At 39.5% G+C, this 72089-nt stretch overlaps 1 long non-coding RNA gene across 1 annotated transcript; it reads left to right on the forward strand.

Annotated features, from left to right (window-relative positions):
• The first annotated feature begins 532 nt into the window (after positions 1 to 532).
• LOC148225365 (uncharacterized) lies at positions 533 to 28458 on the forward strand. The gene is made up of 8 exons (XR_015806370.1): positions 533 to 641; positions 8032 to 8216; positions 9383 to 9470; positions 10219 to 10386; positions 11115 to 11170; positions 26061 to 26136; positions 26237 to 26323; positions 28294 to 28458. It is a non-coding gene; the product is annotated as an uncharacterized LOC148225365 (long non-coding RNA).
• Positions 28459 to 72089: the final 43631 nt, after the last annotated feature.

Below are 72089 nucleotides of genomic sequence, written 5' to 3' on the forward strand. Positions count from 1 at the left end.
TGTGGGATGTATTTTCTTTGGCTAGTGAAACATGCTGTTGTATTTGGGCAAAACGGATTCCACATCAGAATATCAAAGAAAAATTATCTTTTAATGACCCGGGGTTCCCTCTGCACTGCTGGAAGAGAACTTGCATGGGCCTCCACACTGTTTTCCTTAATTGCTTGTCTTTTCATCCTGTAAATACAGTGCTTCAGTGATATGACCTCTCATGGCAGGTTATCCTCTGCCCTAAATGATCTCACTGGTTTAAACTGCTTTAGAAGGTTAAGTTAAAATATTTAATTACTTCTCATTTTAATTTCATTAATTATAACAGATAGAGTGCTGACAATGCAAAATTCACCTTTTCTTATGTTCGTTGCTTGTAGTTAAGTGTTTCTTGTGTTTTTCCAATAATTTTTCCAGTAAGATTTAAAAAATGTTTTACTTGATAAGTAACTGGACCTGCAGTATGCTGTGCTTCAAGGACATTAAATCAGTGTTATGATTCCTGTGCAAAACTCTTATCCTTAGGTATACTTTTGTGAAGAAGACATGCTACCAGCAGCATGATAGACAAATTCTGCCTTCAACCATATAATTTCCATGTGCCTGACTTGTCTGTACAGGAAAATAATCCCAGGAGGCAGCTTCTGCAGGTAAGCGTGTTCCCACACTCTGCTGGTGTATGGGAATCAGTATTTGAAGCTGAGACAGTGGAAGAACAGGATGTTAAATGTTTCTGGCTGTAACAGGTGAGGACAGATGTGTCAAGACTGGTGATGTCTTTATGATTCTAAATTTCCCCCTTAAGGTGGGCTACACTGGAAAGATGGAAAAAGAGACCGCTTTGAATGACCAGGATGAATCAGCCACCCTATGCACCATAGGGCATCAGAGGGTGACCAAAGAGTTTGGTTCTGTCTAGGCCATGCTGTACTGGGTATGGGTACCCAGGTGCTGTCAGGGTGCTGCAGGGATCTCTGTGATAAGCTGCCAAGGCTGCTCTTTGCTAGCCACAGCCCATTCCAGATGAATCCCATGGCCCCACCACAGCCCTTGGCTGAGACCTTGGCAGCCAAGGAGGAGGTGCTTCAGAAATAATGTGTGTAAGAAAGGGCAAAATGCTGCCTGGCAGGGAAGGATGAGGAAAAATATGAGAGAAACAGCTCTGAGAGCCCTGAGGCAAGAGCAGCATCAGGTGTCCCAGCAGAGACTCCCCTTCAGTCCTTAGAGAAAACCATGGTGCTGGAGGTTGACCCCCTGCAGCCCACAGGCGAGCAGAAATCCACGCTGCAGCTCGTGGAGGACTCCATGCTGCAGCAGTCTTATCCTGAAGGAGTTGCAGCACAGTTGAAGAGCCCAAACTGGAGCAGTCCATGAAGATCTGCAGCCCATGAAGAGGACCCAGGCTGGAGCAGGAAACAGCTGAGGAGGAAGGAACAGCAGAAAGGAGCTGTTATGGACTGACCACAGACCCCATTCCCCATCCATTACACTGCTTGGTGAGGACAGGGAAAAGGAATCAGGGGTAAAGGTAAGCCTGGGAAGAAGGTAAAAGTGAAGAGTAGACGGTTTTACCTTTGTTTCTTGACATCTTATTCTAGCCTGTTTTTCCTGTGGCAGTAATTGATGGCTGACCTTCTTGTCTTTATCCTTTGCAATTTTCTCCCTCTGTCTTGCTGAGGAAGGGGAGTAGGACAGCTGCTGGGTGGGCATCTGGCAGCAGAGCAAGTTCAGCCCACCATAAATGCATTTTGTTGTATGGGGACCATAAATATTCTAATTAAACCAAATACTGCTATATAATTCCTAATGATGAAGTGTTTGATGTTTAATTGTTTTTGAGGGAGATGTAAAGAAAAGGTGAGCAAGGAAGCAGACCTAATATTGAATAGATACTCAAAGAGCAAAACAGACACAGGTAGCTATCACTGAAAATTGTCTTAATTTTCTTGTAAGATTTCTAATGACAATATTTCTTGATTTTATCTTTATTTCCAGTGTGAATTTTCTTATGTTAAAGGCAATAAATAGTAAAAAAAAATTTTTTTTAAAAAATTCACAATGCTAGTGATATGTAGCAAAAAAACCACCCCAACAAAACCCCCAAATCTTTAAAAATTGAAGTGCATCCTTTGCTCAACAGCCTGTATTAGCTAGCTTTGATAATTCAATCCTGAAACTTTTGCTTAGTTTAAACTAAGTATTGATATGGCCACTTAGGATTGCACAGTCTTCTTGAAAGGACAGAGAAAAGCATCCTTATAGGATTTATACCCTGTATTCAGTTTTGTAATTTATAGCATTTCTTTGAAAAGTGCAGTATTCTTTGTGAAAACAGGCAGCAGTTGGCCAGAAAGAAATTATTTTTGCGACAAAACAAAAAATTCCTGTAGCATCACTGATGCATGCAATTAATTGAAATTTAAAGAAACTACTGTTAATTAACTAGTCAAACTTGCATCCCTCACCTATACATCCTTTTCAATGTATCTGTTGCCAACTAATGTTCAATTTTCCCACAGAATACTTACTATATTAATACAAAATTGGCTTAAAGTAAATAATGTAGTGATTATCATAGCTAAAGTTTAATATTGAAATTGTTGAACGTGTATGCCCATAGAAGGTACTGTGACTCATGGCTTATCAGACAAGCTCAAGAAACAAAAAGTTGGGGCTTTTTTTAGTATAATGCTTCTGTAATTCTTCTGTGTCTGTCAAAGTTAAAGTAGTTACAACAGCAAATGTAAAATATACATGTCAAGTGGAACACAGTGAAAAAGAAATTCTGCATGAAAAACAGGAGAGACTTCTTATCTCCCTTTCTGAACAGATTTTACATTTATTCTGACTTATGTGATCCTTCTTTTTAAGCTAAATTGTAGTAAAATGGGTCTGCAGTATTACAGTAAAACAGAAAGGAGGAAAATGTTAAGCTCCTGTTTAAGAATCATACATGGAATTATCTGTCATAATGAAATTAATAGAAATTCATCAAGGAAAAATGCCAAACCCTGTGTCAGGAAAGGAGGGACCCCATGAGGACCACAGGCTGGTGGCAGAGTGAGGAGCTCTGTGGAAGGGGCCTGGAAGGCTCATGGACATTGAGTTGAGCAGGATCCAGAATTCTGTCCTGGCAGCAAGGGAGGCCGGCAGCATCCTGGGCTACAGCAACAGGAGTGTGGTGAGTAGCTGAAGGGAAGTGATTATTCCCGTATGCTCAGCACCTGCTAGACCACATTTGGATGCTGTGTTCAGTCTGGGGCTCTTGCAAACAAGGACAGTGGCAAACTGGTGTGAGTTTAGTGAAGGACCACAATCAGGGGCTGGAGCTCTTGCCCAGGGGAGAGGGTCTGTGAGTGCAGGGTTTGTTTAGCCTAAGACAGGGGAGAATGTGTTGGCGCCCCTAATAGCAGCAAACCCCTATGTGGAACAAGGTCATAAAGACAGAGCCTGGCACATCTCAGTGGCACAGTGTGGGGGAGTGACAGTCAACAAGCTGAAGTTGAAGCAAGAGAGGTTCACAGCATGGGTGAGAAGTCTTTTCACATCAAAGAAACTCAAGATAATGGAACATGTTTTCCAGAGGAGGTTATCTACTCCCCATTCTTGAGGACTTTGAAGTCAGATTGAATGGACCCATGAGGCTTGTCCTGCTTTATGCAAGATATTGGACTTGAGATATCCTCTCACTTGAATTGTCCTGTGATTCTATGTGATGATATTGTTGGAAGAGAGACTTTGACAAGTTAGGAAGCTGGGCAATCACCAACTGTATGAAGTTCAGCAAGGGAAAATGCCAGATTCTGCACCTGGAGTGGGACAACCCTGGATGTACAAACTCAGGAATGAGAAGCTGGAAAGCAGCACAGTGGAAAGGGACCTGGGGGTCCTGGTTGATGGCAAGTTGAACACGAGTCAGCAGTGCCCTGGCAGCCATGAGGGCCAATCCTGTCCTGGGGGGCATCAGGCACAGCATCACAGCCAGGCAAGGGAGGGATTGTCCTGCTCTGCTCTGAGCTGGGGCAGCCTCACCTCCAGTGCTGGGGGCAGTTCTGAGTGACACAATACAAAATATTAAACTATTAGGGAGTGTTCAAAGGAGGACAATGAATATGGTGAAGGGCTTTGAGGGGAAGCCATATGAGGAACAGCTGAGGTCACTTGGTCTGTTCAGCCTGAAGAGAGGATTGAGGACAGACTCCATTGCAGTGTACAGCTTCTTCACGAGGGGAGGAAGAGGGGCAGACACTGATCTCTTCTCTGTGGTGACCAGTGACAGGACCCAAAGGAATGGCTTGAAGTTGTGTCAGGGGAGGTTTAGGTTGGATATTAGGAAAAGGTTCTTCACCCAGAGGGTGTCTGGGCACTGGAACAGGCTCCCAAGGGAAGTGGTCACAGCACCAGCCTGACAGAGCTCAAGAAGCATTTGGAGAGTGCTCTCAGGCACATGGGGTGACTCTTGGAGTGTCCTGTGCAGGGCCAGGACTTGGACTTGATTATCTGAATTGGTTCTTTCCTACTTAACATATTTGATGATGATGATATTTTAAAATTATTTTCTCTGAGAGGTTGAAAGACTGTTGTAGAAAAATGTCCTTTCCATTGTTTACACTCAGTCTCATTTCAAAAGTACTCTTAAACACTTTTCATTTGTGCTGAATGTGATTTGATATCACAGCAAATTGTGTCTGACACAGAAGACTTCAGAGCTTTTAATTCTATAATCTCAAGACATTTAGATAATTACATATTTTTCCTCAAATAAAAATACTTCTCTGCTCATTTTGGCAAATATTTATTCATCTCCTCTGTTTTAATTGGCAATTAAATGTATGGAGCATGACTTCTTTATCAAATAAATACTTACTTTAGAAATTAAGGGTATAATTTGAAAATAAAATGTAATCTTTGAGTTGAACAGATTGCTAATATTCAACAACTATTCATTATCTATTTTCGCTTTATGTCTTGGCTGTTTAAAAGGATTTAGGAATATATTCCTAAACGCAGCATTAGATGCAGGAGCTACATTTTCTGGTTGGAAGTTCTTGAATAGACCTTACAATAGGCTCAAGTGAGCTAAAAATAAACTTCTAGCAGTTCATATTAACTGGGTAATAACAGGCAACAGCAAAAAGCAGTATCCAGCTATGATGAAAACAGGAAGCACATTACACAATCTGCCTTTTCCAGATAGGTATGAATTCTTAAAGGCTTAACTAAAATAATAATCCCTCAAAGTTTTTAATAAAAGCAGAGAGTTTTCTATTGTTCATAGCTGAGTGGAGACGAAAAACATGCGCCCCAGTACATTGTGAAAGATCTGCTGTGTCCTGGGAAACAAAACTATTTCCATTTAGTTCTTGGTAACCCTGATTCAATTTTAAGTAATGGATTTGATCCTGCAAAGGGCTGAGCATCTGAGCCTTATCCAGCAAAGCTGCATGATGCTGTTAAGCCTGGGAGCATTGTGAGATAGAAACCCAGAAGGTGACCCTGATTGACTCGGGTGAAAAGAGAGTTCTTCAGCTCTTGTCATTGATGCTGAAGGTATCTGTGCTCCAGCACCTCTCAGGAAACCATGTTCCCCCTCTGAAGCAGTAGCATACTCTTCAGCTTTTCTTGGCAGGTAGAGGCAACAACAGGGTCCTTTCCTTAGAAGTGCAGAGAGAAGCACTAGCTAGATCTAGACCAGCCCAAGAGAGGTTTTGGTACAGACATACTACTCATTTTATTTCTTTGGTCAGGCTGGTAAAAGAAACAATAACCCTGCTGCCCACGCAAGGTATCTACAAAAGATCTGTGTTTTCTCAGGTCCTTTTTCTTCTTGTGAGGCTGTAAAAAGTAGTGAAAAGTAGTCATGTGCAGAAGCAAATATCTGGTGTATCCAAATTCCTGTCGTCTTAGGTCTGACACCATTCCGAGTGTTTGCAAGACCATCTTGTTCACATTTTTTGGGGTCAACACTTTTTAATGGGACAAATTACAGCATCTTAAGCACGAAGTGTTTCAGAAGTGCCCCTTGCTTGGGTCAGGACTCAGCCAGACTGCAGTAACAGAGGCTGTTAATGCAGAGGGCTGCCCAAGAAGGGCATTCCTCAGCCTACCTATGGCCTTCTTCTGTCCTGGAGTGCTGCTTGGTCCTGCTACACTTTTGCCACTGTTGTCCCTGCACCACTGTGATGCCTCCTCAGGAAAGCTCTTACCCACATTTCAGGGGACCAGCCTTTCACACTGTGGCTCTGCCTCTGTAATAGCCTTGTAATAGAAGTCTCTATGTACGTGGTAAACATGATACAACACAGCTTTCTTCACCCTGTGTGTCCAGGATGCATTTGCATGGCAAAGATATGTCACTGTGTATTTCTCATACCAAACAGAATCATGTTAGACCTTTATGTTTGCTCTGATTTGCGTGTTTTTTATTTAATGCTGCCCATTTGATAAATTGACTTCTGAAATTTGGATGTTAGAAAGTCAGAATTGACTATTTCCACCCAGCGGGATGGAATGCAGCCATTTTATTAAATAATGACAATGTTGATTTACTGTTATCAAATTCTTCATAGAAGTAAATACATTAAACAGTCTGTGCAGATAATACTGGTATAAAACTCAGACCCATGGACAAATGATTGCCATTATGATCTTATTCTTATCATACAACTTTGATACCTTGGTACATTGGAAAAAGCTGGTACTTTGTGTATTCATTAAATGATTGTATGGTCTGCAAATGGTCCTTATCATATTTCAGAAGTACATAGCCAAAATGATTCTTATGATATATAACAGCAGAAAGCTTCTTTGTAAACTACAGATAAGGTTTCCTGTGGAATCTCCTCAGGTTTAAAAATTGGAAGCTGCGTCATTGCCTACATAATTTGTTTATGTTTAGTTCATGGACTACAATAAGTAGTTCCATTTTTAACCACGTCTTGCTCCAATGTATTTCTTTTTGCTGCTTGTTGTGATTTGGCCCTGGCTAGATGCCAACTGCCCAACAAGAAGGGAGAGAGAAATAAAGCCCAAGAGAAACATGAAATGATGCACAGTACAATTGCTCACTAACTCCTGAGTGATGCTCAGTCTGCCCCTGCCAGTGATTGGTGCCTCCCAGCTAACTTCCCTAGTTTATATCCTTTTGGCTAGTTTGGATCAGCAGTCCTGGCTGTGCTCCTCTGCTGCTTCTTGTGCGCCTGCTCACCGGCAGAGCATGGGACACCAAAAAGTCCCTGACTTAGGGTAAGCATAATGGGTTGAGGTAATAACAAATCTGACCAGAACGTGCCAGAACAAGTTGGTTTTGTTAGTTTAATGGTCACTGGTCACAATATTGATTCATTTTCTCTTGAAGTTGGTCTGCTCATTCTTAAAGTTGCATTATGTGTTACCTTACTTGCAGTAGATGTTCCCCACTGTGCTGTTTGTCACCCATGGGAACTGGGCCAAGGTTATCATGTACTTTGTAACTCTGGTGTATGATATGGTAGAATTTCTGGCTCTGAAATGGATCTGGTATTTGTGCTCAGTCTTGCCATCATCTCTATGCTTTGGAAGAATCTATCAGAAACTGTTAATAATTGTACCTTTTACTTTTCCTTCTTGGAGACCCAATCCATGGTGGAGATACCTCCCTTCATCTTCCCCTTCTCCTCCAGGCTAATTACAACAACTCTCGAGAATTTTGACTGTATCTGGGATGTTGAAGCCAGCATGTTTGTATTGCTATGTGTCCTGAGTGGGTTCCAGGTCTTGTTTAAGAATAAACAACTCAAGAATACCACCCAGTGGTCTGCCCTGAAGCCAAATAGTTACCAGTGGCACGGTGTGTGGGATACTAGGGCAAGTGCCAAAGACTGTGGGGACTTCCAGCATTTCGGAACTTCATCTCTGAACAAGTGCAGAATCTGGAAGGGCTAGTAAAATATTTGGAAAAAGTGTGCTGTCACCCTGGCAATTTCAGAGAAACAAAAATCGTTGCTGGGCCATAGCTGAGGCCTTCCAAGCCCTGTTTGACCATATTTGTTATCCTCAAAGGGCGAAGAAGGTCTCTGGATCAGACAAGAAAACGACAGCCTGTTCCTACCCTGTGACAGGCACTGCACCTGAACCAGAGACCCATCCTGTGCCCCTATACACAAGAAGAAACGGAGCCATCACGTTTAGTGAAGGAGAACTAAGCAGAGCCACCACAAGAACATGAGGAAGAGGCAGAAAAGGAGGTAACCACTCAATCTCGATCCCTGAGTGAGCTGCAGGGTATGCAAAATATTTTAGCTGTTAATCAGATGAGCACATCTGGCTGCCTTGGTGATGGGGTGATGAGGCTATTAGTCTGGAATTGGAGAGGAAGAAAGCCAAGCAGCTGGGATCATTTTCTAGGGAAGGGGGCATTGGCAAGGCTCTTGGAAAACGGATGCAAGTTCTCAGGCTCTGGAGGCAACTCCTGTCAAGGGTGAAGGAAAAGTATCCCTTCAAGGAAGATATTTATGTCACTCGCGAAAATGGATTACCATGGAGAGAAGTATCCAGTACCTGAGGGAATTAGCCATGCTAGAGATGATTTATTATGACCTGAACAATGTGCAGCCACCCACAGATCCAGAAGTCCAATTCACATGTCCCCTGTGGCAGAATCTGTGTGTATATAGCAAAACACAAGAAAGGTATGGTGTATTGGAAAGTATGGGACTTGAGCATGACATAAATGGAATAGAATAAGGGGTGGGTACTGTCCTGGTTTCAGCTGAGATAAGAGTAATTTTCTTCCTACTGCTTGGTACAGTGCTGTATTTTGGATTTATTATGACAGTAATGTTGTCAACATGATGATGTTTTAGTTGTTGCTAAGAAGTGCTTACCCTAAGTCAAGGAGTTTTCAGTTTCTCATGCTCTGCCAACAAGGAGGTGCACAAGAAGCCTGGAGGGAATATAGCCTAGTGCTAATAGGCTAATAGCAGTGCTATTTAGCCTAAGAGTATATGGGGATATAGCTGCTGAAAGTTTCTTTGAAGGAGCTTTTTTGAATCCTGAGGAAGCTGGGATGTGACTGGCAAAGGAATTTAACTTTACTAGGTCTCTTTACCTTCATTTTGCCTTCTTGTGAAAGACTCCCTCTTAAAATTGTGGTGGGGTTTTGAAAGCTTGGAGAGTTCTCCACCATCTGCCATCAAAAAACCATAATTAAACTGCAAAGACTTAAGGACTGACACTAAGATGGCACAGTCTCAGTGGTTTTGACAGATGAACATGGAGAAATGCCAAATTATGAGAATTGTGGGTGAGGTCCTGTCTCTGAAGAGCTGTTTTATTGTCTCCTGCTGACAGAATACTGAGGAGGGAGAGAGGCAAAGTGACCTTTCTGACTATAGTTGCTTGTCCTTTGCAGAGTGCCTGTTGGAAGTGCTACTGCAGTGGATCGTGGTCAATAAAATGCCCCTCAGATGCTGCTTGGAGGGAGTGGGCAACAAAGAAAGGTAAGTGACTAAAGAAAGGCATGGAACAAGGAAAGAGCACATCTGGAAGGAGAGATCTAGAAATAAAATTGTAACTGCAAATGACAGTGACAGAATTTTGACATATTAGGGCAGAGGTGAAGAAGTACATATTATTTTCCAAGATAATTTTTGAAAGGATTGAAACAATTATTTATACAGTTTTCTGTATACTCTATATATACACTTCTTGCTGTATATTACACCCCACCCCCCAAAATTCTTAAAATAAGGCAATCTGAAATATCTACAAAGATAAAAGCTTTTAATAAAATGGACAATTACTGAAAAAATTACCAGCTTGGTTTGAATTTTTTTTTCAAAATTGCTGATCAAAAACCCTTGAAAACTTTTACTATATTCACTGGTTTTCCTATTGCAGTGCAGGATCATTCCCAAGTTTTTGTCAATGCTAGTGTTTATCTAATCTACTACTATGCCTATTAATTGAGTTTCAGAGACAAATTAAAGGTATTTTCTACTGCTGAACTTCAATGCTCATAACTTTATTTTTCCTTGATATTTGTGTAATACTCTCTTGTATCTCTCTAAATGATTCTGCTTATGAACTAGTGTGGAGTTCGCACATTTTAAATATTTGTTGTAGATGTAATTGTAACTTGATGGCATTTAATCAACACTATACATATATTCTCTTTTAGTTTAGTCTCCCCTAATTATTTTTGCAGCTTTTCTTTGAACTTAATCCAATTTTTCTATGCTTTTCTAGTAATTAGGTGCTGATAGCAGAAGAGCATTTGGACAAATTCCACCTGTTATGTGAAGAATCATCTCCTTTTATTTCTTCAAACCTCTGTCTTACTAGCTCTCATTAATGCCCCTAATTCTTCTGTGTGGAAAACCAACAACCACTTGATTTCTAGCCACCTTCCCACAGGTAGTGTGATCGTTTTGCACTCTGTAACCCCCTCATGGTTCATTTATTTTGACTTCCCAAATCGCTTGCCTTATTTTTTTTGTGTAGGAAATAAGTTAGGTTTGTTCTGCTTGTGGTTTCCGGAGCAGCATGGTTTTTTTTCCTCATCAATAAAACTGTGTCTGTTTTTCCCTAAACTTCTACTATTTATTTAGTTATAGAGTCATTCCCTAACAACTTTGGTGGTTGTTGATGCTTGACCTTTATCTATGATTATGCAAACAGTTGACCTGTTAAAATAACGTTAGTATGTCAAAGTGAAGATCTTAAAGGAAAAACAGAGTTACAGTTTCTTGGAGTTTCTTGGGCAATACTAATTTTGGACCTCCCTCACTTGAATGATGATTAAACTATTTTTTTTTTAAATAGGATTCTGCCGCATTAAATGCAAGAATAGATAACACCAAGCAACAAAAAAACTTCCACATCTCTTCTTTTGCCTTTGGCTGTATCATCTTTATTTTAAAGATAAGGAAAATATGTCAGAAAGTACTTTTTGTAAGATAACAGACTTTTGCTAACAATTAGGATAATGTCTGTCAGTGTGGAATCTCCCAGCACTGCTCTGGTCTTCATGAGCAGCCTAGGAATGCACACTTAAAGTGCATGGTCATATCACACCCCTGAAAGTCAGCACTTCAAACAAGACACACCAAAACTGAGGACTGAAAAACATTTCTATCTTGCAGGCAGGGAGAGAAATCTGGAAATTTCTGTGAAATCTATAGAAGAGTCAAGCATGGAAGTGAGTTCACTTGTCTGAATTTCTGCTTCCTAAACTTTATATCTGCTGCCACCTGGAAGTCCCTCTGCCAGGCTCCTGTAATGCATGAAGCCATGTAGAAAATGAGGCAGGGACAGAATCAAGACCATTGGTTGCCCTGTATGTACGTACTCTTCTATCTGTGAGCTGTGTCAGACCCAGGGGAGTATCAGAAAAATCAGAATTTGAATTGTAATTTAAACCAAATTGCTCTCCTTGTGAATAGTGGACATTGTTCTTGCTTGGGCAAAAGTCTTAATTCTGGACTCCTGAAAACTTGAGTGCTAGGTCCTAAAAATTATTCTTCATATAAGTAGTTTAAAGAAAAAAGAAACAATCAAAATTCATCATTAGAAGGTGGAAATTTGGCTTCTTCTCAATGCTTTCCTATGAAATGGCACTTATGGAATCCATCCTTCCTTCCTTCCTTCCTTCCTTCCTTCCTTCCTTCCTTCCTTCCTTCCTTCCTTCCTTCCTTCCTTCCTTCCTTCCTTCCTTCCTTCCTTCCTTCCTTCCTTCCTTCCTTCCTTCCTTCCTTCCTTCCTTCCTTCCTTCCTTCCTTCCTTCCTTCCTTCCTTCCTTCCTTCCTTCCTTCCTTCCTTCCTTCCTTCCTTCCTTCCTTCCTTCCTTCCTTCCTTCCTTCCTTCCTTCCTTCCTTCCTTCCTTCCTTCCTTCCTTCCTTCCTTCCTTCCTTCCTTCCTTCCTTCCTTCCTTCCTTCCTTCCTTCCTTCCTTCCTTCCTTCCTTCCTTCCTTCCTTCCTTCCTTCCTTCCTTCCTTCCTCCCTCCCTCCCTCCCTCCCTCCCTCCCTCTCTCTCTTCTTATCTCAATCTGCTTATTACATATATGCCACTTTAAAAAAAAATTAACCTTTCTCTTTCTTATCAAGACAAACATTTATTGTGAGTTGGACAAAGTTAGGATGTGAGATACTTTTTAAAATTTTTTCTCCCACTAGACATTTCATGTCTCATGCTGCCATTCTGTGATGATTATATGCTCAGTCTGTGCATGACTTTGCCTGTGCCTACACGTTTTTACAGCTCCCCCTTGCCTGTAAACCAGTGTCTGCTAAGTGCTGCATCCCTTCTTGCCTGCTTTCCCTGAGTGCCTATAGGGCTGCGTCCAAACTGATGGAAGGAGCTGTGCTGCAAGAGGAACAGGGAAAGGCAAAATGAGTCAGTAGGTATCAGCCAGTGCGACAATCAAGGAGACAGTCTATGTAAATCATGGTTTTGTTCAGTATTTTTTGAAAAAGAAGCAGACACCATAGTAGCAGAATGGATAAATTTGTAGATAAAACCTCTATCAGTTTAGAGTACAGAGTAATGTACAGAGCAATTCCCTGAGATGGTAGGGATTTCCTTCATCTCACAGTGGATTATTGTAGAATAGCCAATTCTGTACAATTGTAAACTGTATAATATTTTATAAATGTCAGACAAGCACCTTAAAGTGCTTAAAGCACTCTCAATGAAAGATTATCAAGGTTCTGGACAAAGGGAGAAAAATTAGCTGGTGATTTGAAAGGATTTAGAAATCAGATGTTGAGGACTGGTCTTTCACAGAGTAGCTGGACAAAGAAATAAAACCTGCAACTGCTATAGACTATCATAAATGTTCTCTGTTATCATTTAAGGTGAGATAATTTAAGGAAGTATCTGAGGAAGATTATTCCTTCCAGATCGTAGGCATAGAAGGATGCCAGGACAACTGAGGAAATTTTGTAATCAATGGTTTGTAAAAACAAAGAAAAAAACAAGACCCTTTCTCTATTTTGTGAACTTTTCATTAACAAGTAATTGTGAACACTGGGTGGGGGAGTTCTTCAGATTTTTTTTAGCAATGTAGATTTTGGCCATCCTTAATTGTTCCACTAACGCATTTATTTATTCATTGCTCATGGTTTTGCTATGATGAAAGAACTAGATCTTTTGGCATCCAGTAAAATTTTTGCTTTGATCCTGTAACCAAATGATGCCAGCCACAAAATTCCTTTAATTTTATAATTATTTCACATGGTATACTTATTATTAATTTTGGTTTTGGCACACACAACATGGAAACTTAACCCAAATAACCAGTAATGTCTTTGCAATAATGTCAAGCAATATTTGGCAATTATTTCACTGTATGTTTTTGGAAGGTGTTTGACACTGACCTGATTTCAAATGGGAACAATTGTGAGTTTATGAAACCAAGCATGGAAATATAAACTAAACAACCACTCATCTCCAGCAGGAAGGCAGCAATTATACTCTTCCAAAAATATTTAGTTTCAACTGAAAATCAATACACAACTAGTAAGGGGTGAATAGGAGGCCAAATAATTCCTTCTAAAGAGGCTAAGAAGGTGGCTAGGCAAGACTTTGTTTTGACCTTTATATTTTGTCTCAATTCTGTTTCATGTTAGAGTGCTTAACTGGATTTTACAGTATCCTTGAAATAATTCAACCTGCTGTAGAATAATTAAAAGAGTGTTGACTGATTTGTGTTGCTGTATTGGAAGCCACTGATACACTGTTTGTACAAAGAGTGTTGCAAGGGAGTTATATACAAACCTTGGGTTTTTATCATGACGAATTTTTAAAATCAACTTTTGATCTCGCTAAATGAAGAAAAGAGAGATTATTCCAAAACATAGGCATCCTATAAGTACCTATAAGGTGAGTCTAATACGTAGGGTAAGAAAACAATACATTGTTTGTGGAAAGAATAGTTGATACTACCTGACTGAGGGCACAGTCTAGGAAAATATTTATGAGGTAGTATAATATCAGTCTTGATAGACTGATGATTATAATAATGATTCATATTATTGACATGTAAGAGTTAGGAAAGTTTGGGACAGAATGAATTAAAGATACTTGGTAAGGAGCAAGATAGTTTGTTCAGGGGTTTTAGTCTGGTTAGATTGGATTTCACATCTCAAATCTTTATTTCATTTTAGGACTAATTTACATGTCTTCATCAGTCAGGTAATGTTATCCATTTTTTATAAGGATTCATAATATCAACATCAACTAGGTGATGGGTTTTGAGTTATGAATGTGGTGGTAGATGATGGTATTATTGTTATTGTTATCATCCTCACCATTATTGCCATCATCCTCAGTATTTCAGATTTTCACAAGATCTCCAGTCAAACTTGTTTAATCTGGATTTAGGTGATAATACTTCCTGCCAGCTCCTAGTGATTAAGCATAGTGAGGATAGGTACATAAACAACATCTCAGCCACATTTTCTCTTGGATTCTTGAAGTTTTATTTTACATAGGATAGTCCCAAATCTGACAAGATATAAGAATTGTTAGGTAGTATTCTAGTTCCTTTTGAATTCTATGATAACCTGAGAAGAAGTTGCCTGGGCTGTATTCTTCTCATATCACTAAAACTCGGAAGTGGAGTGGCAGTTCCACAAATAAATATGCAGCTTCAAAATAAAAGAAACTTTCTGAAAAATTTGAAAAAACATTTGCTAAAGTATTAGATGGTAGAAGTGCTGCTTTGCTTTTGTTGCACAAGTCCAGGTCTGTTTCAGGTGCAAGAAGAGTTAAATTTTAACAGGATAATTCCAACCATGGAACCAAATGCTGTCTATGAATTATTGGTTAGTTTAAGATAACATAGAATAACATGTAAGATAAGATGTTTAAGATAGCATATAATATACAATAAACCTTTATGTTTGTCCAGAGATATTTAAAATTAATTACAAATAGCTACTATTAAAAAGTGTTCTGAAAGAATGGACATCTCTGGCTTGCACTGTAGAGGAAAATGCTATCATATTACCCAATAAAACCCTTACCAACCATAATTACTACTGATTTCCCTAACCTCTCAGTTTTTCTTGGCAAAAAGAAACATGGAATGTTGTTCCTGTTACTCTTTCCCTTGCCCCTGAATCTCCACAAGAATCTCTAGTGAGGTGGCTACATGACATTTTGGTATAAGCAGCACCACACTTTCTCCTGCTAAATCCAGATAGTTCATACATTCAGCTGAAATGTTGCTCTCACTGTTTTTTGGGAAACTGTTCTCAGACTCCTATGTGTCACATAAATTAGGGAAGTGGGCAGAACTTGAATTGTCATTCTCAACAGGCACAGATATTTTTTGGTGAAACCCTCCAACATATTGATTTTCTGGCTTGCAATGTGAAAGACATTACTTTTACTTTGACATTTAACTCAACACTCCAAAATTGTGGCCTCTGCTTTCTAATAGATGAATCCTAAAGAGGAATTATGAACAAGTTAAAATCTATTGTGATTTCTCTCCAAACATGTGTGCAGGAGGGATGGATAAACAATTTTCACTGATAATCTGGGTCACATAATATATTAGTTATAATGTATTATTAAAAAAAATCTACATAGTTTTTATTCATAACTGCCATTCTGTGTCATAAAAAACTACTTTTTACATATACTTAGGGCAAATTCAGTCTTGCCTTTTTGTTAGCTCAAAAACTTGCCTCTGAATGTGGAGAAAATGCAATAAGTGGAAACTTCCTAGAATTGCAAATTATTTCAATTTTTTTTGCCCTGCATTTACAGTGCCTAAAATTCTTTTAGTAATGTCTACTGGTTGTTACTTAAATTGCAGACACAGAATATCACACAGTTGTATGGTGAAGGGACAAGGGAACATATGCATTGCTGGAAGAGAGTAGGCTCTATAAGGAGTTTTCTATTTCAGTATTTACTTAAATATTTAGATTTTTGAATGTTTTAATTTCCATATCACAGAAGCACATTAATTATGTTAAAATACAGTAAGAGGGGTAAAACCAATCCCATTTCCCTAGTTCTGAAGAACAGAACTTAGTGGCTGTCTCGTGGCCTTTTGCTTTCTTCAGAGTCTCCCAGAGAATGCTGCAGTTGTTAAAATATGGGAATTGTTCATAGCAGAACTGATAAAGGAAATGATTTATGAATCAAAGGCTTTGCTGGACAGTGTCAACAAATAGCCTGTCTCTTTTGTAAGACCTATTGTTAATAACTGTTTTTGAGTTCTTGAATGGGACTTTGTCACAAAAAAACTTTTGGGATATTCTTCTGAAAAATGGTGAATATTCTTCTCCATTTCCTCCTTATATTTTATAGGATTGTTTTGTTTTCTCCTTCATGCTTTCGTAAGGCTCAGGGTGGTGAATGCACCATTCAGCTATTCTGACATCCAAACATTTCAAACAGTATGTCTGTGCTCAGAAAGTCTTTTTTTTAAGTGAAGTGCTCTTTTATTGATACCTTGTTTAATATAGTCCTACCATTCAAATTCAAGTTGCTGAGAATTCTGAAAATATTTGCACAGAAACACTTCCATTTTTATCCTGTCCTGGTGAAGAAATCCTTGCATTAAGCAAATCTATTTTCTTTCAACCCTCCTCCAGTCTGCTGGAAGCCAACGGGCTGATGATGTTGCAGCAAGTGCTGTTCTTGCTGCCAGGCTGAGGAAAGGTCTGTCTACAAAAGCCCTCTCCTGTCTACAGTTACGTGCACATGCTGTCATCTCTCTCTTTCTCCCTGAGCCAAGAGAAGCTTCTTCAGGAAAGGGATCCATGTTGGCCACTTGGCAGTCTCTAAAAATGCCCTTTGCTGAGGTGTATTCGAGCTCTGTTCAGATTGATTGCTTGGATGTTGTTATAGCCTTACTTGCAGCAGGAAGCTTTCAAATGTATTTGGTAATCCAGTCAGAGCTCGAAGCTTGGGATGTGGAATTTATTAGTTGCTGTTCTAATTAAAATTGCTGCATAAAAAAACTCCTTGTGAGCAACCACAGTTGTCCGATGAATGCTGAAATGAGGTGCTTCCTTTTTGAAAAGTCTCTCATACAAAACCTGAAATAAAACCCTCTAGTCAAAAAGCACATATTGCAGATATTTGTAATTGGCATCAGTTAAAAAATGTTAAATTGCTACATTTTGAATGTAAAGATTTGGAAAAACCAAGATAAATTCCTAAATGAGGTAGAGTGATTCCCCCAAGGGACTACCTGCATTGCATTAGTTCCACTGGGGTAACTTTTAAGTGTTATTTTTATTTGCTACTCAAAATATTTTATAAAATCTTTTCCCCACCATATTTCAATAGAAAGCTCAGTTGTCTGGAAAGGTACAGATTGGCTTCTTTTTTCAGTACTTTTGATAGGTATTTCTCATAACTCTAGGCTCTGGAACCAGTCCTAAAGAATGGAAAGGAAACATGCCATTGTTAAATGAGAATTGTTAAAAACCAAAGCAAGTAGTTGTGAGCACTAGGCATCCAATTCAGCTTTTCAGCTTTTTTATATGCATACTTCATGTAATCTTCAAGAACAGTTTTTCTTAGATACAAAATTGCTGGTATAATATTTGTCTATGATGTGTAAGCTTGACAGACAGAAGAACTAAAAATGTCCCTTGTGTTGTGTGAAAACACTTGGAGAAAACTTGGAAAGATGTACACTTGCAAAACAATTGCTTCTTTGTTTCTTTCAAACTTCAGTAAACTTGAAATTCCCCAAATGTCAAATAACTAAATTATTTATTACTTAGAATTCATAGTCTCCTTGCCTTCTTAAGATTTTTTTTTTTTTTTTTTTTTTTTTTTTTTTTTTTTTTTTTTTTTTTTTTACGTTTCAAGAATTGTTAAATCATGTGATGAATATTAACTGACAGTTTGGAAATATTTATACAAGAGTACCTGGATTCCACGGTCTAGTAGTGATAATCAGAAAGATGGCTTTTGTGCTCAAAGATAGAGAAATGTTACAGAGAAATGAATTTGTTCTTGCTAAATAACAGGATTTTGCAAGACAAACAAGATGCTGAAGTTTATAGAAAATTCTTGTATCTGCCAAGAAGTTTGAGATTTCATGAGATTTTAATTTTTTTTAATAACTAAAGAAGAAATTCTGGAATCACACCACAGTAAAAATTGTCATTACTTTTATAACATTCATATCTCTGGTAGTAATTCTAGTTGAATGAACTGCTTAAAAGAAATTATTTTTTAAGCTGATTTCAAGGTTTTTGGAAGAGACTTATGCTGTGGTATTGTCTTTCCTTCTGCCATTTTGACACTACTATGTTTCCTTTAAGTCATGAAAAATTAGGGTCTGCATAGAGAAAAGAGACTCAGATTTGTGTGCTGCTGAGGAAAGGCTGGGCAGAAAGCTCCTTACTTTACTAGGCAGCAATGGACAAAGTCTAATTTTGGACTATCCACATTGCATACATTCTCTTGCCTCGTTTATGGGTTGAAGGGGGCCATTTTTTATTAGTTCTACTGCTCACAGAAGAGCTCATTTGAATGGCATTGCTATAGCTACCTTAGCTCCGAAAGACAGGATTTTGAAAACCAATATCATATGCTTTATTAAACTCAAGTCTTAAGTAAGGCTATGTATAATCATTTTAATTTCGGAGGTTTCACAAGTAATCCTGCTTAAATATATAGAGAAGATTTATCATAAGTTGTTAGAGCCATTTTTGTTGATTATCACTTACTGAGGCTTCAAAGTACTCACTTCAAAGTGCTTAAAAGCCAAATACGTTTTTTTTTTCTTGCCACAGCATTCAGTAACCTAATAAAAGACAGATTATACTGATATACTGTGAAGTACAAGGGATAATTAAAATATTAGTTTTTATTACATTACTTATAAATTTATTTAATTATTTATATTTATTTAATAATTTAATAATTATTTATATATTATTGTTTTTACATGTTTGCTCCATAGGTTTGTGAGTTATTCCAGTACTACAGGCAATGTAGATAATTTTATGTTATAGGTACAGAACATTCATGTTTTTTAAAAATCATATTTGCCTTTAGTATGACAGAAAGGGAACTTTGCCTTCAGTCTTGAAGCCACAGAGACTCACAGTCGTTTGGCATTTCTGCTAGAGGAATCTGTCTAAAGGCAGAGTCCCTGGAGAAGCACTGTCCTGCATGGCTTTTGGCAGGAGACCATGCGGATGCTGCCCTCAGAACCAAAGCTGTCTTGCAGGCAATGTGCAGCTGGCCACTCTGGTTGTGCCTGATGTGCCAGCAGGCTGCCTTAGGCCACTCTAAGCCCCTGGGCATCCTTGGATGCATGCCTGCTGTCCCCCTTCTTCTGTAGGGACAGAGACTTCTCCAGGCATCCTTCAAAACTCAGTCAAGACCTTTTCATTGGCTTGCCAGCACACTTTAGGTCACTACTGAGGCTGTGGATTTCAGTCTTTGAGAAAGTTTCAGTGTCAAATAATTTTCCTTTACATGAGAACATAGAGCCCATGGAGGGCTCTGAAAGGAAAAGCAGAATAATTTCATTCTGATTTAACAGTTGCTGTGATGTGTGTTGGGTCACTGGTGTGGCTGGAAGAGTTGGGCTGATGCACTTTGAACTCGCTGAAACAAGTCAGGCTTCAGTTAAAAATGGCAAAGCTGTTCTTGCAGTGGCCAAAGCTGGAAGCTGCGCTTGTAAGAAAGAGCTTTAATTAAATCAAATCAGGATGGGACAGAAAGGTTACATAGTGACTGAAATGATAGAAAATACTCTGCTATGTAGTATTCTGATTTCAGTAAGTCAGCTGCACCATTTTGCACTCTTAAATTCTTTCTTACTTCTTAGCAAGTATTAGAAATCACCCAATTCTCTCAGTTACACTGGAGTCATGGAAATAGTTATGGGATCTCAACATACTGAGAGTAAAAACATTAATTTAGGAAAGTTATCAGCAACCAAAAATAATGTAAAAATTGTATCAGACTAGACTGATAGTACATAAGGATAATCCGAACTGTATATATATATATATATATATATATATATATATATATATATATATACATATATACACACACATATATATATTATTATAGTGTATTCACTATATATTATGATTTTGAACACATCTATGGGATATTATTTCTGCTATTTCTTTTATGGACCTGTTACATTGCAATGACCCTGGAAAGACAAAAAGTTTCCTCCAGTCACTGTAGGAGGAATGGGTGAATGATGGAGACACCATCCAGGCAGTCCAGGCTGTTTTTCCAGAGAAGATGATACATAGGTAAGTTAAGTAATTACTGGTGCAGGTATCTGAGGCAAAATTTGGAATGAATCTCAGGTATGCTGAGTCCTGGTTCTTACTATCATTGCTAGGTATTATATACAGCACATTTACAAGTCCACTTTATGATATTACTTACAAAATGCAGTGGATAGAAATTTGGTGATGTTTAATACTTCACCTCTAATACCCTGATAGTTTGGAAGGCTATGTTAAGTTTTCTGGAACAGATCTACAGAACTGCATGGAAATGCAATGTTTATGAACAAACCAGTGCTGTGTGGTGCATGTTTTAGTCTGCCATCAGTATCTTCTGCTGCAATGTTTCTTTCTTGCTGTGTGACCTCACATGACTGCTAACTCCCCAGCATGTGACAAGACCCACAAGGACGGTCCACAAGATTTCAGCAATGGTTCAGTGCTCCAGAGAAGTTTGGGAATTTTGATTTGTCCCTCAGATAGAAGGGGATTATCAAAGTTTTCAACTGTTTTACTCTCCTGTTAATTGCTGACGATGTTTGGGGAAGAATAGGATCACTGTCTTTTCTGTGCAATCAAATGCTTCTGCAGCTGGTGACAAGGGTGGAGAAGAACGAGACAGCACCCCCCCTTTTCTCCCCTTTCTTTTAGCAGTGCATTTTAATTCTCAATTCATTTTTCAACTTCGTAAAGAAAGCTGAGATTGGATCTGTGAAAAATCTCCACAACTTTCTTCCTTTTCCTGCAAAGTTAAGATTGTATCTATGCTCAGAAGGAAACTTGAGGGCTTAGTTATATCTCATGTATTGTTTTCTGGTTTTATGATACTTCCTTCCCCCTGGCGATGTTGAGAAATTTGTATTAAACTTTAGGAAATAATAAATGCTCTGTTGTATGTTTAATGGACTAGACATGTTAGTCCTTGTCGTGGCATGTTGTGGAGGGAATAATATGATGTCGACCTTGGATAATCGAAATATACTCACTTGTAGGCATTTCTAAATCTTCAAACCAAGGGCACTGTAACAAATAAAGCAAATAGCCCCGAACTGTGCACCAAAGCCCTACTTCAGAAAGTTCTTTCTTGCAAAGCCCTTTTCATCTCATACTTTCTGTATTGTGCCAGTGGGCAGTCAGCAGTGTTTCAGCAGTCAGCAGTATTTCTTTGAACATACAGGTTTGAAAGGCCTCATACAGGCAGTTTTTTTCACTATCTTGGCGATGGATCTGTTTTATCAACATGGATGAGTGGATTAGTTTTGTGCTTGAAAACGATCAATTTTATGCAGTGAGATACAAGGGGAAGTTAGGCTGAAACTCAGTGATGGATGGTGTTTTATTTTTACTCTGCAGCTATGATGTTTTGGTCCCTTACAAAAAGTGAGTGATGGATTCAAGTGGAAACTTGTGGAGAAAGGGGCAAATCACTCCTGGAGATCATCTTGAGGGTGTTGGAGGAGAAAAAAGCTTTTGTACACATTGCTTGAGCAGAGGAGGGATGTCTGAGACTGAAAGCTGTCCAAGGAGCTGGGAAATGGCTACAGAGGGCAGGGAGCAAACACACAACTAGCCCTAAGTAATTCTCAGGACTGGGGGGGCACTGCATAGAGTTGAGCTCCAACCTCAAGAAAATAGAATGTTGGGCTGCCAAAAAGCCTAGAAGAAAGGATGCACTTCAGGAGAATAAGATAATCAGAGGAACTTTTGTTGCAAATAAGTTTGAAATTTCATTTCTGTCTTACCTAATGACTTGATTTATACCCGTTATAAAAAGTTAACTCTTCTTGTTTGCGTTTTACTAGAACCTGGCATTTCACTTGACAAGTCTTTCAGTATTTCAGGAGCAAGGGAAGTTCTTCCTGCAAACTTTAAGCAAATCTGCCTCACAGCTCTTTAGAAGTTTAGTCTTCACTCATCTGAAAAGGGATTTTCAGAAACTGCTTCTAACTTTCATTTTTCTAAGCACATGTAGACTGCATCATGGCAGTGCAGGTTTAATTTGCAGGCTTAATAATGGAATACAAAATCTGTCGGGTTTTTTTTTTGGGGGGGGCGGGGAAGATGAGCATCTTTTCTGTCCTTTAAAGGAGATTCCTTATTTCATTAGCTTTCCACATGAATCAAACATTTGCAGAGTGATGCTAAAACATATGCTGTAGATTAAACTTTGTTTTCAGTATGGAACTTTTCCTGAAGAAATACCGGTACTATATAGAGCCATTCATATGTGACACAAAATTTGAAACGTTTTCTCTTCCAAGATTTATCCACAAGTAATACTTCTTGGTAGAACTACAACTTTATGTACGTGATAATAATATGGTCTCTTTCAGATGAGAAAAAATTAAATCAATTAAGTTGGAAAGGGTATATGCTTTCTTTCTGGCCACAATCTCAAACTGGGAAAATATCTATCTGCTAGCTGCTCATTAGAACAACTTTGAGAGGGCATATTGATTAATTAAAAAAGAAGCACTTAAGGACCTGTATTTGTAATAATTGCAATTGGGAAAAATACAGTGCATTAGAATTTTTTGTCTTTTGAAAACATATAGTTATTGATACTCATAAATCTAACACTGATTTTGCAGAAAAACTGGTGGGTTCCTGATCCGCTTGCACAGAGAAGTATGCTGTACATAAGTTATTACTGAGATTAAAAAGAAAAGTGCAATAATGTTTATTGTAACTTTTTTTCAATGGCAAAAAGATTTCCACAGTTGCAGGAGATCTTTCCTCAGCATTGAATATTTGGAACTACTGATGCATAACTCCACAAAAGTATTATCTCAGCTGTCAATTTAAGATAAATGTGTTAACTAACTGTGCAGTTGAAGGGATCTTGAAAAGTTTCCTCACTATTAAAAGTTAGTATTCTACTTTAGGTGAAGATTGCTTAATTGCAACATCTTCTAATTTCTATAAGGGTGAGGAGGATGGGAATGATGCTTTCAATGACTAAATAACTACTTAAAAGGTTTTTTAAATGACACACTTAAAAAATCATAACAACCTGCTCTTCTGTGTGCTGAAGTTAATGATGTCATACTTCTTCTGAAGGGTAATCTAGGAAAAGAACTGACAACTGATTCATGCATCACAGTCTAATTCTTAAATATACTTCATATGAAAGCAGAAAAAACAGCCAGCATTTCATTCATCTTTCAAACACCAGAATTTGTAGGAAAGCCACGACAAACAAAACGAAATTTAAACGGAGACACTTGCTTCCTCTGGAAAAAACATTGTCCTTCAAGGAAGTCACAGATGTTTGAGACAGGCTGAGCTTCCAAGTCTGGAAAAGGAACCTTTCACTGAAGAGTTTTGTGGAAGGCAAGTGTGTCAATAATACACCTGTGGCACGAGCCTTGTGTAAGGAAATTGTCTACGGCTCTGTCTTTAAGCTCTTGCTATCTCTATTTTTCTAAATTCATTGACTTTAATATACCCTCTGCTGACTTGAGTGCACACTCTGGAGAATATTTTCCTTTTAAAAACAGATGGTCTGGAAATTTTTAAAGTATTGCGTCTGTTAAGCCCAAACTATATATTAATGATAACTTGAGCTGAACAAGTGAAAGGATGTGCAAGTTTATTTTAAAAAAGAAACCTTAAGAACTTATATATATAAAGGTATTCACTAGTGGATTTATCTCAATAAATTTAATATGATAGTATAACAGTGAAGGCAATAAGAATGCTGAATGAGAGCAAATTGGAATGGAAACAGTATTTCCCTTCTCTATATGTCTTCATTCATGAAAGATGATGAGCCAATTTCCAAGGCAATTAAAAGCTATGTTGTCAAGAATATGGCATCCCATATGGATCTCTGGTAACTGTACTGCTGGTCTGCCCTTTAATCATGAAGAGCCTCATCTTTTTAAGCTGCACCTTGAATATAGGTATCCATATTAAATGGCAATAGTTTCAATCTTGTTATATTGTATTTTTGCTCTTTAGAAAGCTTCTGCTCATAAATAAATTGCATTTATTTGTTCTAGTCTTTGTTATATTGGCATGTGCAGAGGCTTTATTTAGGTGTGCAGGGACAACAACTGAATGCATCTAGATAAACTTCATAGGTTATATTTTTTGGCATATTTTTGGGGGATTCTTTTTCATAATCAGTTTCTAGAGCTGTGGCACTCAAATCCAACTTCTTTATTGCAATTAAGGCCTAGTCAGTGCTGTCTAGACTGCAGTAATGATGTTGGTTATTTTCCTGTAATAACCCTATTGATAGACTTCAAAATAGCACTGGTCCTTTTTTTCAAAGAGCTGACGTTTGCTGACTGTACAAATAGTGGACTATCAGCCATTGCATGTAGTCTGTCTTTTGCTGTAATGGGAAGCTGCATTAAAGATAGAAATCATCCTATAAGTAAAGGGAAGGCTTTAGGCATGAAGACATTTCTCAGCCCTACTTTGGGAAACTGTCATTCAAGCTTTCCATATCAGGGTCATGTCATTCTAGGGTGTGATAGCTCCTGTTCTTAGTCCCTCAAGGCAAAAGGGTGAAGGTGAGGGCTGGGGTCTAATGAATTGCAGGCTGAGGGCAAATTCACTTTCCTGTGAAAACTGTGGTTTAATTATTTTTCAACAAATTGGACATGAACCTTACTGTATTATTTCTTGCTGTTTTACTAAAAGCCATCTTAGTTAACTGAAGCACTAAAAAAATGTTTCTGGACACTGAGAGTCATGCATCTCTGCTAAAAGTTGGACTGGTGTGATGGAAGGTTGTAAGTGCCTTGTCTGGCACTTTAATGTCTGAGGAGGACGTTCCAGAGAGAGTTTTGGCATGGCAAGAAGGATTTCTGCAGTAGCTCTCCATGGTGTCAACATGTTCATACTTTTCTTCAGTTTGGAAATCTCCAAACCACTTTAGTCTGAATGCTAGTCTTAAGGGCAGGAAAGTACAATTGAACAAAGCTGTTGCAGGGGAAGACATCCAGCATTGCTCATTGCCTTGGGGTCTGCCATGAGTATTTTTGCATGTGAATCACTTTCTCTTTTGTATAATTTTGTTATTTATATTGTTGCTGTTGCTGTTTATTTTTTATCTCATTGCCATTTCCAGTAAATTGTTCTTATCTCAGCCCATGATCTTCATCTTTTGTGCCTCCAATTCTGAACTCCATTCTGCTGTAGCAGAAGGGGCAAGGGAAGGGGGAGTGAGAGGGTGGCAGGTGGTTTGTAAGAGTCTCAGTGAGGAGGGCACTGAATTGGGGACTACCATTCTCAAACCATGACAACTGCACAAAAATCCTTTGCACATGTATCTTTGGCTGTGAGAGAGACTTGTCTTCCATTTACTTGTCATTGGGGTTTTTTCTCCATTAGTATTCATCAGTTAATAAAGCAATATACTTGTATCTTGAATTGCAGTACTTGTTACAGCTAAGGAATCCACACAAAATCACATGAGAGGAAGAAAGGGACATGACCAGCTTTGAATGTGTGCTTCCCACACAACAGAAACCCACAAATATGTGCAATTAATGAGCAGCTAAATCAAGTGCTCTGTTGGTCACTCTATTGGCTCACATAAGGTGGTCTGCTTGACAAGCACTCCAGAACTAGTGCTGTAATATCTGCTAGGAGTCTGAATTTGTTTCAGACCTTCCATGGTGCTTGGGACAGTAATCCCACAAAGAAAGAGATACCAGTCCTTGGGAATGGGACTATTATGTCAGACTGAATAAAAGCACATAGGCTTGAGTTGACTTCTGCTGGCTCATGGGCACATCAGGCAGGGTGACAGAAATCAGTACACTCTTCCTGACTCTGCCAATGATCTTCAGGTGTTTCCTGGCAAATCACTTTATCTTTCCCTGTAGATTCAAACAAGGAATAATGTTATCCCTGGGAAAAGTTTCACCTAGAAGAACTAGGAAGCTCATTATTAACAGAAAGGTCTGTGCCTTTGATGTTCTTATAGAAATTGCCATAAGCTTGTTGCAGAAAAAAGGTTCCTTGCCTCTAAACCATCCCTTTCCTTTATGCTTTTCCACAGTGGTTGATCACGGATTCAAGCTATTCAATTTTAAAACAAGAGAGGACTGAGTGGCTTCCATGAAGATGCATTCAGTCAGAGACACAGGTGGATAGAAATGGCACACAATGCAACTGTCTTTGTAAGATCAGTTTTTGCTATCAAGGACTCACTAAAAATAGAAGATAATGCTATTTAAATCTATTCTTATTGGTGAGATTTGTGCAAATATAAGATTTGGGGGAGGTGTCATTTGGTTTTTTTGTTTTTTTTTTTCTAAAATTGGTATTGCTCCGGGGAGAGCAAAGCTGTCTTGGTAAGAAACTGACTAGGTCCTGGCCTGAATTTAGGCTAACAGAGAGATTGCTAGACTTCAAATTAGAAGTTCCTGAACATGATACAATAAAGCAAGAAGCTGGCAAAAGCTGAAGCTGATACCATCAGGAATGGCTGGATCACCTGGATTAGAGTATGAAGGTGTTTATGTAATGACACTGGTGCCTGTGGGAAGAACAATAAGCAAGGGTGGTTGGTGTTTATTTGGGAGAGAATGAGAATGGTGAAACAAATGGGAGTGAGATGGAGAAAAGGGAATGTAATAGGTAGCAAGCTGTGATTAGTGCTGTCTGGGGATACCTGTTGGGAAGTCTTGTACTTTATCACTGTGGCCTAAACTAGGGCCATAAACCAAACTTCTTGTCCTGACCAGAGTGCATGTAATAAACCTGCTTCCCTAATGAGGGGGAGCAGGGGGAGCAGCATGCTTTCCTTAGGCTGCCAGGGAACACCTGGGTCAGATTAGGCATCAAGGTATGACTATGCCTGTGCCAGGCCTGAGGGCACTGGCATCCTCCTCAAGACTTCCTGCCAACATCCACAGGTGCCAGTGTAAACCTTGTGCAACAAAACCCAGTAGTACCTTTTGGGACTGTTTCTTCATGCTGCTGGTAGAATGAACTTCAGGAACCATATGAGATTATGAGAAGGACCTCTGATCACTGTCTGTTCCTCAGTTTGGCTAAATGGAATTCCCCTAAAATGAAGAGAGTTCATTAATGTGCCATGTTTGGAAAGCATTGGTTCATCAAAAGAGCTCTGCAAAAACTTCGGATAGGAGTGAGACTTTGAAAAATATGAGTAGAAGAATCAGCTTTGCATTGTTAGAATGAATCTATTGCTTTCTTTCTTTAACCTAGTTTAGTGTTAAGAGTGGTCTCAGAAGCTATTGCAAGAATCAGTAGAGTAGATGCAAATAAAGTCTTTTGTTATCTGAAGCCTGGGCAAATGTAGTCAGCCCTGTGTTGTCCTCCCAACAAACCAAAAGGCACAGTTTGAGAGCCAATGGCCCCAACAAGCAGAGCTGATCTGGTGAGGGACAAGTAACAGGGAGGGAGCCCTACACTTTGGAACACTCTAGGTTATCACCAATAACTGTAGGAGATTTCTTATGCAGCGTTGTTTTGATTTTTGCCATGTGAATGACCATGCCTTTTGGATGGGGAAGTGTCTGTAATGGTAAGAGGTGTCCATACTCGTGCACTTGATACCTCCTGATGAACTATGCACCTGTCCCGATGGTAGTTTTAAATAGTGAGGCAGAACTGTCAGCTGTAAATTAACTTGCCCTTTGAAAATCTCACTGCTAACAAGGCAATTTTCACCTGTCTGGGAATGATGGTAAGATGGGGGTGCTGCTGGGTGAAACTCCTGTTTGCCATGTGGCAACACCATCCTGGCAGAGCCACCTAAACCTTTTAGGAGAAAGCTGGAGATTGTGGTGGCAGTGAGACAAAGTGAGGCAGAAACTGCTTTTGGGATCTCAAATGGTTAATATTGCCAAAGATATCTCTGTTCTGGTTTACTCAAAACCAGACAGCATAACAAGATTTTAGAGTTTGAGATGGATCATTTGAAAATTAGTGTTTCTCCTCTGTGGATGGAGCAGAATAATTTTTTCCCCTCCAAAGGACCTAGTTTGCAATTATCAAACAGCCCTGTCTGCAGTCACCTGTGAGTTCATAAATGCCATTTGCAATCAAGTATTTATAGCCTTGTTGTCTAACAGAAATATTTTTCAGGACTTGGAAGATACTACTACTTGCCCACTCCGACATTGACTATGCTTGCTGATATGCCTAGATGCATGGAAAATTTATGAACTTTCACCATCCAGAATTCTGCCACCTCTGGCAAAAACTGGCTGAAATAAATAAATTTTAAAAAGGCTTAAGTTTGAGTTTTGATTTGTGTGTAGTTTTAACAAGGTTCTTAGTTTCCCTCTCTGCAACATTTTAAAATCAATTATAGAACTTCTCAAAATTTCACTAAGTTAAAGAGCTTGACAGTTTTGTGAAGGAATTCTCCCTCCTCCTGTCTTGTTTTGTCACTGTTGTGACAGACTGTAATGGCTTGTAGGATGGTGGGAGGCAACTCGGAAGAGCAGTGAACTCAGGAATACTGTGCTTATCCTCTGTAAGTTCCCAAATGATGTCCCAGTAGACTGATGGAATAGTGCTTCTTGAGAGCAAACATTTTCCCTTTTGGAGGTCAGTGTATCCATAAGGCTTCATAGTGATTTGTGCAGGAGCAGGTTAAGCTGGCAAGGAGGGAGAGCTACAAACTGGTTTATGCATTTTCATTTGAGAAGAATCCACTGGTCAAGAGATGGGAACTGTGCCAGAGAATGTTTGGAGCTGCCAGCTTGGTGTAAGGGGGCTAAGAAGTGGATTTAACTGTGGAGGTTTAAAGGATGGCTGGTCCCCAGCTGTATCAATTCCCAGGGATTATTGCTTCTGCTGCAAAGGTAGCAAAGCAGCATTCACATCAGTCCTTTGGCTGCCCCAGGTCACTATCTAGTATTTCAGCATAAAACCCACCTCAAACAATTTATAAAATTGTGTTAGGTAGTGGACTGACAGGCAGACCCATGTACTCTACCACTGCCTGCTCTATTGGGGTAGCAATCCGTGGCAGGAGGTGCAGAAAAGAAGCATTCAACAAGCTACAGATATTTTTATCTCAGCTAAATAAATCTTCCAGAGTTTGTCTGCCACTCATCTTGGAAGAGGTGGAATCAAGGGAGAGCCTGGTAGTGAGTGGGGGCCAGCTGGAAACCACTTCTGCCTTCTCCTGTACCATTGGCACACTTCAGAGTATGAATTTCCTAAAATAGACACAGGGTGCTCTTGAACATCCCTACCACACTGACCTGCATAATCTGAGAAACTTCTGTCTGAGTTTGGTTGTTGTTATGAAGTTCTTATTTTACTCTGGCTAGAAATATTGTTGTATCATACATGCTTTTTTTACCCATGTGCATTCATTTTTGTAGGTGAGACTCTGTCACATCCCTTCAGATGAAAAACAATTGTTAGCTCCTAAGTTTTGATGGTTAGTGATTGAAATATAAAATATATGAGTCAAGGATTGAAGTTTTTTTAGAACAAACCATTCTGGCTGTCTTGTCTTTAAATGTATGGGTTAAAAGAAAATTATCAGCAATAGAAAAAAAATGCATATAAATGGGGAAACACAGGGAAAAAGTACTGGAGACATGTAAAATGCTCTAATGGTCAGGTTGGGTTAGAAAAAAAAGGTTGGTTTGGGAGTTGTGTTTCAGGAGAAGGATGTGATCTGATCAGAAATTCCAAAAGAACTGAACTCAAAGAAAGGCTCTGATAGGATGGTGAAAAGGAGAAAGGCCTTGTTCTTTTATAGATCCATGTATTTATTGTGGCATGAAGTAAGTAGTGATGGAATCTTAATGATCTGTGTCCATATGCCTGACGTGTTTTTTGTTTACTTAACTCTACTGAGAACTTGTAGAGTGCTTGTAGTGGAGAGCTTGCACTTCAGGAATAAGTTCTGGGAGGTAATATATTTCAACCCTGAGAGACCAGCCTTAAATCCTGTGGGGACAGAAACTGATTCCATCTTTTGGATGCCAAGGAGAGGATGCAGAAGCTGAAAACTAGAGACATCAGGTGAGTGAGTAAGTGTGCTGATCCTTCCCACATTCCAGAAGGTTTAGATTGGAGGGAGGTCACTGGCTGCATCTTGCCCTGTTTGGCCATGCACAGCTCTATAACAACGAAGTCTTGCTCTGTTCTATGTCTTCCTCTAAAAATGCAAGGTAAGCCTATTTCTATCAACTCATAATTATTTTATGCAAGACACTCCATGTTTATTCCTTATGGCTTTCTTTCCCACATTTTACTTGTTGTGGCAAGGGCACGAGGCTGTTCCCAGGATCTCACTAAGTTTGCATTAACAAACCTGTGATCCAGAAGAAAAGTCTTAACCAGGGAAATGAAATATGGATGAGGGAGGCTTGAAAGGCTACTGATAAAATGCCAAAGCATGGCCAGATATCTCCTGCACGTGTGTGTGGGTATGAAATACTGGGAAAACCTAGGACAGGAGTCCTCTATTTGCCATACAGTGGAGGGAAAGGACAGTTTGAACTGTGTTTTCACTGTCACAGAACACCCAAAATAACCTGAAGCTTTAAGTGCTGGTCCTGTATATTCCTTATCCTTCTCTAAAAATACTCAGTGGTCCTTAGGATGGCTCCTGCTGGTGTTTGCAGGCTTGACCACTTAACCCTGATGTCTGAACCACAGTTTTTCAGGAACCTTCCTGCCTTTAGGGTGGTTTATTGGATCTTGAGTGTAGTTGCAGTTCCCAGAAGCAGTAGAGACCCTTCTCTGAGTGAATTGACTTCTGTGGCCTACTCATGCTCACAAAAGCATAAAACTGCAAGGAAATGGCAGTTTTGATAAAAAAGCAGCAGGCTGGCGAGAACTGAGCAGAGAGGAACTTGCTTAGTGCTGCAGGGCTGCCTTCAGTAGGAAATAAAGTTAATTGTCATCTGGCCTAAGTTAAATGGATGACCTCATGAGCAATAATGTGTTTAATCACAAAGCCACTAGAAACATCTTGACATGAGATGGAATTGCTTTGTCAGAAGTTGTTCTAAAGGGATCACGAACAGAAGCAGTGAGGATAAAACATGCCGTCAGTACAGAATAAACTTTGCTGTGTCTCTCCTTCCTCACTGGCTTGCTGTGAAACAGTGGAACAAAGGTGCTGCCATCTGAAAGGTACAACCTGCCTTGAAAATTTAGATCAATTGCACAGTAGAAAGATGGGGACCATAAAAAATACTTAATTGCAGAGCCCCACTTCATGTCTGAGATCCTGAGTGATATTTTAAAAATATATCTGAATGAATTACTCACCACTTGTGTGGTGGCTGGAACTCTGAGTTAATTGAATAACCTAGTGATTATGTCCAGTAAAGAACAAAAAATGAGAGAGAAGGGAAGAGAAGGGAAGGAAAAAGAAAAGGAAAAAGGAAAGGAAAAAAGAAAGGAAAAGGAAATACAGTCTTCACAAATCTCTCAAAGAAACTATCATTTTCTATTATTCTCTTGGAAGAACTGCTCTTGAGTGACTAAGTTAAATAACACAAGCAAAAGATGATGATTCATGCTGCTTTTCCTGATAGTTTCTAGTGTTCAAAAGCCAGTATCACAGCTGCAGCTTTGAATAAATGCGTGGGGAAAGGAATAAAATTATAGTAGGTATGTTAGCGTAATGTTCCCAATGTGCAGCCTGTGTATGTGATTACCTAATATTCCTTACCAGCTGTTTCTTAACATTAGTCATAGTGATCTAAAACAACCACCCTCTCTTCATTTATCTCAGTAAACATTGTTCTTTTTTTTGAAGAGGTAAGCTGTTTAGGAACAAAAGTTATTCCCTCCTCCCCTTCAGCTTTTTCGTCTGCATGTCGTAATTGTCTTGAATTGGAAACAGCTATAGCTGACCGTGTAAGTAATAAACAGTGAGGAAATATTTAAATATGGTAATAGCTATATTTGAGTATCATTATGAATATGTTTCCTAGTAGCGTCTAGAAAATGCAAGGCTCTGTTCTCATGCCAGGACAAAACTAAGATAAGAGGAGGAAATGTTTTCATTTTCTTGTTTAACACCACACTTCTGTCTTTCCAAATGGAATCAAGATACTCTCTATAATTCAGTGTTTATCTTCTCATTTGAAGCTGCTTGTACTGTGCAAGCATTTTGGTTTTATTTCAAATGTGCTTTGTCACAATTGATAACCTGTTCATGCTAGCACTTTCCTAAGTGTCTGTCCTACTTACTGATGGTGAGCAGTGCTTTATTACTGCAAAACTCCCACGAAACTCAGTGGGATATATGTTTCCAAATACACTGGGACACATTCAATGGAGACAAGTGCTGCTCAGGGTGAAGAGAATCTGCTCAAGGTCTGTCTGAAGAGGAAATGACAGGAGTGCTTGTGAGACTGAGAAGAGGCAGCAAGTGGATCTCCTCTCTCTGTGGCTTCAAGTACACTCTCTAGGTTGGGTGGTGATCTTCAGTGACAAGGCAAGCTGCACACCAAAACCTCTCTGTAGCTGAAACCACAAGACTCCTTCCTATCTCCAGAAGAAGGCCAGAGTCAAGACATGAAATGATAATGGGTCATAAGCTGATCATAAGCAACCTGGGTTGGACCATGTGATCTCTAAGAGAGCTTCTTTGTTTTTGTATTGCATCAATGTGAGCAAGGCTGCAATTCCGTCCAGCACTTAAAAGCAATTATTTCTCCATGGTTTGTCTAAGGAAAGGCCATATTAATCTATATTCTAGGATGTGTGTGGCACTGAAATGAAAGCTGAAATGTCCTACCTGATCTTGAGCACAGAAATGATTGACAGGAATTCTTTCTTGTCAGCTGTCAGTAACAAGACACCTTTGTGCTCCTCTGCAAAAATAAAGAATTCATGAAACAGAAATCAATTCTATCTGAAAAATTTTATGAATAAGAATTTAGAAGAAGCAATTAAAAACCCTGAACAAAAAGAAACTCAAAGGATTAACCAATGTGGAGAAATAATCAAACTGGGCATATATGGAGGGCAAAAATACCCTATTTGCAAGTTTGAAAGCTAGTACAGATATCAAGGAAGAGTGTAGAGAATGGCTCAGCTGGGGTTTGATTAAAGATCAGTGAGGAGGTCTCATTAACATGTAATGTGCAGTGCACATAACTCTTTGTCAACATGTATCTGGTGCAAAATCAAGGTTGATTTCTGCAAATAAAACCACTCATTTTTTCTTTTATCTTACTGCTAGCCTACTCAAACTGTGTCTTCTTATTCTGTCAGTATCATGTTCCTGATTAAACTGATGGACAACACAGAAGAGGAGTCTTCTAACCTCAGATTATTTGTTCTTTTTAATTTTTTTTTGAAGAAAAATCAACAGCTAAGAGAAATTCAAGTATTTTTTTCAGTACCTGCTGCTGTGTAGCTGATAGCCAAAGCTCTTTATAGAAAGCAGTGTTAAATATGAAGTCCCAGAAAATCAAGCGTGCCATTCATAGACAGTAAAGAAGCCTTCAAAACTGCAGCCCATTGATCAGTGCCACACATTCTGCCCTTAAAGTTGTTTAATGTGTGCAGAACACCGGCGTGAAGCATGTACAGTCATTGTTTCTCTTTGTACTTCCATTTATATGTTTGGTGCTGCACCAGAAAGAGATGTGTCAGCTGAAGCATATGTTGGGATACCTGACAGAGTAAAATTCCAGACACAGAATTCAAATACCGAGTTCAGGTCTTTTTTTTGTGTAGGTAACCAGATGCTATTTAACAAAAAGATGCCACATAATTATTCACAGGGAAAATATTTGTAGTGAACACATAAGCAATGAAAGCACGCGTTCTCGAATAGTTTGAAAACAACAGTGTAAATGCAATTTATTTCTGAGGAAGTTTAATCCAGCATACTGCCATACCAGCTCACACTCCTGCTGTTGCCTGTACATTGTGTTTATGAAAAGTAACAGCTGCAACATCTGTTATCATCACAGCATATTTTCAGCACAGCATTAACCCACATTTATACCATTTACATGGTCTTTCTCTTCTCCTCGTCTCTTTATCTGAGACAACTACCAATCCTTCAATGCAAACACGCTGTGCTTAAATAGCCTGAGCCTCCAGAAATTGAAAGACATTTGCAATATATCGGGATCTATTGCCAAATCCTTCTTGACTGGGAACATACAGAAAACTCTGGCTGGGAAAACCTCAGCAATTAAAAGCATTCAGGGTTCTTGAAAATTAATACTTTCTTCATTTTAGTTTATCTGATTCAACAAGGATGTCCCCTGAAGTCAAAATGTCAATATTTCTGGTGTGTCAGCAAAGACAGTAACCTATCTCCTGAATTTCCACAAAGCATGTTTTCTTCTTAAACCAGTTGAATCAAGCAAGGGATTTAAAAGCATCTTCATTTTCACTAGTTTGTGGTTTTGTTGGTTTTTTTATTTTTTTGGGTTTTTTTTTGGGGGGGGGGGGTTGTGTTTTTTTTTTTTTTTTTGTTGTTTGTTTGTTTGTTGGTTTGTTTTTGTTTTTGTTTCTTTCTTTTCTTAAAAAAAATCTTGGTACTTACCAGGAAGGAACAGTAATCAGCCAGCTAACAGGTAAGTCATACATTAAAATTTCATGGTCCTCTCACAATGTCCTCCGTATTTATAAATCTGCTGTGAAATTTACCTCTAATTTTAGTAGGGCCTTGTCTACTGGAAAGATGAAGAAATAGCAACTGTTTGTCATCAGGCTGTTACAGATGAGGAGAGCTGAGTCTGATGACATATCGTTGGTGTCCTTTTTTCACTTTCATTCATTTGTGGGTGTTTGGTTTTCTCTCCAAGCCTGACAGTTTGATTCATGGGTTATTTGAGCTGACCAGTGTTGTGTAATATCAACCTCTATGCAACACACAGGGTCACACCTGCACATTTAGCTAGCTAGGTCAGCGTTGCTCCATATATCCTCCTTCACCACTCAAATATAGAAAGAGTTCATTACCAATGTGAGCATAACATGGTTTCAAAACCATTCCAAAATGAAAGCCCCAGCATTTAATGATCTATGACTAATTGCTGATGTCTCAGGTGATTGCTTCCCTCCGTAAACTCTGCTAGAGTTTAACTCTTGATGGTCATTGACAATATTGATAATTATTGATAGTCATCTAAGATTGCTGTCTGTGTTCACCCTGTCCAGGCAAAACAGCCAACTAAGAAACTCATATGTTTCTTCCTAATATGATCTGAAGAGGGTATAGTTGAGATGTCTGTACTGTGGGACTGTTTGAAATTGTGTTAGTGTTCAACTTGGGTCACTATCTGTGATCTGTCTTGTTATTAAATAGGCATAGTAGCATCTTCATGGAATAATAGTACTACTCAGAACCTCATATTAAAATAAGTCTTGTTTTTACATCTACACTATAAATATCTGCAAAATCCCTATGACTTAGTAGTAATTTTAGTAATTTAGTAGTAATTTTCTGAATGAGAGAGTAACAAGCTGTTGATTATATACTTCAACCTGTATATCACTGCAAGCTGCTTACTCCTTTGTTACTAATTGTTAGCTTGCTATTAAACAATACTGTGTCAGGCATGGTGCATCTAGAGAAAACTCTAACATAAAAACCTTATAGAAATCATATTTCAGGGAAATCAGGGGTGCATATAGTTGCAGTTCCTTTCCTATTCAGTATCTGAAAGTATATTGTTCTCATCATCCTGTACTTAGATTTTTCACCATAGTCTCAAGTACAGCAGCAGTTTCTGAAAGTCAGAGATTACATTTCATATAATAATGAAATAAAAGGTAAATAAGGATATGAAGGTTTGTATACTTATAGATCAGGATGGAAGTTTTTGCTTGCACTCATTTCCATATACATTTCTGAACTGATCATGCTGCTATAAGAGCAAAAGCCCTTCCCTGAAGAGTTTAATAAACAGCTGTCCTTGTTTCCAGAATGCATGAAGCTTAAGGGGAGAGGAGAGAGTCATAGTTTCAAGCAACATTTTAAACTGTCAATAAAAATCCATAGACATTATTGAGTGATTTTAACAAATATTGGATACCCAGTTTCCATGTAATGCAAGTAATATGCTGGGAGGGAAGGGTGATAGGGCTAAACTGAGACCTTTGATTACATGGCCACCTGTTCAGGTAAGGGAAAGGTGATTCACTGGGTGGGAAAAATCTGCCTTTGCTTCCTGTGCCACAAGGAACCATTGTGCTACTTGAGCAAGGACAGTCAAAATGAAACAGGGTGAAGCTGTTCACTGTCTGGGAGGTGTAACATATGGGGTCAGGCCAGAGCATGTGCACAGCTGCTTCCCTGCTCTGTGCCCCAGTGTGCATGTGAAGTCTCAGCCAGGTTTCTGCAATGCCTTCAGTGGAAGGGAAACTTGTTCAAACTCGACGTACGCTCTTCTATCTGCATTTAAGTTACAATTAATAGCATGAATTATTGTTTAATCTTCTAAAGGATTTTTTATCATTTAACAGAATGACTGCCATGTGAAATATAGACAATAAAATATTGATGGTGTTCATGCAGTAGCTGGGAGCAACACTCCTTTAGCTCAAGAAGTTGCAGGATGAAATTCTGTGTCTGGTGTTATACAAAGAGATCAGAACACACTGGCCCTGTTGGCCTGAATAATCTATGAAACACCTCAATAAAGGTAGCACCTTATACACTAAGAAGACAAATCTCAAACCCAGACATTGATTTTTTTTTTGTCTTTGTTTAATAGTGTACAAGGATAAAGAAATAAGAACAGGGATGAAAAAAATAATGGCACTTTGAAAGTAGAACATATAAGAACAAGAGACAATAAAAAGTTATGAGAACATATTAATCACACACACTCTCACCATCTGTTGACTCCATATATATACCCCATCCTACTACTCCATATGCTACTTGAAGATAAATACATATAATGATGGATAACAAGCAAAAAATAGCACACAAAAGGTCTAACATACACATAGTAAATAAGCATATGGCATAATGACCCCATTTTGGTGTATCTGGTGTGACCTCCCAGAATATATAAGCAAGAAAAGGAGCTGATCAGTGACTGAGCAAATGTGGCATTAAGGAGATCTAGTGACATCAGTCACTGAAAACTCAAAAAAACTCATCCATGGAAGAAGCCTAAACTAAATAAACAGTCTAGGAACATTAAATAATTGGACATAATACCAACACAGGGCACTTCCCAATTCCTGTCACTCCTCTTCCATCATCCTCTCTCTCCCTTCCATACATGTCCAAATATGAGTGACTTTCTTTGGTCATGAATCCTATTTTGCTCTGTCAGTGGGTGTCTTCAGTGATGGAGTCACATTTGAGGAACTAGAAATATGTGAGGGTACTTTTCTGTGAACTGTGGAGCAGAGGAGAGAGGTGGAGAGTCTTTTCCTGCTGGCTGTTCCCTGTGCAAGGTACAACATCCCTTAGCTAAGAGCAAGGTCCTCTTGCACCAGAGAACAAGGTTGGCCCCTGTAGGGCAAGTGGAAGTGATACTGCTCTGAAGATGCTTGGTGCTCCAGAGGAGCTGGTAATTCTCATTTTTATTTCCCTCCTCTTGCTTCTCCAGCCTGTCAGGTTCTGGGTGGGAAATAAGTTGAACTCTCTGCAACATGATGGTTAGCTTTGCATCCAAGTTCTGCATTATCTTTGCAGTCCCTGCCAGAAAAGTAGGGACTTTTCCATCTGCGAACTCTGGGCACCAAGTAGGGACATCTTCAGCATTTCATTCTGGTTTGAAAAGCTGGATTGACAAACAGCCCATGGTTTTTCTCAGCTGTTACTTTTGTGTCCTCTAGTCCCATCACTGCTTGTTTGGCCAAATATATAGTCTCACAGTGTTTCATAATTTATTGTATGTGTAATTAATGAATGGATAGGCTGTTTAACACTGTCTACATTTCCCACTCAAATATAAATAGAACCAAGGATAGAATTTGTCTTGCTATAAGTGATAGCAGTTCCTAAATGTATTTTCATTTGAAGATCATCTCACACCAAGGACCTGGACTGTGCCAAACAGATGCAGATCTGATAGCAGCTATCAGTTCCCAGTTCCCAACAGCCTTTCTGATTTGTAAGGAAGCAGGCGGCAGCCTGGTGTGTAAATCCCACTGGTAGAGAGGGACTTTCCTTCACCTCTGTGGGCTTCCATGTCATGCAGAAAAGATGAGCCTTTGGCCGTTGGTTACTGTGGTTTTCATGGCAGCTACAAAGATTATTTTGGAAGGCAGTTGACTCAAGCTGGGAACTTTGATCTTTATTTCTTAATGACCTGCGTTCAGTGTACAACTATTTTTATATTTCTGCTCCTGTTACAACTCAGAGGTGCTTGCTTTTTTAGTGGGAATATTTTCAACCCAGCAATAAAGTTATGCCTGTGCCTGAAGGAAAGCCACTGCAACCTGTTAATTTCGTAGCTTTACTGTTGGTATTGCTGTGAGCTGCATGTCAAGGGACTGACCACTCTCCATTCACTTGCCTGGTCCTGTGCAAATGACAAACCTGGTGTGTGCTTGGATTCTTCTTCTGGAATGTGGAAGAAGAAAAGTCCTGCTGTAGTGCTCTTACCTTTCTCTGTGAGTAGCTCCAACATTTAGAGCAAGTGAAGTTGCTACCCTTTTACAGAAGAAGGGAGGGGTTTAAATCTGGTTAACTTCCTAACTACTTTTGTGATTAAAAACACAGAGCTCTTGTTAAGCTCTGTTTACTGTTCTTAGTTGTGTTTTCTTTACTTGCAGCTATGTGATCCTGATGGACACTTATGGCTGCAGATTATCTCTATATCACTTCTGTTGTCAGAGCAGTAATATGTGTTCTGCCAGGCAAAATTTAGGGGTGTCTGTCTTTTTGTGGCAGAACAGTGATCTAAGAGAATTTTATGAGGGCGTTTCTTATGAAAATTTTCTACTTGTTGACCACAGGTAAAAGATGAAAGATCCAATAAGAGCTTTCATTTCTCTCTGGAAAAGTGACCTTTTTTTTTTAGTGGTTGAGTGAGCTGCCTTCACAGACAACTATATTCCCTGCCTTTGCCTCAGGCCAGGTCTGGGTGGGTTCTGTTTGGTATGCTAGCTGTAGAGTCTGACAGACTTTGGCATTGGCAGGGTTGGGGAGAAGGATTTCAGTATGGACAAAGAAGAAACAACCTCAAGAAATCCTTTGCCATTGTGAACAATAACCATTGTGAACTATAACTATTCCAAAAGGCCCCTATCTAGAGTTACACTCACATAACCTCAAGAAAATAAGACTTTTTCTCTGTAATATTTTTATTTTACTTTGCTCTATTTTTTACAAAAAGAGTTAATACCTGGCATCTGAGCTGCCTATAATGTGCCATCACAGGGTACACACTATCAGCCGTTCTACCTGAGGAGATGCACTCAGACCTAGGCTCTGAAAAACTAAGTAGTGTAAATGCATATCTTTATCACGTCTCCTAAGGTCCACAGCCCAATCTTTCTCCCACCAATACCCTACCTGAATGTCTGATTGAACCAAAGCTTTTCAGAGAAGAATCCAGTTATAACAGTAATATGTATGGTGTGTAGCAGAACGGCCTGTTTCTCCTGTTAGACCTTTAGATTCCAAATAAAGAGTATTAACACAAGCAAGAAGTAAATGTCCCGTGATTATAAGCGAAATTTTTTCAAATGGATCCAATGTCACGCTTATTAACCAAAACCTTTGACTGACAGAAGAAGCTGGCATCACTTCCCGATTCCTATTCAGTTAGGAAATGTCTGTGGTCAGAGCATTTTCATTTATCATGAACCCAGGATTCTAGGTTAAGAGAAGTGGCTAAAATGGATTTTTGTAAATTCAGTGCAAATGCCACTATTTTGAGGAAGTGAATTTCTGCTACAAGGTGCACTTGTTTGCTATCCAGGTTTCCTGATCTAAATGATTTACTGTTTACTGCCTCCTGAGAGCTGAGAAATTTCATTCTTACGATGACAACTCTTGGGGAGATGCACTCATCTGTAGAGTGCTTCAGTTCAGATGAACTGTGTGAGTGTGTATGTAGCAGTACCAATGACAGATTTCCTTGGTTGATTTTTTTCCAATGTACACTTGTGTATTTTTTCTTTTTATAAATTTTTATTTTTGGGGCATAGTATCTGGGGATTATAATCTTGATTGGGACTTCCAGTTCACAAAGGGAGCAGTAATTCTTTCCTTTGTTTGACCAGTGTTTATCAGAATGGTGCTTATTTAACCTCGTGGGCGTTGTCGTGTGATACCACTTTTGGGTCTGACGGGCTCGGGAGATTTCCTCCTCTACCGCCTATGACTTAGCTGTGCAAACGAAAAGGGGAACTTAGTTTACTTCAGGGAACAACTTGCTTCTAGTCTGATAAGATTTGGTGTCTTTCACCTCTAAGCTTAGCCAGAGTTCCCAGAGATTAACTGTGAGGGTAAACTGAGTTTAGATGAGCTATGTTTTTAATCCTGCCATTTAAAAAGTAATACTGAACACTTTAGGAGTTTTGTTTATCTGTTTGGTTTTAGTTTTTGATTTTTTTTTAGCTTTGTTTTGTTTGTTTTACAAGTCATCTAACAATCAAGGAAACTTTTGATATGAAGTGGAAATATTTCAGGCCTGGGACCTGTCCTACAGTGTACTTTCCCCCTTTCTCCATTCCTTTTCCTCCTTCAATAGCTTCTTAGACAAGCAAAGGTTTGAGGTCCAAAAAAGGTGTTCCCTACAGAAATCATGAAGTTACATGAAATAGAACAAGGTTATGTGTGCTTTTATTGAGATGTTGACATTGGTGACCTGGTCTCTTTCTGGACACCAGAAGGTCAAAAAGAAGAACCTTTTAAAAGCCCCAGTCATGAGAAAAGCTTCATCTGCCTCTCTTGCCTAATTGGATTCCAAACTCAGACAAGTATAAATCTGCAGAAAATGTGAGTCTGGGTTGCTGGAATGCTCTCTCAAGGCTCAGTCTCAGCTGAAGATTTTCCCTTCACTATCTCCATGCCTGTTCTCTTCTCCCAGCCCAGATGAGGAGGAATTAGTTTTGCTGTCTGTTACTGCGCTTTGAATTAATCCCTTGGGCTTCTGAAGGAAGCCTTGTGCTAGAGTCTGTGCTGCTGGTGCTCTGCATTGGCTCTGCTGTGGGACATTGACTTATGTGAGAGGTGTAAGAGCTCTGCAATGGGGATGCCTTGGACCACACAGTATCTCTGGGGCACGGATCACACCTGTTCTTCTTTAAAAGATCTTGCACGTTTTTTTGAGTTCTGTTGAGAAGTGTTGAATAACTACATCTCTACTCTGTGTTCTGTGTGGGGGAGAAGCATTAAGTCTCAGCCAAAGGACAGCAACGAATGTAATTTTGAGACCATATGTGACAGGTAATTTTCTCTCCAGGCAGATCAGGAGCGTGTGTCAGCTGTGCTGTGTAATATGTTAGACCTATACATAGTTGTCTGTAGAATGACATTCTTGCCTCTTCACTTCAAGAAGGCTGCAGGTTAAGTCCAAATTTCTGTTAACAGAAACCATACATTGTGTAATTTGTAACCTCAGAAAACTCTCTGAAGTGTTTGCTATGAACCCAAGCTATCTTTTATTTCAACTACGTTTCAGTGCATATCTCTTGCAGCAAAGTGTAAGTCTGGGAGTTACTGGCACTCTGTGGGAAAAAAAAGTCACTAAGAATTTAATCAGTGGGATCTTGTCCATGATTTGCAGTTTGTGTTAGAGCATTTTTGGAAAGGGGTGCTGCACAAACAGTAATGTTTTCTTTTGTGGTTTAAGTCCATGTTTCATAAGCAATTTGAAAACCTGGATCTCTCAGAATGTTTCACCCTTATACACAAAAATTACAACACTTGTTTGAAAGTGATGTCACGTAACAGTCTTTTCTGTACAAGGACAGGGTTTTAATTTTCCCTGATTTGTGATGTAAACAAATGGCAAGTGGCTTTGGTACATGCATCTTTAATAGGTCAGCCAAGGAGTAGAGATGGCTGCTCCTTCTGTCTCATTTTCTTAGCTTTTGCAAGTTTCCTACAGTAGAGGAGGCAGGGCTTCTGCTGGGGCAGGCACTGCTAGCTCCACTAATGAATGGAAAGTGATGTCTGACCATGTGATACGGGAACAGCACTTTCCATGTTTGCCTGATTATCGAAGAGCTGGAATCAGCATTGACGAAGATAATGTGATGTCACTCTTTAATCTGGCAAGCCTGCAAAACCACTTCCTCCTTGTGTAGGCTGGAGGTCTCATGATTGCCATTTCACTCTAAAGCATTCATTGAAAGTGATGTAAGACAGAAGAGCTTTGACTCTCTCCTGTTTTTTAAATGAATGAATGCTATTGTGAAATTCCTTGCAGCTATATTGGGAAATACACTGGTTATTCAACAGAATATAATGATTATCAAACAAAAAGGGAAAAAACTCTGAAAAGATTAGCTTCTTTAAAAAGTTTAGATTTCTATTTGAGCTTAAGCTTTGATTTCATTTAATATAGATTAATAGGCCATCAAGTTAAAATTCTTAATTAATAGCCATCAAGTTAAAGTTCTTGTTCTGAAGCACCAGAGCCTGGACATATCCAGGATTTAAAGAAGCTGGTCACCATAAAAATGTGGGAGAGGTGGGTATTTTATACCATGAAGATCCTGTCTGTAATTTTATCTTAATATAGTTTTAGTAGGAACCCTGGGATAGAGCAGTTCACATTTCTTGAGATTTCTAGATGGAAGACCTTGCAGGAGATTACTCCTGTCAGGGTTTTGTACAGCTGTGACTCATGTAGTGGGGTATGTGCTTTTGCAAGGAGTAGTCCCAGGCTACTGCTGATAGTTAGGGTCAGCTAGGGATGATGGTGAGGTTTCTTAAGTCCTTTTACACTGCACGGTGGCACAGATGTTGTTGAGTGCACACTGCTACTGCAGTATATATACATTATAACGTAGTGATATAATTAATGTTTTCACATGCATTTCATTCCTAGTGGAATGCACTCATAAGAGGAGCTGTCAGCAAGACTTCTAACTGTCCTCTCATGCTCTTCTCAATCTCCAGTCTTAGTCTCTCCTGCCATTGAGGGTTGTGGGCTCCTTGGCTAGGATGGTAGCTTCTCCCAGTAGCTTCACCATACATATAGAAAGTGCAACTGATTTTTTGGGAGGCCTTTGGAACCTTATGTACTACAAACATTAATTTCTGTTTCCTTATTAAAATAGCTTAGTTTGCTAATGAAAGTGTAAAGCAAAACAATTAATGTAAATCCTGAGATTTCTGTTTGAAAAATAGGATGAAGGATGGGAAAACCTTCAAACTATTTTTCTCAACATGAGTTTGAACAAGATCCCTAAAAGACCAGCAAAGCAAATGTTGGATGCTGTTTGAAGCAAATGATGAAATGAAAGATGCCACAGCAGTAGATCACCAAATTAATTAATTTTTCCATTAATGCGTTTTAAGGAATGTAGTTTGAAATTGTGATTTACATTCTTCAGGATCTTCTGGCACATCATATAGTAAAACAAAGAAGGTATCATCTCTTTAAAAGATAGCTGGAAAATATTAAATCTGTAGAGGTCATTTATTCTAGGGCCTTTTCCTTTGGGGTAAAAAAGTATGATCGCTACTTATATGATAGATACTTAAGAGTTGGACTAGATGATCCTTGTGGGTCCCTTCCAACTCATTTTATTCTGTGACCCTGTGATACTTTTGTTGTTGAAGGAAGCAGGGGAATTGAAGCAGAAAAATTATATTCTGCTCCATAAGAGTATAATCTAATCTCTATTTTTTGTTTGCTTAGATTGCTGAACTAAAAAAATAATCAGTTATTGGCCTAGCCCTGCTCAATTCAGGCTTCTGTGAAAGCAGGCAGCAAGAGGTTCTACGAGTTGTATGTATGTTGCAACTGTTAAAGAACAGAATTAAAACTGAAATGATTCTTTATTATATGTGACACGAAACACAAGCATGCCTGCAGACGGACTGGGACAGAATGTGGCACGGAGTCTGCTGGCAAGGTGTGCTGGGTGCAAGCAGCAGAGCTGGAGGGCACAGCGAGCCCTGTGCGGTCACACAGCGTGTGCTGCTCGGACGCTGCCAGGGCTTGACACTGGCCCGGGGCTCTGGGCAGGACACGCTGCTCAGAGGAGTGCACAGGGACAAGGTGCTCTCCTGATGGCTCAGGGAGAAAAGGGAAACATAGGCACATCTAGAAGGCAAGGATTTACAGCAGTGGTTTGTTTTGAAGCTTCACCCTGTGTTCAGAGAGACTGCCCATCAGTTTCATAATCTTCAAAGTCACTGGATTTTGTGACATCAGTTGAGCCTGAGGCTTGCTTTTCTTAGAGAAAACTGAGGAGTCTGAGAATTCTGTTATTCAAATTCCTGGCCAACACCTGCCAGCTACTTAAATTTGGATCCTTTCCCTGTCTTTAGTGTCACCAGTGGCACAACTGAAAGTGCCAACAGAAATAACTTTTGAACCCCAGCCCAAGCTATTACCTGGCAATTCATCTTGTGGAGTTATGCAAGGTCTGTGATGCTGAGCAGCTACCAGCACATTCCTGAGGTAGTGTTGATGATGCCTGTGAGAAAAGCTTATTCTTTCATGGAGTTGGTGCTAAAACCACAGCAACAGAATGTATGTTCAGGACATTTCAGGATGGGTGTCCAGGAGGAGTGGTGTGCTGCAGTATACCTGGCTGGTGCAGAGAAGCAGGAGTGGCCTAGACAGCTTTTTATTAAATAAAGCATGTAAGGGCCTTCTTGACTTCATACATAGTACAGGATTGAAAGACAGAAACGTGCTTTGAGAGGTAGGATAGCTATAATATAATGCCCTTAAAAGTCTAACTAAAAGCATTAAACAAAGGTAATTTTATATCCTTTTTTGAAGTTTCTCTGGCAGCTTTCTTCTGCCATTCATACCTTGCTCAGCTTCTGGCAAAGTGCCTTATTAAAAGATACCTCTGTACCATGGAGACTCCTAAAATTAGGGATCCCCATACATTCTTCATTTTCTTCCTAAATAGCTGAGCAACCTCTTCTTCTATGTCTTTCACTGATTCTTTCTGAGTGGTTTCTTAGTCCTTGAAACTTTTAGCTCTGGACACACAAACCAGGCAAACTTTTAACTGCACAAAATGTGAGAAGCCAGAGGAATTCATTTGGAGAAGATCACAGAAACCAGTCTTTGTGAGCACAAAAGGAAGTCTATCTTCCTCACTCTTTGAAAGATCTGAAGAATCAGTTCAGACCATGCAAGAGCTCTACAATCAGCTTGTGAGGGAGCTTCAGGTGCAACTGCCTGGCTCTTATTTTCTTTTTTCTCTCCCCTCCCCACAGCAATGACAGCACTACTGAGTGGACCATTGAAAACTAAGCAGCAAGATGCACTATGTGAGGAGGTCCTCCCACTGACCATAGCTACAAATCCAGCAGTTTGGCAGTTTCTGCAGGAGAATCTTCCCACTTCCTGCCTATGGAAGTCTTGAAATTCCTCATCTTGTGCTGTTGTAACTGCAGGGAAATTTCCCCTCAACATGTTGGAAATAGAAATAAATAGAAAGCATTGCAATTAGCTAATGATCAAAACTGATTTATAAATCTGTTCCTGTCCCCCCACTTTATTCTTCTATGGCCTTCACTACAATGGGATGCCTTACAGTATGTTCTAAGTATATTTAAAACTATTGTTTTGTATCTCTTTTTGTATAGCTAAACCAGCTCACTGGGATGCTGTAGTTAAAAGTTTAGTGTCACTCTGGAGCTTTAGGGGAAGAAGGCTAAGAATGTGGATGCTTTGGGATCTGCTCTTCTAGCACATGTCTGAATGACTCACTAAGGCTAGTTTTAAATGCTGGTGGCATACCCTGTCATGTTGGCTTGTTATGGCATTATTCTTTAACCCTGAACCCATGGCCAGTTGTAAGATCTATGTCCTGCTGTAGTCTGATGGTTGGTGTTAAAAGTTCACATCACTGTCCTCTGCACAGTTGTTTCGCTGCAAAGTCTTCTAATAAAAGTCTTCAGAGTCCAAGATAATACCAAAGCTCAGAAAGAGGTCAGATGATGAGCTTGTACATACCAATATTGTGGTTGACAGAGTTATGTTGATTTTTACAGGAGAACAGAATATCCAGCAACACTAGAAGTGTTAGATGTAGTAATTCTTGACTTTTCCATTGAGTTCATTTGTTGTGCTCATCTTTCAGAGGAATCTGAAAGGTACCTTCCCTACAACAGTTCCCAGTTTTGATCTGATTTTAGGAAAGCCATTACAGAATGCTGCTTCTTTCAAAATTTATTTTCTTTATCTGCCTTCTAGGGTTCTCTTAGGGCTTCTATATGGTGGTTGCCTTACTAACATTAATCTCGACAATTTCCTGTGAGAAGACTTCAGCAGATATTTAGATATCTGTCACAGAAGTCTGATTCTTTGAGTCATTTGAGTTATTCTGAATTCTTTTGTTGATTGAGAGAGCAGAATTTTTTTAATGTTTCGTGTATATCCCAAAGCAGACATTTTTGCATTTCAACAGGAACCAGAACACAGAGGGACTTATTGTCTTGTTCTTTGTGACATGGAAAGCCAGTGGGAACACATATTTTGTAGCCAGATCTCTGTTCTGCCCTGGGACCTTTTTCCTGGCTTTTTAATACCTTATGTCTGAAGGCCAGATGTCAGGACTTTAAGAAATGGAAAACTGTCATGATTTATTACCATGGAACGTACTTGATGAGCTGACTGACCACTGTTGCCTTCCGTCCAGGAATGGTCTTCTACTGTCATCTGTCAGATGTCAGTTATGGTAGCTTGACTTGCAAGACAGGAAAAGCGAGCTACAAGGCTTTCCTTAGGAGACATGAGCTGAGAGCCTGCATCTCTTCCAGACCCTGCCTGGTTTTAACTTGCAGTGGGGAGTGAAGTCTGTCCTGTCTGGCATCTGTCACTGGCTGGGGTGTGGGTCTGTGCTCTGAAGCAGGGATGTTGTGTGTGAGAGCTGTGTCTCCCTAGGAAGTATTGGGGGACACTGCCATCTACTGTCTCCCTTACCTGAAATGACAGTTTGGTTATTGACTTTAGAGAAGAGTTTCTTCTCCTGCTGCCACAAATAAATTTTTTTAATAGCTATTTTCAATTTTTCGAGTTTATTACTTGCACATCTCTCCTAAATGTGGAGGATCCTTTTTGACATGCAATAGAGAGAACATGAAGCTGGGATTCAGGGAGAAGAGCTCCTATCTCCACCACTTGGCATATTGGAAGACCTTAGGCAAGTTCCTCTGCCCCTGTTTCCATCCTGCTAAATGAGATGAATGATGTTGATCTGCCTTATAAACTGCATTAGAGTTTTAGCAGCAGCATGTAATTAATACTCTTTTTAATACTTACAGATTTGGACTAGTCCAGAGGAGGAGTAGCTCTAGTCTGGGAAATCCATGCACAAGTGTGAGGGAAGTCATTGTCACAATATTTTTTTTTTGAGAGAACTAGCCAGCATGCTTTCTTTCTTTCCCGCTGGTGGTGAGGACTGTAGAATGGCATGTTATCACACTTCTTTTTTGTCCCTTCATTGGTCTCTGTACCTTGCCCTTGGTCAAGGCAGAGACAGAATCTCCATCCTCATCCATCCAGTGGGAGCAGCATGTGTACAGCAGTCGAGGGGAGCAAGTGGTTCCAAAATCATGATATCAGAAAGTGTTTGCAAGACAGCACAGCCTCCCCAAGGGCCTAGGTTAGTCATACTGCTCGGTACAAAACCAATACAAAGAATGCTGGGTTCAGTTCTAATTATCTATTCACAATTAATTCATAATTAAGAGCAACAAATGGCAGTGCTTTCCCACTCATTTAATGCCTTCAATATTGAAGGCTCTGAATCAAATTTTGTATGTGTTTGTCTCAAAATACACTTGTGTGAAACAGCTATAACTCAGCAATGTACTCATTTTGTGGAATTGATTATCTTGGGCAGTAAAGCTAGGCATTCATGATGGGGAATAAATAAAATTGCAACTCCTTGTAGAGGGTTTATTAATTTTTGTGGATCTAACTTCTGGACACTAGTTATCACTGGGCAGTAAATTACTTAGATCAAGTCCCAAGCACAAAAAGGCAGAAAAACTGAGAGCAAATATTCCAAGATGTTCTCTTCTATTCTTTCTCTTCTATTCTTTCTCCATAGGCACATGTAGCTGGTGAGAGCTGGATGCATTGCTCTTCTCTGCTGGTCAAGCTAGATTTGCAAACCTGAGTGTTTCCAGGCAGTCAGCACTACAGGGATGCTCTGGGCATGTGCCATTGTCTGACAAAGTCTTCACATGGCTGGAAATTAACTTTTGTACCTCATCTATAGCAAATAATAGCTAGAGGCCACCAGGTCACAAGAGTTTCCTGGTGCTCAGATAGAAAAGTATGTATTTTCTTGTGTGTCCATTACTCTTGTCCTGTCCCTGGGCTATAATGAGAACTATCTGGCTCCCTCATCATTCCTCTGGTCAGATATTTACATGTTTGATAAGATTCCCCCTGAGCCTTGTCTTCTCTAGGCTTAATAGTCCCAGCTGTCTCAGCTTTTCCTCCAGTCCCATAATCATATTTTCTGCCTTTTTCTGGACTTGCTATTGTAAGTCTGTATTTTTCTGTACTGTGAAGCCCAGAGCTGGATGCCAGTGTCCAGACATGGCCTCACCAGTGCTGAGCAGAGAGGTTGTCTTCCTCTTCCTGTTCCTAATGCAGAAGATTGTGCTGTATGGTCCTGGGAGAGGCTCCTCCAGATGACAGCGACAAGTAGTTGTGTTTGAGTGCCATGATGCTGGACATGCTTGCTTGAACTCCTTGTGTTTGGTAAAGGAAACCATGAAATCTCTTACCTTGATCATTGCAGTACAACTCCTCTTTGTCTATCACTTTTGCATGGAATTTATAATCCACAGATCAAGGTTTCTTAGAACTTCAAGACAAAATTCTTATTTTTCTCTATTCTCACTTTTTCTCTTCCCTCTAATCCACCTGAGTGTTTGAAGGTTACATTTGTATTTTCAGATGTATTATGGAAGAAGCAGATAGGTGATGAGAACTGTGAGGGTTCTGAATCCAACTATTTTTCAGTGTGAGAAGCATAGTAGATTTATAGAACTAGAAAAAAATAATGTCCTGCATATGTTTCTCAGCTTCCTCATCAGATTATAACATCTTAATGAGTCCTATAGGCCATCCATAATACTAAATTTTGCATCTCAGAGCTTCTCCTCAGACTACAGTGTCTCTCTCTCACTTTCCCACTTTCTCCTTCTCTGTCCCTTCTCTCCTTTGTCTTCTGTAGGCAACTTAATCTTTTGACCATGACTAGCCTAGAGAGTCCCATATGCTCCTTATGTTACTCTTGCTGGCTCTTTGCTTAGTTTCTAATGCCTTAATTCTTTCTGTGCTCTTTCTGTGGTTCTAGAACTAAAAATCTCAAGGGAGTTAAAAAAAAACCCTTAAAGACATCCTGTCTTTCTGCCTATGCTAGTGAATGGTGTTTCTTCTAGAGAAAGATTTGTAGCTATGGCTCTCCCATCTCCTTAGCACAGACCATGAAAATCACTTGTACAGCTGTCTTCTAACCATGAGCACCACTTTCTGCAGTACCCAGATTTACTGTCTGTCTTCACAGAACTACTTCTGTGACCTTTGTTTCGTCTCGAGTGTGATAGAGTTCATCAAAAAAGTTTATGAGAAAGTTAATAACTGATGATTAGATACATGAAATCAAATTTTGGTCTTAAAAAGCAGTGACATTATTATGGATGATCTGTACAGACTGGAAGGGAAAAAAGGGACAGATTTTATCTGTGATAGATTAACACGTCTGTGGACACCCGCAAAGTAATTCTCAACATCTGTCAGTAAATACTGATTTTCTGTTTATTGTGTCTTTAAGGAGAATGTCAGCTGAAGATAAAACATGAGGCAGCTTTACTTATCTGAGATGAAACCTTTCATTTTCTGTTAAGACTGCAGAATTTATAATAAATAAAATGGCAGGCTACATTTTTTTGCCGAGTAGTGCCACATTTGGGATCAAAAGTATATGAGGGATGTGGTTCAGAATTCAGTTACTGAACTGGGCAATTGTGATAACATCTTGAGGGTCTTCCTGTATCTTGTGGAATTATCTATAGAGCCAGGGAATAAATGCTCTTCATCTCTTAAACCTGCTGCTGTAAAAAAGACCTGACTCCCTGGGAGCTTCCCTGTTTTGGTGACATATGGTTAGATCTTCAAGTGTTGACCAGATAGTAACAACTACTGAGAGTATTTTAGAGGATCCAGACCATTTAAAGTTGGTTGGTTTTAGTCAGGTTAAGTGTCTTTGGGCATGTAAAAAAAACCTATAAAGTATTACAAAACTCAACTGTGCTATCAACTGCGTAGCAAACTGGAAAACAGTTGATAACATACATAATAAATGTTGTGATGTTTCCATCACTGTGCAAGATTATTTGAAGAATTACTCCTCTCATCCCTTGAAGTGGTTTGTGGCATGTACCACTGTGATGTAGGAAGTTGTTTAACCAATGAGCTGGTTATAGCCTCAGGCATTTGAGTCTGAATGAACAGAGGGCAAAATCCTCTTTGTTGAGTCCAGATAATCCACCCAAGTAAAGGGTCTTAGCAGTGGAGCACGACATACTCTGATCATGAGGACTCTGACATGGCAAAGTCAAGAGAGGACATGTTTTGTTCAGTGTAGTTTCATTCAGCACAAAATGAGAAAGTGAAGTATCACACATAAGGTACCAAGAAACGATTGTGCATAATGCAACTTGGACAACGAGGCACAAGGCAAAAGAGGAAGATACCATAAAGAATAAGTCAGTCAGCATGAAAAAAAGTCAATAAAGCCTGAGGCACGGTGGAGACACAATATAGAGGACAATACTGGTCCTCAGAGCAGTTAGCACAGATGAACTTAGCAAGTCAGTATCTGTGAAGAAAGCCCCAATTGTCTTTACAACAACAACAACAAAATTACTTTAATCAAAGAACTACTTGAGGCAGTCTTAGCATTCATCAGTAGCCGTGTAACTACTACATGAAATGCATGGTATTAGTAGTTTCTGCATAGCCTTACTCATGGTAGCCCATGCAAATATTCTCCAATTTCCTTTTAATGGAGGATTACTGTTCAGTGCAACATTTCACAGTTTAATATAGATAAATCTCCCCCCTTTCTATCTTAGAGGTAAGCTAACCTATTGATTTGAAAAGCAGCCACTGAAGACTGAAATTTGTTTTCACTGTAGAGTTTGCAAGATACGTGGATCATGCTGGCAATCAGGAGTTGTCATTTTTTGTCCCCTAAGTATGAAACCTTTTCCAAAATTGCCTGTCACTGATGATTCAGGACACAGAGAAATGAAGTATTAATGCTTTTCTAGCAAAAGCCTAAGTAGTTGCAATGTAACTACAGTCACCTGGATGTCAAGTGACCCTTTATGACAGTGTTTTGCTCTGCAAATAAATATTCACTATGCTGACATTTTTATAATGTAATAAATAGTCATCCAGAAATACTGACTACTCACTACTTAGCCAAAGGCTCTGTAACTGCTTCTGTTGGGCATTGTCATTGTTTTAGTGCAAGGATTCTCAAGGTTAGTCTTGGCATAGCCACAATAACAACTGTGTGTTTTAAACCCAGTCTCTGAGTTGTTTATTGCCTGCTTTTTCATAAAAAAACAAAGTTCCATAGCCAAGAAACCAACACATCTTGGAATTTAGGCAGCTTTCTGTAGGCACCAGCCCTGCTCTTTCCTACGACAGTTGGGCTCTTGTGGTTGAAGGTAAAGCTTAGTGTCTGTGCCTTCAGCTCAGCTGTGAACAGCAGTTAACTATCATTGCATTTCCCCTGTGCTTTGCCCTCAGATATGGGCAGAACGCTCCTCACATTGACACAGATCATAGAGTCTCTGTCAGAACTGATAAGCTCAGCATCCAAACCCCTCCTGAGCCATAAGGAATGACATACAAGCCTGTTGGTCCTGTTGGCTGATCTCTAAGAATAGCTGCACCAGTGCCCCTCTTCTGCAGCCAGACTCTTATTAAAGACATGCTCAATCACAGGAAAGATGAATCTTCCTGAAGGGTGCATGATAGCATTTCCCCTGACAGGTCTTATTCTCTAAGCATATTTTTGATTTAATGGCTGCTCTCTATCAAACTCTGAAACATGGTATTCCAGCTTTATCTGATATTCTGACCTGGACTTCAGAGAGGGATGAGTAGGAATGTGACAGTGTTCTGCTTTCACTGGGGGAAAAAAGGAGGAAAAGAGTGTGTGGGCTACTTTGTCTTCCTTGCAGCTTTTCTTCATTTAGTTATAACTCTTTGGATAAGTCTTAATTTGCCACTTTATGGACTGTGCTTATATGTGAGGAAGTACTTAAGAAATACAAGCTTGAGCCTCTGTCCCCATCCCACCAATCAAAAAAACCCCCGAGAAAATGAAATTGACCCATCTGTTGTTCAGTGTGCTATTTTTCTCTTAATGTGCATGATTCAACTGAGTAACAAACACCAGTTGATGAAAGAGTAAAGGAAATAATCAGGGAAGCAGATTGACAGAGTAACATGCAGTGTCAAATGATGTTTTTCCTCAAGTCTAGCTGTTCACACTGTTCCTCTGCTTTTTTATTTGGACTGCTGATAGCTCACCTCATGGCTTCCCATTTCCACTGCTAGCAAGCCCCAGCATCATAACACCAGAGGGAGGATGGCAGAGAGGGACAATTGAGAACAAGGTGATGTGTTAACTTCTCTTCATGACCTGTCTCGTGTGCAGATAATAAATGGAAAAATACTGGACCTATAAAAATTATGAAGACACTGGATCAAATCCAGTTCTGTTACACAAAGGACTGTGTATTATGAAGCCCAAAAATGGATCCAGCTAAATCTTTCTTCTGAAAGTTCTCAGAAGACTAGGGAATTAATATATTGTCTTTGGTATACCTGTTTTCCTGATCAGTGACTGGCAATGCCGTTGGACCACTCTGGTGGTGACAGAGCTGCCACCAGAATGGAGCACCTCTGTGTTTGTCCCTCTTTCTCTCTGTACACACACTATGTGTTGGTGGATCTGTCACATCCCTGCACATTAACAGCATATCAGAATTCTTTCTGTGTTCAAACTGATAAAAACTCCCTATGATAAAACTCCCAATGAAGCAGTTTGTAAACTGGTCTCTTCCAAAAAATTAGTCCGAAAATATCTTCAAGATCTTTCCTTTAGGATGATGCAACCTTATGTCATCAGGAGTGCAAGAGCACCCACAGAAGCCAGCTTTGTAAAATCATTCTTACAAATTCCTGAAAGGCTTCCAAGAACTGATGTAATTTGTTTAGATCTGTGCTAGGAGAGGTAAACTAGTACAGTAAGCTCCACCTTAATACTGTTTATGCTTCAGTCCTTTCTAAAGACTTAAAAATATTATTCACACTTCTTTACTGACCATTAGAGAATTTCTAGGTAGTCAGCAGAGCTCACTGTTTTTCAGGAGTTGGAATTAATCGTCATTTATTAACACTGCAACATTGTCTCCTGCTGGCCACTGGCAGAAACAGAGTCGATTCTTTGGTGTGCCAAATCCCACCAGATCCCAGCCCATTTCTCTGCATTTCTAAAACATGCTAGGAGTGGACTCCCTTGAACTCACAAAGAAAATTAAATATTCACCAAGGAACACCCTCTCTTCCTTCATATCTACATGATGCTTTAATGATGCAACAGTGAAAAGAAGGTAAATAATTTTTGTGGTTTTGGGGATTTTTGGCTATTCATATAGACCATTCTGCTTTCATGTTCAACCAAAGGACAGGAAAGAAATAAGATTTATTTTTAGCCCGCTTCTTCGAATGTAATAATTGGTGGCTGTGACAAACTCCCTGGGGAGCCTTGAGTTGGAGCATCTGCTCCCCACAATCTTTTCACAGAGACAGCCAGAGAGCCTCCTTGGTTACTGCTGCCCGCCAGAAGACACTTATGCATCTCCAGACTCGTGTGGTCCGGAACTAAGATTTCTGCTTGTTCCCTTCAAAACAAAGCCAGCAATGTCAAAACAGCCCAAAGTAGTTATATTCTTGAGCAGAACTGCTGTTCAATTGGGGTGCTACAACTTTACTTATATTCTATATACTTGAGTATTAAATATGTTGTCAGTACTTACCTAGCTTGGAATTACTCTTAACTCATTATTTTAATGTAAATGCAAATACAAATTTTCAGAGAAGATGATGTAATTACAAAAATTGGTGACTCTTGCTTGAGACTTCAAAGATCATAAAATAATAACAAAAGGCATGATAACAGGGTGACTAATCCTTAATGCTTTTTCTTCTAGACATATTTGAGCAGTGAGTAAAAAAATCTGCAACACTTCCATGCTTTTCTTCATATCTTAGGCAAAATTGAAAAATCAGAATAAAAGAAGGCGGCTTTCTTGTGTGCTATTTTGACATTGCATTTATTCTCTGTTTCTTTCATTTATCGGGACTGACATTGTTCAGAGCTGGGAGATCCATGCCTTGGTCTCAGAGTGACAGGTTGTATTTTATCTTTGAGTGCATGGTGAAATTACACAATTGTTTTAGTGAGAACATTAATGTAGAGGTAGAATAAAAGGGCCCAGAGGGCCAAATTGTGCACAGACTAACACCTGTTTGCCTTAGAGATTTAAATTAAGACAGAATTTCTTTCTTGTGCTAAATTCATCTCTCTTATGTGCAAGAAACTTTCACTTAAGCAATTTTGAGTTATGCAGATCTAGCAAAACAAAATATGGCTTTTTGAGAAGAAGTGCCAAGTTTTATTTAATTTGAAACCCCACTGACTTCATTTGTGCTACACAAGTAAAGGAAAGCATTTTTAAACCCAGAAACTTATTGGTGAATTCATTATGATTTGGAATACTTACACACTGTCACTTGTTCTTCCAAAGGAAGACTTTTTCAACCACTTCACCAGAAAGTAATTCAATGGGTTAAGGCTATAAACAGCTCAGCTTTAAAATCCTTCCTGCTGCTGTGAAGAATAAAATCAGAAGAGGAAACTCTCAACCAGAATTGATGGTGGACTGAGTTTTAATTGAAAAAAAAGTGGAAAGGATGAATTTACATCCCTAGTTCAGAAAGTTCTCTGAACTAAAATATTTTAGTGGAGCCTAGTGGGGCCTTCTTAGACATCCTTTCAAATTGAACTAAGATGAGTAATTGCAAACAAAGGCTGCAACAAAATGTGAAATGATTGAGATTTAAAAAAATTCTATCAGTGTTCAATATCCATAAAACCTGGCCTCTAACATTTTGACATTGGTTCCATGCACTCTGGGCTCTTGCAGAAAAAACAGATTCCCACATTTAACCATTAAAGTTGCTGTCATCTTAAAAGCTGTCAAAAAAGTTGTAGTGAGGTGCTGAAAATAATGAATGCTCTCCTCTTTCTAAGGGCTGGTTGAACTGCCAGGTGCTTGAGTAACGCAGGCAAAGTGCTGGTAACACGTGCTGGTAACATGCACAGCTGCTGCTAGGTATACTCTTATGGAAATTATTTGCCTTGATTAAAGAGTTTTCAACCATATTTCAACAGCTACTGAATGCCTGGAAAGGGAAGATGACTTTCTAAGTAGTTTAAGTGAAGGGATTAGGCTATGAAGATTTGCCCATCTCCTAAAAATAGACAATAAGGTAAAATGGGTGTGAGAGAAAATTATATTGCATTATTATTTTATTTATTTATTAACTGTATTCAATCTTATTCCCCAACCTGTGTGTGTTATAGGAGCCATGAACAGGTGCTGAGTTCAGCACATACATTTGGCAGCCAGTGATTGGTGTCCTGTGGCTATTTGGGATACATACAGTAGCTCCAGTAAGCTTTGCCTAATTGCATGTGCCTGGGACCTTTTCTGAAGCAGACAAACAGTGAAACAACATTCTATAGGAGAAGTATGGTCAATCTACTGGGCAATGTTTTTTGTTCTGGACTCTGAACTGCAGCTTGTGTGACATCAGACTGTAATTTGCTTCCATAAACACTTCTTTTCCGAATCAGCACTAGCAAGAAAGGAAGGAATGGATGTGATTTTTACAGCCTTGATTGCAACATGCCTTCTGAAAAGGAAAGGTATACACGCAGCTAAACTATGCTTTCACTTCTCCAAATTCTAAACTTTGCCCAAAGGCTTAGTCATTGCTTGAGAGGCCACCCAGACCTCTGGGCAGCAGGGGAATGGCAGGTGAATTGGCAAGCTTTCCAACCAAAAAGGCAACATTTACAATACTTGTGATAACGTGACTATTTCAAATCATCCAGCCCATTGTTTGAGATTCTTAAATTAGTTTATAGAACTTGTACTGAAAGAGAATTTAGTCCTGAGAGCTCAGTGGAAGAGAAGTTGCTTTGCTGTAGCTTTTCCTTTGCTGATCAGTTCTGAGGAAAAAAAAATTGAAAAAGCCTCCTAGTTGAACAACATTGCTAAAATTATTTTCTATTTTGAGCATGTGTTTAAGCTAATCCTTTTGTTCCATTCAGAGCTCATCCGGTGATGCAGTGTTCCCTTTTTTAGTTCTCAGAATTGTTGCCCATGGCTAATTTATGCTCATATCTAAGCCTTTAGTGTTTATCCCCTCTGTACATGGACACCTCTGATTTCAGCCAACTGGACTTTGTGAAACTCTAAATGAATGGAGTGAACAAGGCCCTGATGGCAAGACATCTTGTAGGACATGCAGCTAGCAGGAAAGCATGAATCATGAAGGAGAGAGTAAAAGCCTCATCTCTGGTCTAATTTATGCTATAGCCCTGCAGTGTTTTGGGCCTCTGTGTAAGGATAGGCAACCCTCAGATCCTTCTAAATTTTCCTTATACCCCTTAAAAGAACATTCTGCTCCTTTCATAGTAAGCAACTATCATCATCCTCAAATTGCTCTGATCTGGATAGATTCCTATGCCTAAAACATAAAAAGATATTTAAGAAAAGAAAAGTACTTTTTTGTTTTGGGCTAGATTCTTTTAGCTGGCTTCAGTGCCTACTCACATTCCATGTATTATGTAAGGTCAGTGCTTAAAATTACCTTTCCAAGAGAGACTTCCATTTCTCAACTGCTTTGTACCACCCTGCTGTTCCACTGTGTGGCCTTAGCTCCCAGCTACATCCTACACCATTTCACCATTTCTCCCACTTACTACACTGTCATCTAAAAATAAAAGATGGAAAAAACCTCTGGATTGTGACTACTTTACTGTTATCTCCAGGCATTGATTTGTTTCCTATCCTGCTCTATGTGGCAGCATGCAGCAACAAAATCTCAGCTTTTAGGAGCAAGTAAAATAACTCTATGCTTCCAGGAAGAAGAAGATCTGTGTTTTGGAATCATTGAAAAGGTTTGATGAAAGTGAAAGTTTTCTTCTAGTTTTCTAGTCCTTATGAATCTGCTGTATGAGCATAATACTACAGGTATCTGTGAAGGTGCAAATAATGTTATACCAGCCATCCATTATCTCCCATATTACAAATTCTCCACATCTCTTGGAATTTCCCAGTAAATTTTTAATTCATCTGGAGCTACTTCCAAAATACAGCAGCCTGTCCCTTAATCAGTCCCCATAAGTCTTGAAGACTTTTATATTTCTCCAATTTCCAAATGTTTTAAATAGATTATTGCAGTGCCTTTGTAGCACCACGAAACATCCAACCCCTGCTGAGCAGGCGAGTAACTGGGGATATCCAAGGATCCACCATAAGCAGGAAGATACTCTCTGTTTTAGCAGTGCTTCAAACCTCTTGTCTCAGAGGCTAGGTGCAACTCAGATAACTGGATGCACAATCCTAGTCCATGCACAATCTGTTTTGGGCTGGGAGAGGCAAAGGGAGCAGTGGCAGCTATTCCCATGGGTGCTCTTCTGTTAGCAAAGGGCATGTTACATTCCTCTTATTCTGTGGTGTCTTGTAATACCCAAAACTGCTCTAAAGCAGTGATCCCTGAATGGGCTTCCAAATAGCTGGCTGTGGTCTTGTTGTTATATCTCTTGCCAGTTGAGACCTACATCAGTAATTTCTCTTACTGGTCCTGTCAATTGTTATGTACTTTATTATAACAATAGTCTTAGAAAAATGTAAAGCTACTCAGTGGTTAAGGTAAATGGATTAGGTTCTTATGGTAAGGATAAGAGTAAAAAGAAGGGATCAATCCAGTCTTCCCATTTAAAGGTTTTGTTTTTAATACTAATGCCATTTACCAAGTGATGCCTTAGGGAACATTGTACTCATACTGTGAAAAGTAATGGCTTATGCTAGACACAGCACTTCACATGCTCATTATGACACAGCCTTTTCTGTTACTGAATGTTGTTAAAAATGAGCAAACAAATTGAGACTACACATATGTAATGTCATGAAAGATACAGAGGAAATGCAGTGCTCAAGATTCAGATGAATTTTTGTAATAGGTATCTATACAAAAAGATATTTTTTCTTTAATACATAATGACAAAATATATATATAATAAACACATGACAAAAAGGCACAAAAGTAGGTATATATCAAATTCCATGCTTTATAGGTAGGACTTGGAAATTTTTAAAATCTCCCTGAGAAGTTTCAACAGTACTGACACTCAGTAGGAGCACTTGGAGAAGCAGAAACGATAGTCAAGTGCCTGAAAAGGATCTCTGCATGATATCCTGAAATAAGTACAGTAACTTAATACTGCCATCTATTTGTATGCACATAATTAGATATCCATACATAGAACTAAGAAAATAGGCACCTATATGATTGAGAAGTGACCTTTTTCTTTCCTTCTTATAGGTTTTATACTGCAGTTGCATCGAATTTGCTGTAAATAACTGTGAACTATTACTTAACATTCACAGACTCTACCCATTCATCTCCTCAATCTGCTTAGGCTGATGCTGTCAGCTGCCATTGCTTTTTTGCCCACTGTAGATACTGCAAAGATCTTTCACACTCCAAAAACCCGTTCTGTTTTGGATGTCTAGGAGGTAGAAAAAACTTTTACAACAGTTACTGACATCTATTTTAGCAAGTCTATAATATCTAGCCTCATAGAATTTCCTCTTTTACCAGTGAAGATATTGTTTTAGAATTTCCTCTTTTACTAGTGAGGACACTGTTTAAAAATATAGATAAATTTGAGAACACAGCAACTTATATTTTCCTACCATAGAGAAAATGTTCTGCATGTTTTCATCTTTTTTATAAGGCTCAATAAATTGAAGATGAATATAAATCCTAGGTTTTACCCCAGGAAAGATTCCTTCCATCTTCAAACAAAGCCAAATCAGAGTATTTTAAAAAGGAGACACTTCCATTTTTTTGGTTGTTGTTGTTGTTGTTTTTTTTTTTAATTTTAATTATTCCTGATAGAATCTGGAGGCAGAAAAAATATATTCTGCATCAGAATGTTTATTTGCATTTATTTGTCTTGTTCCTTCCTTCCTCCTCAATTCCATGCACAATTTTTTGATAATTTTCTGCTGTACTGCTCATCATTGGCAATTTTGTGGGCAGGTGAAATGTGCTCTTCTCAGGTGTGCCTGTTTCAGTCACTTGCCCCTTAGAATACACTTTAACAAACTTTGTTTTGTAGGGATAAAGAGATGCCTAAGCAAACCCCAAAGGTCAGTCCTGGGATGCAGTCAATGGGAATACTCCCACTTACTTCAGTGGAAGGGAATGAAACATCACTTCAATGAACCTCCAAGACTGAAGTAGTTTAGGTAGCTCTTTTCCTCCAGCTGCATCCCTGCTGAGCCCACCTCTGGATACACCAGCAGTGGCTGCTCTCTGGCCATACTCAGGTTTTGCATGGAGCACTTCAGAAATATGTTATGGGGACACACAGAAAAATCTCACAACAGCTGAACGCTAAGGGCAAAAGAAAATTGTGGTTTTGAGGAAACTTAGTGTGTGAGGAAACAGCTGACAGGATGGCAGGGTGTGACCCTCTTTCCCTGAAGCCAATGGATCTTTTGTTATTTACTTCAAGGGGTGCAGGACCAAGCAGGTGGGCCATGAGTTGGACTTTGGTCCTTGTGCTGATCCATTGGTTTCTAAAGCATGCACGATGACTGATGGGGAATTCTTCCCATGAAGGGACAGCACAGAATTGCTCTTTTTGCTCTCACAGCATCCCTTTGTCTGTCTGTCCCTCTTTGCTCTGTCACTTCCTAGCTGCCATAGTCTCCCTGTGGTGGGTGTTCACGCTTTTCTTCCAAGACTGGTCTTAACCCCTGCCTATCCACAAGTGCAGGGGTGCAGAGAGAGCACGCAGAGCTCAGTGGGATGGGTGATGCAGAGCAGGCAGAGCTGTGCTGACAGCATCCCCAAGGCCTGCTCCTTCAGTCGTGTGCCACAGCTTCACTGGCTCTCTTGCACAAGGACTTCCTCCTCTTTTTCATTTAGGACTGCTCTTAGCAATAGAGCTGTGAAAATGCCTGCTGATGGTATCTTGTTCAGAATAGATTAGCATGTCTTCCATACATAAAAATGGTCATATTTAATAAATACATTTTAATTTCAGACTTATTCTCTATATGAGAAAAATATTACTGGGGTTTTTTGACAATGTCCAGTACAATTTGAATTCTTATTTAAATGAGTAAAACAATATAAACATGCAAACATGTAGAGACAGATGTCATTTTTCCTATCCTGCAGAAAACACTACAGGCAAGTGATCACAGTGGCAAAATGTGAGTGGCTGAGTCTGGCAACCCCTCTTTGTATTCAGTGTGATCTCTTTAGGAAGAGATTTCCAATACTTAAAATGCATCCTCTTAGCTTGTTTAGGGTTTGGTTTTTGTTTCACTTTTTTTTTTTTTTAGTCAGATGACGAAGATCTCAGCCGCACACTCGGCTTTCTCTTGGTGCTGGTGGTATCACTGCTAATTTCAGGCTCTAGCATGGTAACGTCACTCCTGCATGGTTCCAGGAGAGCTGAAGTAAACACTCCCATGCAGTGCTCTGAGAGCCCACATACAGTGGCTCATGCTTGTTCTGCCAACAGAGCTGTTTCATCCCAGACACTATATTGTCTGCATAAATAAACTGTAACAGGAATTCATACACCAGCAATTCGTCAGAGATTTTATTTCTATTTTTGCAGCTTGCTGTAATTATTTCCTCATAGGGAAGCTGATTCCGCTTATATGGACTTTTCTTGAGATGGAGCATCTTTTCTGTACTTTTTCTTACACTTGTTATAAAGAAAGATTATTCATCTCTAAATTTATAGCATCTAGACATGTTCCCACTTGCCGTACCCAGACAGACAGTTATTCACTTAGCTCTTCTCAATACCCATTTTGAAAAAATATAAGAACTAATATTTTCTTTTTGACCAAAGTCTTTCTTTTCCATCAACAGCTTTTTGATCTTATGGCATTACAAATCCACGTTTTTCTTGCCAAATTCCAAGAGCCTTTCTGAACTTTTTTATTCTTCCATGCAAATGCTACTATCAATCTGTTTGTGACCAAAGTGTAACAAACTTCTAGAAAATAAAATATACACTTAATTAGTCAAATTAGTAAGTAGCTTTTAACATGAACATACATAGATGCATGTATTTTCAATTACTAGAACCTTGTAAAACTCATGTGATTGAGCTTGTCTCTGGGCTTTGCTTTCAGACTTCAAAAAATTAATCCATGGTGATAATTTCTGGAAGCTAAATTGTTTCTCATTGACAAGCTGATGCTGCAGATCTTTGAGGCATTTTCTTTGTGGGGAAGATGAAAGTTCTGAGTTGAAGGGGGAATTTGCCAAGGTCTCATTTTATTGTGCACTCTGATTTTCCAGCTCACTGTTCTTGTGGAAGGTGTAAGAGATTGCTGGTAATATGTAGGGGTGTGAAAAAGCTCTTGACAGTGGGAGGAAGTAAGTGAAGTAGGAGGGTTCTCATTGCATCAGGTCTGTCCAGGTCTAAATCTGTCCTCTGACTTGTCTGCATGTTCAGCATGTAGTACTTGCACTCATATTTGTTCCTGTCATCAGAGGAAGAGTGACAACCCTCAGCTCTGCAGTCCATGCTTGCTACAGAGCCTCCTTTGCACTCCCGACACGAGGCCAGCCCAGGGTTAAATGCAGGTGGCTCCATGGCATGACATGAGCCTTTTTCTGTCACAGTTGACCTGGAGGTGGGCAGCATAATGGCATTGCTGAGGACAAACACTGAGCTCCTCTCTGAGGAGCATGCCAGGGTTCAGAAGGGCAGCCAAGGACAAGCTGTGCGAGTGACACAGCTTGGGCTGCAGCAAAGGGAACATGGAGCCCCCAAAGGGAAGGGCCAGAGCAGGTCAGTCAGAGTCAGTGTGGCATGTTGGTGTGCCCAGGGCCCCAGCACCTGTGTGTGGTGCTCAGCTGGGGACATGAGCTTGAGGTCTTGGCCATGAAGGAGGAGTTGGTGAGATGGAAGAGGGAATACAGGTGTTGAGTTCATGGTTTCACATACTACTGACTGAAGTTTAGTCTTTGAGCCTTTTGATCTCAAGTCTTTGCTATTAAGGCTATGGGTCACTGTGGGGAAACCAAAGTTTTGTGAAACCAGACACTTGCTCTTGCTCAGGTCCACCAGGTCACTGGTGTGTGCTGGGTTCTACCTTGTGGTCACTAAGTCCATCTCTTCCAGGGAGCCTGGTGCTGTCTTCACAGGCCAGCTCTGTCATCCATGACTTTGTCAGACCCCTGGCTACCAAAACCATCTTTCTTCCTGAGTCTTGACTGTCACCTTCTTCCTGCAATGACCAATCTACCGAAATGCATTTGGAAATAAGGTGAAGGGGCAGAAAACAGGAAAAAAAAAAAAAAAAAAAGAGAGAAAGATGAAAATGAAGAGAGAAAAAAATTATAATGGAAACAAGGATCTCAGTTGCCTCTGCTAGACACTAACAAAAAGCTTTTGAAGTGTTAGACCACATATTTTCAGATGGGATCACTCTGCAAAAGATGCTGATCACCTGCTTTTAGCTGTGAGGTTGACTCTTATGCTAAATGCCCACTCTGCCAAATCCATCGTCAAGGCAAAATACTTCACCTGCTGTAATTAAATCTCATGATTTTTTAAGCTTGTCTCCTGATTTTTGGAGCCTGACTCATGGTTTCTGTGGAAAACTTAGGCTTGGCAAATGCTGAAAGCAGTGGGAGTATTTGCAGCTTGAAGGCACTGTTCAGCGAGAGGAAGGGTGGAGGAATCTGCCCCTCAGCAATTAGTAGACTCGCTTTCTACGAAAGGACGTGTCATTTGGTAGGTTATTTTAGCATGCTGTACAGATGCAGATTATTTTTTAGAATTTTTAATTGGTGATACCATAGCAACTTTATACAATGAAAAACAGTCCAGGCCAGATTGTGCCTGACAACCACCCGCCTGTTTGGGGGTGGCAGAAAGCTGTACCGACCCAGGAGGACTTTGAGAAGCTCTTGACGCTCTGAGTCCTGGTGAGGAAGGCTGTCAGATAGGTGGAATGGGCTCCCAACCCCACAGCTAGAGGGGACTAGTCCATTGCCTTGTCACCCTACAGCCTTTTCCTCAACGTTTTGGATTGAACAAGATGTTACAGCTAAATCCCCGAGATGCCAGAAAATGATTTAAAATTCAGGGCTCTGATGGATTTTTGCCCTCTGTGAATCAGAGATGGGAGAGAGTCTGAAGAAGTAGTGCAGGGCAGAAATACATGTAACAGATAGTGTCTAGGCCTACCAATGCTGCAGCACTCAATATTTTCTTTCAGTGATCAATGGGAACTAGGTGTTTCCTCTGTGCATTCATCTTAAACATTTCCTGCCTTCTGGAGAGAAAAATCTAGATGGGGTATGTTCAGTGCTGGCCCCTCTTCCTTTGGTATCAGTTTAACAGTAAGGGGCAGGGAAGAGTGTCATATCACTACCTTGATGTAGGTGTTCTCTCCTTTTCCCTTTGGTGTTCTATTCTTAGCTAAAGGACTGAATCTCATACCTCAGGTATACACAGATCTCAATAAAGAGATAAAGGGGCCATACTCAACTCTGTGCAATATTGTGCTCTCATGCAGTCTTTGCCTTTCTGCCACGTCTAAGACATGTATATGTGTGTGTAGGTGTATATATATGACTCTGAGACTTTTTAAAGTCACTGAAAAGAATGGAAATGGATAGTGCTGGACTAGTTGAGTAGGCTAGGGAATCATCATGAAGAGGTTGAAAGATTGAGGTGGACAGTATTGATGTGTGAGTGTGCATATGAAAGGGAAGGATCTTGACTTGAGATGAATCATAAGAGCATTGTGGTTCCCAGCCCACCTAGGGAAGCTGGAGAGCAGACAATGACTTTAACTGAGAAACCTACTCTACAGTATTGGGATAAAAGAGACTAGGGGAAGCAGAGGGTCTTTCAGAGGAAAGCAAGGTGTGATGCTCAAGGCCAGGTTGGATGGGACTCTGAGAAGCCTGATCTAGTGGAAGGTGTCCATGCCCATATTTGGGCAGTTGAACTAGAAAGCCTTTAAAGGTCCCTTTCAACTCAATATATTCTATGATTCTTACACTGTGGAATGTAGTTAGGATAAAAGAAGATCAAAGCAATGCTGTATATATACTGTTCATTGTGGACACAGTCTCTTAGTGAATATAAAGTCTTTACCTGGAGACAAAATTCAACACATTATTAAATTGCACCAAATATGTGGAGAATGGTGACTACTGGGAAGGAATATAGTAACAAGAGAGCCAGATATTTTACAAACTGTGCAGAAGCTTGACTGTAAAGAGCTGAGACTGATCCAGGTAATGAAGACATGAGGGAAGTCTCCAAAAGAGGCTTTTAAAAACCTGACACCATAGATTTTCCCCTTTCTGTATGGAAGGAAAATGAGAGATATGGAAAGAATGTAATTTACCTTGATAACATGAGACCTCCTTTTGCAAAGCCTCCATCAGCCTTGTGTTGAACATAAATATGTGTGTGGGAAGGGGGTTGAAGGAAGAGCAAGTCCAATACTTGGGAGCTGTCTGCTTCATTCCCAATGTAAATTCATAGAAATGCTAACACGGAGTATCACTGTGCTAAATACTCATGCTTAAATGTTTCCCACCCTTGTGAGTAGCCCTATGTCCTTGGTCATTCCCTAGGGACAGGCACAAATTGGCTTGAAAAATACAGAGGAATGTTGCTGAGTATCCTTTTATTCAAACCACTTCCCATCAGATTTTCAATGGGAGAAAGAAATCTGACTGTGGGAAATGAAACACTTTTGAAGCTACAGACAGAATTTATCATGAGCTAATGCTATCACAGTAGAAAAACACCTGAAAATATCCCCAGGAATTTTTAATAACAATTTCTTAATGGATTTTCTCTTTGAAGGTGGAAGAACATACTGTCTCTGTATATATGTATGTTATTTTCATCTATAGGAATTCAGCATTAATTAACAATTTAAAGAAACACTACCAAGCACTAATTGGATGTATTTTTATAAGTTTTGCTGCCTATGAAAATGAAGTTCTGCATTTTGAATAGTGGTCCATGAATCATGGAAGTGTTTCTTTTTCAATTAGGGAGACATTAAATACTGATCCTGATTTTGCCAATGTGGTCAATGAATACATCCCTGCTAGAACATCACAGTTTAAAACATTTGTGGTGGCCACCTCTTTTTCAGAATGCATTCATGATGAGAAGCTGAGTTTTTCACTCAAAATTAATTATTTTTTGCTAATGCAAATGATGCTAAATAGGAAATGCTAAATAGGAGATGCTGAATAGGAAATGAAGCCAAAGCTTATGTATTTACTTTTTCATAATGCTGTGCTCCCCAGATCCCTTCTCTGCTTTATTAAACTGTAGATAACTGTTCCCCTTCCCAAGTGACCTCGGTTGGGTTGAAATCTTTATATCAGTTTATGATAACAGATTATGGTAACAGAATGTTACCATTTTTTGAAGAACCGTATCACTTCATCTTTCATAAATACTAATTAAACAAGTCGAGCTTACGTCAGTGCCAAGATTCATGTCAGCAGTTAGTGCAACTTGTTATTGTAAGATTAGTTCTGACACATTCCTTCCAGCACAGCAAGCAGTGGGATCCTGTGCAGCACTGGGAAGAAGTCATCTCTCTAGAGACTGCCGGTAGGTATCCAATGGGAAGGAAGGCTGCTTTCTTTAACAGGATTAAAAACTCTCTGCTGACATACTCCCTAACTGAATCATCCTGAACTGTAAGTCTCACCACGCAGAAGGAACGAGCTCACTCACCACCCAGGCTTTACAGCACTCAGGCCCTTTGTATTATAATGTCTGTGCCCAGTGGGATTGGCTTCAGGAGCCTTCCCTGGTCTGGTCAGGGATCATTCACAGCTGCAATAATTGGCAACGATTTCTTGACTACAAGAACATCGAGTGAGGCTTACTCCTCTGAGCAATTTCTTGCTGTGAAAGAGATGAAAGGGAGAGAAGTGACCTTATTGTGTCCAGCTGGCATGTACACTGCTGATTCAGGGGCGTTCCCTGGGCTCTGCTTGAAGGGGTGCTGGTGGTATTGTCACTGTCTAAATGTTACTGTTTGAACTGAGCAACGTGCAAACACTGGAATTTTAAGAGCTGTGTAACTTTAAGGCATATCCTTAGTAGAGGTCACCCTCAAGAGAATTGCTTTCACTGTTCAGATTCACAGGTGTTATGGTGCCTATTGAGTGTAATTTCTTTATACTCTGAATGCTTGAAAATACATAGAGTATGGTGACAGGGAGACAGAGATAGACAGTCTGCTTGCCCAGCAATGCACTGTGAGTTCACAGAATACTGGTTAGTATTGTGTCTTGTTTCACAACAAGTTTAAGACTCAGATTTTTCAGAATGGTGGAAGCATTTGGTGGTATGTCCAGCTGGCATATGCAGTAGCCCTGAATATGTGGCAACTGCAGTAATAAGTGAACTTAGGGGATGGAATATATCTATTGGCCTGTGTGCCTAAAGTGATTCAGTAAGTAAGGCACTCACACAAAATTGGATTTTTATCCTGTTGCAATTCTGAAAGCTTGGATCCTCACATGGATTGAGGCATAAACTAGCATTACTGTGTATGCTTGATAGTATTCCCTCTTTTTCTCTTTTTAATTTAATTTTTCCTAATCAGATACCATTTGCTTTCAAAAAGGCAGTGTATATCCTCAATCAGAAAGCTATTAAGTAGGTAAGCCTTCTTTATCCTCCCATTGCTGCTCTGACTTAAAGTGAGTACATGAAGCTTTGCTCTCAGTTTGGGTAGTTAAGACAAATTCAGACCTCAGCATTAATGTGAAGAAGAAAATCATCTTGACCCAAAGTTCTCTGACTGATCCAGGAGCTGAATCAGATTATATACCATGCCAGAAGGTGCATTTACACTCTGCAATCTGTAATCAAGTGATACTTGGAATCAAGTGTATAATTCAGAAACTGTCTTTGGCAATGTGTCTAAACATATATTGGAAAATAAGCTGTTATGATCAAATGACAAATATGTGTCCTTCAGGTGGTTTTTTATGGTGCTTTTCTGAGCATGCAAGTGCATGGAAAAGAGTTATAAACATGAGAGATAGTGGAATAATTTTCAGTTTCTGAAGTTCAAGGGGGAAACCAAAGCATCTTTACAGAAAGCAAAGCTGTGTAGTGTGATGGTACTTTTTGACTTTGTCACATGTGCTCCGTGAGTGACAGATTAATCTAAGCAGTGTCTTGTTTGAAGAACCTAAGCCTGCACAACTGCTGAGGCTGAGCAAGTCTTGGCCTCAGAGATAGATGCATGAAGGCTTTGAGTTCTCTAAACCTCCCAGACTGGAGGGTGCTTCTTAGCAACAGTTTATGAAATGAACAGAGATACAGTCGTCCTGGCTGGGTGCATCAATCATCATCTTTGTCATTATCCATCCAAAATGGAGGGGTGCTGTGATATTCTTTGCTGGTTTTAAATCTGCAAGTGTGGAATGAAGTTATGCTATGAACAAGTCCTCTTGGTTTTGTTTTTTTTTTTCTGAAAAATGCTGAATCCCTACTCTGGAGACAACTTTCCATTATTAAATATATTAAACAGAGAAGGAAGTATTTCTTAAGGTTTTTATGAACTGCAGGGAACCACAGCTATTTAATATGACTTTTTATGAAAGGTCTCAAATATTGTAGTAAAGGGCACCTGGAAATTTGTTTTTTTAAGATAGATAGAAATAATTTTAGTCTATTTTAAGCTGATACTAAGACTCCAGTCAAGAACTCATACTGCACTGGCACATGTGGGGCTGCATCTGGAGACAAAGGCAATTTGTGGCATATTTTTAAACTCTTTCAAAATTATTCAGAGATTTTAATGTGTTTGTTTCTTTGATTTATTTACTCAGAGGTCTGCATATTATAGCTTAGACAGCATGCCTTTACATGCAGAATAATATCCCAGAGACATGGGAGGGAGAGAGAGTGCTAAGAAAGGCTCTTATACTAAAGGAAAAGGGAATGGAAAATAGAAATTAGACACATAAATATACAGGAAAGAGGTGGCAAAATTAATGATGATGCAGACATTGCTGAGATGTTCCTTCAGGCATTTTTGAGTTCTGAATGTGTAAATGTTTTGTGTAGAACATATGGAAGAAACAAAGCTTTATTTCTACTTGCATAACTCAGAAATGGTTGAGTTTATAGGAAAGGAAAAAAAAGAAAAGAAAAAAGTAAGGAGAAAAGCAAATTTGGCTGAGATCAAGCATGAAAGATTTACATTCAAAAGAAATAATTTTGAGTTTTTTGTTTTGTTTTGGTAGAATATATTAGGAGTTGTGAGCGACTGAGAAGGGGAATCTGAATGGGAACCAGAACACTACCTTGACAGGTAATCAACTACACATACACACAGATATATATATTTAATGCTTGTGAAATTTAAAGAGTATTATTCTGTCCTTATGCTTAAATTAACTGTATTTCTAAATGCATAATGTGCATATACTGTGTAATACTGGGTATGGTAGATCAGAGTGCTTTCTAAAGTGTATACCACAGTTTAATATGTTCCTTATATTGATACATAACAGGTATTCAGTTGAGTATTACTGGAAGTTGACAAAATAACTGGACTTCCACCGGAAGGAATGAATATATTCTCTCCCCAGAGCAGAGATTGTTGTTAACTATTCCAGAACAGTAACTGTTAAAGCATTCAGTGTCAGAGATACTCTAATGAAGACAGAAGGTTTTTATAGGCTTGGCTAGTCCCCATGGAAACAGCCCTTCTACTGGGTTACCATAGGAATCATCAAAGCCTTTGTAAGCCTCCCTTAATAGTGCATATAAGCTTTCCAGGCAGACTGGAATATCTGCTAGAGGATACACCTCCTGTTTTTAAATATAAATACAAACAGATTTTGTTTCAGAGTGGTACTCATCTCTGTTTAACTAGCTATGCTATTCCTTACGTTAGAGTTACATTAAACACTGGAGTCACCTGTGGTACAGGAGGATGTGTGAGGGCTGGATGGGTTTATGAACGAGGCAAGCCATGTATGTTCGTGCCTAACCTGCGGGGAACCAGCAGCAGAAACACCATTCCATACAGCACGTGTGGCATAGCCCAAAACATGTCCAAACTTTGCCCACCTCCACCTTTCTGTGGACACTGCAGAGCTTTAGCCAGTCTGAAGCTTTGCTGAACTAAAGTTATACAATAGGAAACAAACATGCAAGGAATGGAGCCAAAGGAAACAAATTGAACACTCTGCTGAATGAAACTAACAGAAAGGAAGCCACGGGGTGACTTAGCTCTCTAAGTCTTCCATGACAGTCGCTGTTTTGACTTTAAATAATGTTCCTTGAAGCCATTACCTGGGGACAGGATGAGTAGTTGCTTGGATAACTAATGAGGAATTGTATTTTCACATTCTTGATCCTTAGTCTTTGTAAGAACAGGGAAATACAGTGGGGAGCTGCAGATTGTGAGGGAACTATGCACCTACTTGCTGGTCTTCTCATTGTGAGCTTAATTTTATTCAAAGGACCTTTATAAATGAAATAAATATATATAATTTTGGTTCTGCTTAAACTCCTGGGATTAACATAGTGTTCTCCACACAGGGGATTGACATTAATAAGACTACTTGTAAAGGGAATCTGGCCAACATCTTCAGGGCTTGCTATTTTTTCAAAGAAATGCTAGCTACAAGGCTTTCTACTGTAAAGCCTGACAGCATCATAATGCTTTTATATTCCACTTTCCACTTGGCTAAATTTCATTATGCAGTTTGGGCATATAAATCAGTGTAGCTGAATTAAAGGACGTGGTCTTTACAGGATGACACTACCAGAGGATTTGGCCCTCGAGTTCCAGTTACCAAGGTACCAGCTCCCATACATGTAAAGATCCCCATGAAAAGCAATGGGACTGCATACATGTTTTGATTAGGCATGTAGGCATTCCTTACCTTACCAGAGAAAGAATTCTGACTGGACAAAACAAAAGTTTTGGATTTAACAGAAAATGTATTTGTTTTAAAATGGATAATTGGACCTACAGATGTGAAAACTGCTATACATTGTGGTAAGTTTGCACAGATGGTATGGCAAGGCATACATCATGTACTATTCTTTTCTAGAGCTGCTAGAAAGACAGTATATTTCTTCCAGGAAAATATTTTAATGGAGCTAGAAATGTTTTTGATTTCCCAAGTAACTGAGGTACCGCAATTAAGGACATTTTTGGGCACCCTAGCCCAAAGATGATGTCTCTAGTTACCCAAAAGGAGGTAGTGAAAATCTGAGGATTGCAGTCATCCAGAAGCAATCACTGAGACAGAGATCTATTTACAGGGAAAGGGGATAAGAAAAAAAAAAAGAGAAGATTTGTGGAGGAGTTAATAAGGGATTCTTCTGTGCACTGATAATTTTAAGGCTGCTTTAACCCTCCTCTGCCAGTTATGAATTACTCTTACAGAGAAGTTGGTCCCATAGTTTTGGCTCCATTTTAGGAGCTGACAGAGGTGTCAAAGATGGTATCTGGAGCAGCAAGAGGCAGGATTATACTGGGTATGACAGTGTGAGTGCTCTCCAATGTGTTGTGCCACCAAAAATGTAGAATGATTCCTATTTTTGGAGGTCTGACTCCCCATGCCATGCACTGTCTTGCTAGAGAGAAGGATAGTTGCAGGAGTACCTGAAATGTAGGTCTAAAAATAAAGCCATGAGTAATTCATTGTATGGTTCAACTAGTCATGTGTCCACCAAATGGAATAATGCAGCTGTAATCTCAGGCATTTTATTCTTTGACCAAGAAAAAAAGGATGATGAGGCCCACATAACATACCTGAACTCACTATTATTACACTTTTCCTTAAAGGTCTTGTAAGAATTACTCTACTTGTAGGCTTTCTCTAAGAACTGCAGTCAGTGTATAAACTGCCCGTGTTTACCTTGCTTGTTGCCATGAAAATGTCCTTACTGCTTCACCCAGAGAAACCATGGATGCCCCATCTCTTGAAAGGTTCAATGCCAGGTTGGATGAGATGTGGATCAACATGAGCTCGTGGAAGGTGTCCCTGTCCATAGCAGGGGAGGTTGGACCAGATGGTTTTTGAAGTCCCTTCCAACCCAAACCATTCTCTGGTTCATGTTGCAGACGCTATCACTAAAGCTTTTTGCAGGTGAGAAATCCACCTAGCTTGTGATTTGTGTTTTGAGATTTTGTGGCTGCAATTTTTTGTCAAGTATGGCAGGTCTTGAAGAAGCTGCTGCACCCACTGCAGCCTTCCAACAAAATAGCCATTGTGTTCTGTATATTTATATGTTTGCATAAGAAATCACTGACAATCAAATTGTATCCTTGAAGAAAACATGACATGTGAACAATTTGCTTGGCCTGCAGGGCATGC

Source organism: Sturnus vulgaris, chromosome 1 (genome assembly GCF_052056855.1).
Source record: "Sturnus vulgaris isolate bStuVul1 chromosome 1, bStuVul1.hap1, whole genome shotgun sequence".
NCBI classification, from domain to species: Eukaryota; Metazoa; Chordata; class Aves; order Passeriformes; family Sturnidae; genus Sturnus; species Sturnus vulgaris.